Here is a 72,089-nt window from a genome sequence, read left to right as displayed (position 1 = left end):
TGGATACAGAGAGATATACACACATATATATATATCCTCTTTATACATGTATGATTGATAAAAATATATGAAATCTATTTATCTTTCTAGAGAAAGCAAGAGAGAAAAAGCTAGAGAGCTATCATCTATCTGTATATGTGTTTATTCCATCCATCCATCCATCCATCCATCCATCTATTCATCTATCCATCTGCATTAGTCCATTCTCACACTTCTATAAAGAACTGCCCGAGACTGGGTACTTTATTAAAAAAAAAAAAAAAAAAAAAAAAAGAGGTTTAATTGACTCACAGTTCCACTTGGCTGGGGAGGCTTCAGGAAACTTATAATCATGGCAGAAGGTGAAAGGGAAGCAAGGCACATTCTTCACAAGGTGGCAGGAAGGAGAATTGACCAGGGGAGGGGGAAGAGGCCCTTATAAAACCATTAGATCTCATGATAACTCACTATCATGAGAACAGCATGGGGGAAACCAACCCAATGATGCAATTACCTCCAGCTGGTCTCTCCCTTGACATGTGAAAATTATGGTGATTACAATTCAAGACGAGATTTGGGTGGGGATACAAAGCCTAACCATATCACCATCTATCTATCTAGATCTATTCCATCCATTTATCTATCCATCTCTCCATCTATATCTCTTCCAGCTATCTTTCCATCCATCCATCTACCTATTCATCTATTCATCTATTTACCTAGATCTATTCTATGTATCTGTTCATCTATCTATATCTATTCCAGCTATCTATCTTTCTGTCCATCTATACATGTATTCATCTATCCATCTATCTAGATCTATTCCACCTATCATCTATCTATCTATCCATCTATCTATTCATCTATCCATCCATCTATTTATATCTATTCCAGTGATCTATCTTTGTGTTCACCTACACATTCTATACATCTATTCATCTATCTATCTATCTAGATCTATTCTACCTATCTATCATCTATCCATCTATTCATCCATACATCTATTCATCTATCCATCTATCTAGAACTATTTCAGCTAGCTCTCTATTTATTTGAGAGAGAAAGAAAGAGAGAGAGAGAGAGAGAGAGAAGCAGGTCCAAATCCCACAGGGCAAGCTAGCAGGAAGTACAGCCTGAAACTCACCACATAGACTGAGGTTGCTCCCCAGAGGCAGAGTTTCTTATTTACATGTTTTTAAGCATCAGCCCTGCTTTGGAAGCCTTTTCCCAGAATAAACAAGGGCCACTAGGTTAACGGGATAATCTGCCTTACTTAAAGTCAACTGATTATGGACTTTAATTACATATCTTTATGGCAATGCCTACGTTAGTTTAAATAACTGGACACCATAGCTTAGCAAAGCTGGCATGTCAAAAAGATCATCACAGAATTGGAAAAAGGTGGAAAAGGTCAAGGGAGTCAGAAATAACAAGTAACGACAAGAATCTTGTGTGCATAAAGGTGTGCTGGGCGCTATTGCACAAATCATGTTCTCCCTGGTCCTGTGTACTCATCTGTAAAAAGCAGACAGCACGTTGCCCTTGGAGTATTGTCAGAAACATAGTAAGATAATGTGTATAATGCACCTTACACTTTGGCAATCATCTGTTACTTAATAAAATTGCTCCTCCCCTTACTTATAAAACTTTGTTCAGAAGAATTTCACAGGGATATTGTTTTATGTGCAGATTTGGGGGTCCTCTCTTTAGTGATTCTGCTGTATTAGGTCTTTTTTAGGAAGGGGCGAACATGTGCATGTTTAACCAGCATTTAAATAATACTGGGTTGATGGAAAGGGACTACAATTTTTTAAATTAAGCCATAGAGAAAGTCAAAAGAGCTTGAGTGCTTATTATATTTTTAAAGGTCTTCAAAGAAAGACAGTAGTCAGGTTGCTAAGGAACTATAATCAGTGAAAGAAGACTTTCTATTGATTAATCTATATTATAATTACAAATGAATATGGTATCTCTAGGATTGCAATAATAATTTCCATTCTAAAGATAAAGGGATGGGCGTGATGGCTCACGCCTGTAATCCCAGCACTTTGGAAGGCCGAGGTGGGCAGATCATGAGGTCAGGAGATCGCGATCATCCTGGCTAACACGGTGAAACCCCGTCTCTACTAAAAATACAAAAAAAAAATTAGCTGGGCGTGGTGGCGGACGCCTGTACTCCCAGCTACTCAGGAGGCTGAGGTAGGAGAATGGCGTGAACCCGGGAGGCGGAGCTTGCAGTGAGCTGAGATCGCGCCACTGCACTCCAGCCTGGGAGACAAAGTGAGACTCCATCTCAAAAAAAAAAAAAAGATAATGGATTGCCGGTCATGGTGGCTCATGCCTGTAACCCCAACACTTTGGAAGGCCAAGGCAGGCAGATTGCTTGGGCAATAAGCCAAAACCCTGTCTCTACAAAATCTGCAAAAATTGCCAGGCATGATGGTACATGTCTGTAGTCTCAGCTACTCAGGAGGCTGAGGTGGGAGGATCACCTGAGCCCAGGGAGGTGGAAGCTGCAGTAAGCCATAACCACACCACTGCACTCCAGCCTGGGTGACAGAGCAAAACTCTATCTCAAAAAATAATAATAAAATAATGACTTTCTTCTATCAAGTTTTAAAACAAATGATAAGAGGTGCTTTCAAATTAGTAACTTCTAAGTATTTCAAAATGCATTCATAAAGTTTAATAAATAAAACATGAATTTGCAAAGCCCTAAAAGGCATGAGAGTAAATAGTCAACTGATAAGCATCATGCCTCCTGAAGCTATATAAGACTGCTCCAGAAAATAAAATGTATTAAATATTAGAAATGATCTCTTCTTTCAAAAGTTTAAAACTTGAAACATCCTATTACCTGCACATTGATGATGTGAAGGAGATGTTTATTATTGGGCGCATACAACTGCCATTGTGGAAAATCGCAAAGGTGGTATGGGCACCAACACTAAAAATCAGCCCGAAGAATCTTTGTTCCTCAAGAAATAAGTAACTGTACAAGTGGTGGGTTCTCTCGACACCTGGAAAAGCCCAGCCAGAATTCATGACAAGTGCCCTTCTAAGTAGAGTACCTGTTTGCAAAGCTTGATTTTAAATTCCTAAATTTGAACTCATAAAATTGCTAGCATATTTCTTCTCAGCCCTGAGTATTCTTACCAGGCAAAGTTCAGTAGCACAAGCACACCCACATTTCATCTGGGCCACATCCCTAACCTACCCTCAGCTAAATCTTGGCATTCCATTGCAACTCTCTCTACAGACCCGGCCTGAGGTAAAAAAGCATCTGCTAAGGCAATGAGGAATGATGAGACTTGCCACATGTCCCTCCTCCAGCTTCCCAAAACCCCACCTTAGACTCTGACTTAAATTGAAATCTACAATGTATACTTTAAAAATATGCACTTTGGCCCGAGCCAAGTGACTCACGCCTCTAATCCCAGCACTTTTGGAGGCTGAGGCAGGCAGAGCACCTGAGGTCAGGAGTTCGAGATCAGCCTGGCCAACATGGTAAAACCCCGTCTCTACTAAAAAAACACACACACAAAATTAGCCAGGCGTGGTGGTGGGTGCCTCTTGTCCCAGCTACTAGGGAGGCGGAGGCAGAAGAATCTCTTGAACCCAGGCAGTGGAGGTTGCAGTGAGCTGAGATCACACCAGCCTGGGCGACAGAGCAAAACTCTGTCTCAAAAAAAAAAAAAAAAGAAACAAGGTCTGGGTCTGATCATTGACATGTTCCTTCCCCACTTTCTCATATTTCTCTATTGCAAGCCTATCTACAGTGTTTGGTATGCAATAGGCATTCAATAGTGTTGGTCAATCTCTCCTCGTTCTTGCTCCATGCAGGTCTGTGTGGACCCCGGCACTGTTCATGGCACAGGGAGCTTGTTCTCCCAATCCTCCTCTGGGGACCTGTACACTCAAGCATGTATGACACGCTGTCTTTCTTCTGCACCAAGACCAAGGCTCCTTACCAGGCACTCCATCCTGGCCCTGGGGCTGCACTGGCCTCTCAGAAAAATTTTATGACATCTACCTTCATTCTGTTGCTTCAAATTCTTCTCACTCTTGTGCCTTCCAATGAAGTCACTTCACTAAACATGAAAACAAGACAAGACAAAACATAAAACAACAAAAAAAGTGTTTTGGATAATACACACACATTCATAGAAGACTGAGGAAGCAGGAAACATCTTTTCTTTTTCAGTGTGCTTTTTTATTTTTATTTTTTGAGATGGAGTCTCACTCTGCCACCCAGGCTGGAGTGCAGTGGTGCGATTTCAGTTCACTGCAACCTCCACCGCCTGGGTTCAAGAGATTCTTCTGCCTCTGCCTCCCTAGCTGGGAATACAGGCACCCGCCACCACACCTGGCTAATTTAATTTTTTGTATTTTTAGTAGAGACGGGGTTTCACCGTGTTAGCCAGGGTGGTCTTGATCTCCTGACCTCATGATCCGCCCACCTCAGCCTCCCAAAGTGCTGGGATTACAGGCATGAGCCACCGCGCCTGGCAGACCTTGTTTCTTAATTGCTGATTGTTTAAGAGGCCGACGGGGGAAATGCACTCAGAACAAGTGACTACACTGTTACACACTATTGGTGGGAATATAAATTAGTTCAACCTCAGTAGAAATCAGTATGGAGATTTCCCAAAGAACTAAAAATAGAACTACGGTTCAACCCAACAATCCCACTACTGGGTATCTACTCAAAGGAAAACAAATCATTATATAAAAAATACATCTGCACTGGGATGTTCATTGCAGCATAATTCATAATAGCAAAGTCAGGGAACCAATCTAACTGTTCATCAAGGGTTGACTGGATAAAGAAAATGTGATACATATAATCTATAGAATACTACACAGCCATAAAAAAAAGAATGAAACCATGCCCTTTGAAGCAACATAGATGGAGCTGGAGGCCAGAATCCTAAGCAAATTCAAGCAGAAACAGAAAATCAAATATTTCGTGTTCTCACTGATAAGTCGGAGCTAAACAATGGGTACACATGGACATAAAGATGGAAATAATAGAACAAGTTACCACAACACCATAAGACACGCTCAGTGGCATGACTGAAATACATGCAAAGTGCTGGGAGACTGTGGAGAACTCATGACTGATAACAGAGGAATGGTGGAGGAATGGCGGACATGTGCAGCCAGGATCTGGTATAGCCCAAACAAGGAGAGATGTAGACTTTAAAGTTTAGAATTGAAAGTCTCTGACCTGGTGCTTCTCCACAGCTCTGAGGATAAGGCTTGGTTAGAGATCTTTGTCCTCCAAGGACTGTTTTTCTTTCATAACATATAAAAAATATAACTAGCTCTATACTCTTTTTCAAAAGACTTTTTTTTATTAGCGTGAACCTCCCAAGCTTGGGAACATTACCTGAAGTTTAAAAATACAACCTTTCCTTTCAGATGACTTCCTGCTGACTTTAAAATAGCCACAAAGGAAAAGATTCATATTAATTACAAGCTCCCATTGTGCTGAATATCCAAAATAAACACCCAGGCACATCCTTCTTTCTTTAATTGCATGAAGCGGCAAGAGATAGGCCCTTTTTTTGTGACTGAAGAGGCAGAAAGTAGATATTTTGTTTATGCCAGTGAATAGTGTAGGTCCTTCTGATTCTTCTCCAAGTATTAAGCTTTTTGCTTCAAAATATGTAAATGCACATGGCAATATTTCCTTCTCTTGCTAGCTAAAGTGGCCATTAAAAGTCTTAAAATTGTTACTTATAAATAGACATATGAACATGCATTCAGCAGGGTTTTAAAATTCTTTTTCTTAAATTATAACTGAAAACTTTTAGATTCCTGAATCTTTGTGGATGAGGTTTTTTGTCAACTGATCCCCAAACTTTAAAAGTTGGTTCTGAAATGAGTTTAATTTTTCATAGTTTAATCATTCTAATCCTAGAATTCTCTTTTAGGATGAGGTATTCGTTTCCTACTGTTCCTTTGCCATTAATCACAAATGTAGTTGCTTAAAACAATGCAAACATTATTTTTTATTTCTGCGTGTTAGGAGTCCAAAATCAGTCTCAGAAGGCTAAAACTGATATTTTGACAACGTTGTGTCTCCTCTGAAGGCTCCTGGGGAGAATTCATTTTCTTGCCTTTTCCAGCTTCAAGAGGCCACCTGCCTTCCTTAGCTTGTGGCTTCCTCCTCCATCACTCCAACCTCTGCTTCCTTTGTCCCATCACCTTCTCTGATTCTGATTCTCCTGCCTTTCTCTTAAAGGGCATTAATGATTATTTTGAACACAGGCAGATAATCCAAGATCATCTCCCCTTCTCAAAGTCCTTAACTTAATCACAACTGCAAAGTCCCTTTTGCCATATAAGGTAACACAGGTATGGTCTCTGGTGATTAAGGCCATGGACATATTTGGAAAGTCATTCATTATTCAGTCAGCATAGCTGAAAACACTTATGCGTATTGATACGGTTTTGTTGTGTCCCCACTCAAATCTCATCTTGAATTGTACCCCCCACAATTCCTACTTGTGGAAGGGACATAGTGGGAGGTAATTGGATCATGGGGGCAGGTCTTTCCTGTGTTGTTCTTGCGATAGTGAATAAGTCTTATGGTATCTGATGGTTTTACAAAGGGGAGTTTCCCTACACAAGTTCTCTTCTCTTGTCTGTCACCATGTGAGATGTGCCTTTCACCTTATATCATGATTGTGAGTCCTTCCCAACCATGTGGAACTGTGAGTCCATTAAACCTCTTTCTTTGGTAAATTGCCCAGTCTCCGGTATGAACATTTTGATCAGTCAGTGAAACTTTCCATAAATGCTATCAGATGCTAGACTGGAGAAAAAGTACAGACATTAGAGTGAGTATTGGCCTATATACTTGAAATGTATTATGTTATTATGAATTTATTCTCATCAAAATTACCCCTCTTTGCAAATTCAGCACATGATGTCACATATATTACCAGAGGGCCATTTTCTTTCCAGAGATAACTACAAGACAGATTAGATTAGAAATAAAATGAGAGTTGTGAGCGGTCAGGTACAGTATAATTCTATTGGGTAACATTTCTTTTGAAATGCTAGTATATAATATGATCAGGGCAATCATTTTTATAAACGAAGATAGTTTCGTTTTTATGCTTCCAATCATTGCTCTGCTTCTTAATAGCCTCGGGGTTATTTTTTTCTTTCTAAAGTGAAGAAAATGTATTTCTTCTCCATTGTTTTACTGAAATGCGTAATATGTGGAAATGTATAGGTCAATAAGATTCTGGGAAAAATAATAAACTAAATAGATTTTTGCCTCCTTTCTTAAAAATGCCTTTACAATTGTTTTGTTGTTGCTAAAATGGAACATTTTACAACATTCTACATTAAGGGATAAAGTAAGTTTTCAAAATTATCATCATGTTTTAGACATAGCATGCATATACTGTACAAATCTTTTAAGTAAAATTCTTTTTATTGCTGCTTCAATAAAGCTGTTTTCTTCTATCCTACCACAGGCTTACCTTTGAATCCTTGGCAAAACCAAAAATCCTGAAAGGCTAAGCCCCACTTTGGGACTCGCCTGTCCTGCATCAAATTCACTCTCCCAGTTGCCATATATGAGAATTTCAGTCACTCCATAGACATGTGCAAATACTTGGGATTGTCAATCGTTTCACAATTTCATTCATTCTGGTAGCTGGACAGTAGCATGTTGTTATGGCTTTAACTTATATTTTCCTGATAAGGAATGATGTTGAGTAACTTTCCATATGCTTATGGGCCAGTCAGAAATCCTTATTTGGAAATGGTCTGTCTAAATCTTCTGAAAATGTTGAATTGAGTTGTCTTTTTTGTACTAATTTATAAGATTTCTTAATATATTCTAAATATCAGTCCTCTGGAGACTATAATGTCTCATTCTTTATCATATCCTTTAACCGTCTTAGTGATGTCTAGTGATGAGCAAAATTTCTTAATTTTAATGATAACCAATTTATCAGTTTTTTATGCCTAGTAATTTTTGTGTCCTGTTTAAAAATTGTTGTATATCCCAAGCTCATAAAGATATTCTTCTTGTTTTTTTTCTGTAAGTTTCATCATTCATATTTTACAGATCATCTGTGACCTATTTCATATTAATTTATTTGAAGTAGAGGTAAAACTTTATTTTTAATATATTGAAATCCAATGGAACCAACATCACCTATCTAAGTAACCATTCTTTCCCTCCAATGAATTGCTGTAACACTTTTTCATAAATATGTCGACTGCATATATGGGATGTACTCTAGATTCTAGACTCTATTTTCTATGTATCTTTTAGTGTATTCTTGTGCTACTATCTTGATTACCATAGCTTCATTGTAATTCTTGATAGCCGGTAAACTAAGTATTTGACCTTTGTTTTTCTTCAAGGCTACCTTAGCTAATTTAGGTACTTTGGCTTTGGAATACATTTTACAAGTCAGTTTCACAATTTCCACAAAATCCTTGGTAAAATATTGATAGGGATTGCACAAGCTTGGAAAAATGGGTATCTTAAAAATGTTGAGTCCTCCAGACTATAAACATGATATATTTCCCTATGTAGGTCTTTAATTTCTCTGAGCATTTTTGTTGTTGTTTCCTGTGTAGAAGTGTTCACATAATTAACTAGATCGATTTGTGTGTACATGTGAATTCATTTATTTATTTGTTCCCTTACATTTAAATTTCTAACTCATTGTTCCTTGTATCATTGTCAGGTTTTACTAAATTATGAAAGAACTATTTGACCCTAATCCTTGGTCAAGCCAATAATAGCGGAAGTAATTTTTAAACTCTTTCCTCACTCCACAAACACTTAACAACGTATGGAGACAATATTCTACATCCATCTTCTTTTCCATTCTCACGTTTTCCCATGCATTTCAGATACAACTGCTTCTCAGCAATTTTTTACCATACTCCCATGATGGAACTTCAGTCATATCCCTTAACAATTCAACCATACACCATTTCAGGATTAACCATTATTAAATATCACCTTCAGCATAGCATTTTCTTACCAGATCTTCATAGCTTCCTCATATTTTCCATCAATTATGTGTCAAAGCTGCACTCTTTCCAGTCCTGCATCTTCCTCTTCCTCTTCCTCTATGTGTACTTGAGACACCAAGTCAAACCAGTCACCTTAACAGACCTTAAACGTTACCTTTGCTTAGGCTGCTTAGTGCCTCTGGACTCCCCCTTCTGCCTTGATTTCTGTCTCTTCCAGTATCCATCCCTCAAGAAACATGGAAGTGAAACTTTGGTTTTAAATAAGATAATTTACATGCCTTCAACCAAACACAATCAATTGCTTCTTTGAAACCATATTGTTCTTCTGAGGGCACAGTTTTTAGTATACCCTGGTAGGCTACTATTTGAGGAGATATTTCCCTTCAACCTTCTTCTGACATTGTTTGGTTTATCTTTGTATCCTTAAAAGCATTCAGCACAGTCTTTGGTTCATGGTTGATACTTAATAAATATATGTTGACTTAAATCTAATTTTAATAGATCCAAGTAGAGAAGCATAATGCAGTTGTGCTATCTTTTCTGCTTGAGTTATGTCAGCCATGGGATTCTGAGAAGACCTTTTGAAGTGCTAAAATGAAAAATAGGCAAAACTCCATTCTACTTTAGCTAGAGGATCATTAAAAAAAATTCAGACCCTTCACTTTTTTAAAGCATATAATTTATGTGCATTATAAAGCAACCCTTTGTTTTCACAAGTCAACATTCTTAATGCAGTCTGTCAAAGTGCATTCTCAGTAAATTGCTTTGATAAATATGCCAGCTCAGTCCATTTCTTTTAACCTGAAGAGAGAAAGATTTAAAAAAAGACTTTTGCAGCAGCAAAAAAGAAAGTAAATAAAACAGATCTAGACTTTGCTGCATATTTTTATGTCCAAGCTTGCAAATAATTTCCCTTAACACTCTCATGAGCCAGAACTCTGCCTCCAAATTTGTAATTCAAAAGCCTTGTTTTTGTTTTAGAACAGATAGAGAGTGTCAGTTTCTGCTTCTGCCCCACACTCACCCATGAACAGGTCCTGAACATGCACAGACTTGATATGGTTTTTAAAACACAGATGGGAAAGCCATCCTCAGGTTGACACACCTAAGTTCCAACACTTCAAGGTAGTAAGTAAGTAATTCTTTCTTTTCTAGAGACCCCCACTGCAAAATCTCACCCGGAAGACTTCAGGGACTGGATATCGGTTAGTTTTGAACTGACTTTTCTCTATTTAGCAGTTGGTGTAGCTAATAGAATGTAATAACACTTCCTGCATATATTCCTTGAATATTTAAAATAGATTTCTTAGTTTTCTTTCCCCACCAGGGGTGGTGGAGTTTTATGTAATGATGTAGGAAAACAGAGTAGTAGAGAGACACTTTTTATCTCAATGGGAGCTTTTGATGAAGTGAGACTTAATCCAAAACATGTTGATTCAAACACAATGTAACCACATTGCCTTGTTATAGATCTTTATAAATATATATCTGTGTGCAAATATTCACTCTCAAACACACATACACTCTTTTAGGGAAAACAACTTGTACCTCACTTTGATACGTATTCAACTACAGAAAGGCTGCCACTTCATTCAATTAACGCCAAACTCTCCACAGAATTTGATCAGGTTTACGGGGAGATGCTCTCTTTTGGATTTCCTCACACTTTCCTTGAGTCGTATCTATTGTTTCCTTGAGCAGAAAGATGAAAGTAGGGTTTACTATGGAAAGCTACAAACTTCTTCTAAAACAGAATGTCAAATAAATAGAAGAAAGTAACCGGTGAATACTGTATTTCTTATTGTGTGTACACAATTTCTCACTGTGATTTTTTTCTACTTTACGACTGGGTATCAGTACCAACCAGACATTCATTTTCCTCAGGTATTATCTGGGTAAAAAATGCCCCTCTGGTAAATCAGCTGTCAGAATGTCCTCGGTCTGAAAGACATTACTCAGGATTCCTTTCAAAATCTTAGGAAATGGCCTCAGATTGATGCTCCTGACTTGTTGAGAGTCAATAGGAAATGTGGCAGGGAAAGAGTAAGAGCTTGGGACCCAGGCAGTGGAGGGAAAAGAGGATGCGGCTTATATGGAAGAGCTTGGGACCCAAGCACTTGGAGGATAAGAGGATGTGGCTTGTAAGTGTCCTTCTTGGAAATCCCACAGATGACAAACCACACAGTGCACCCCGCCTATGCTGATGCTCTGACCACTTATGAGTTGTCATTTATGTCTCCCCAGTATCCCCAGAAGAAACTCGCCAACCTCAAGTTGGAAGTCAAGGCTTCTGAAACCGACGTGGGAGAGGGGAGAAGTAGAGTCTAACTCTCAACACTTACACAGGTGGGCTAAACCAGTTATCCACTCTCTCCTCCCACTACCCTTCACCAGGAACTCACTTTCCTGGTGTTGATTCCCTGGAGCAGTCTTTCTGAACTCCAAGGTCATGGTCACCCTGTTCCACTTCCCAAGCATGTCCTTCTCCAGCCCTACGACACACAAAAGCCTATGGACTTCTCATCATACATCATAAGGGCTTCTTCTCTGAGTCCTGGGTCACCCCATCTCATATTAGTAAACTAAGACAACCAAGTATCTTTAATCACCATGGGTTTTTTTTGGTGGGGGAAGGGAAGGGGCAAAAAGTATGGAGTTCTAAGCCTCACCTTTCTGAAGATTCAGTTAGTTCCAATAGAGGAAGGGACTTGCACGGCTCATAAGGATTTTTCAAAGTAGCAGCTCGAAGGCAGCACATAGGAGCATTTCACAGCTGCATCCCTCCTTGACAATCCTGCCTCTTCTACAAAGCTAAGAATACTCCTCAACTAACCCTCAGTCCTTGAGGAGGAGAAGCCTGAGAAGATAGAATTTGATCCTGCAGAATAAATGGCAGGAATTAGTCGAGTCACAGCTGTGTCTCTCTGAAATGTGGGGTTTTTTTCCATTAGGATGTTGCTTTTCTCAACATGAATATAAAATACAGTCCAGGAACAGTGGCTCTCACCTGTAATCCCAGCACTTTTAGAGGACTGCTTGATGCCGGGAGTTCCAGACTAGCCTGGACAACATAGCAAGACTCTGTCTCTACAACAAAAAAAATGTAAAAATAAGCTAGGTGTCATGGTGTGCACCTGTAGTCCCAGCTGCTTGGGAGGCTGAGGCAGGAGAATTGCTTGAGACCATGGGTTCAAGGCTGCAGCGAACTATGATTACACCACTGCACTCCAACATTGATGACAGAGCAAGATCCTGTCTCCAAATACACACACACACACACACACACACACATATACATACATACATATGTGTATGTATGTATATGTATATATGGCAATTAAAAGATACTTGGTTGTCTTACTTCAGTCGTGTTTATCCTGTGTGTGTGAGTAGGTATTTTGAAAGATGAAGACCTAAGATGGAGGTACAGGACCCTAAAGTTTTGACCCAGAACATATGCAGCTATTTAAGCCTGGATAAGCCCAACTTTACAGCTTGGAATGAGTAGCGATGTGCAAAATACCCGAGGGCAGGAACCAGGCCTGTCTAGTTCAGCACCGCACTTGCAAAACCCAGTGTTGGAATTGAGCTTTTCCACACAAGTATTTAGTAAATACTCAAATAAATGAATGGATGCGAATCAATAGATGAGGAAACTATGATGTTGTGATGAGATTATTCTGTAGGAACTAGAAGCAAAGGTGACCCACTGGTATGTAGCAGGAAGCATTTCTCCTAAGGAGAGGGGCAACTCCCATTTCCAACTGCCCATGAGAGGTGTAGATCCAGGAGCAGAGATTAGGAGGCAGAGGAGGAGCCTTTGGCTCGAGTGAGCAGAGGATTTCCCTCTACTTTTAGCTTTAGAGAATTGAGATTGAAGGGCACTATGCAAGTTTCTTCCCCGATTGGGACTAACTTAATCTTCAGAAAGGGAAGACTTAGATGCTCTACATTTCTTGCTGCATGCCCCAAGCCTCAAGAGATTGAACTCAAGGCTGTCTGTTGTGTCAATTCCCAGCTTGTTATTTAAAGCCCATGTGGTCAATGTGAGGTCCATTCTGGTTGAGCGTGATGGCTCACACCTGTAATCCCAGCCACGAGGCAGGTGGACCATTTGAGGTCAGGAGTTCGAGACCAGCCTGGCCAACATGGCAAAACCCTGTCTCTACTGAAAATACAAAAATTAGCTGGGCTTGGTAGTGCACACCTGTAGTTCCAGCTACTCAGGAGGCTGAGGCAGGAGAATCGCTTGAACCTGGGAGGCAGAGGTTGCAGTGAGCCGAGATCTCGCCACTGCACTCCAGCCTGGGCGACAGAGAGATTCTGTCTCAAAAAAAAAGAAAGAGGTCCATTCTTTCTATTTAGAGGCAAACTCTTAAAGGCAAGGGTCGTGGTTAATTCTTTATGGTCCATAATGCCTAACAAAGATAGGCCTTATTACAGCCCCCAGGTACTTAAAAAATCTATGTACAACTTTTGATTCCCTAAAAACTTAACTACTAATAGTCTACTGTTGACTGGAAGCCTTACTGGTAACATACATAGCCAACTGACACATATTTTTTATGATATATATACATATATATATTATATGCTGTATTCTTACAGTAAAGTAAGCTAGAGAAAAGAAAATGTTATTAAGAAAACTGTGAGGAAGAGAAAATGTATTTAGTATTCATTAAGTAGAAGTGGATTATCATAAAGGTCTTCATCCTCGTCGTCTTCATGTTGAGGAGGTTGAGGAGCAGGAGGAAGAGGAGGGGTTGGTCTTGCTGTCCCAAGGGTGACAGAGGTGGAAGAGAATCCTCATATAAGTGGAGCTTCACAGTTCAAGCTCATGTTGTTCAAGGATCAATTGTATTTGTTTTGCTGTATTTGTTTAGGTTTCATAGTTTGCTTGTGATGGTCCCCCTATTCCAGGAAATTAAGAGAGTTGGACTCTGTATCTGTATTAATTTTCACAAACAACATCTGAGCACATGAGTATGTGGCTCCTTGTTATTAATTTCTGAAGACAGACTCATGCAGAATTTTACTGAAAGTCGATCTATAATCTTAATAGTTATTTGACAACTCAATTCTAAGTAAGTTGAACTATAATCTTAATAGTTATTTGACTTCTCAATTCTAAGTAACTTTTTACAGTTACCTAGCACTTTGTACAGTACTGAAATAGAGCTTTGCCATAATTCTTTTCACAAGCTAATGAAGAAAGCCAGCAACATTGTGAATCTAGTTGATAAAGGCATGTGGGCTCCACCCCCCAGTTCCAGAGATCTGGCATAAGTATGGGCAGCCTCTACATCTTATTTGACATCATGATCAAGTGGGGTTAATATTTATCTTCCTCGAGTTTGCTCTCTTACATGCTTCACATACTTACGTGTAATTAGTGTTTGCAACATGCTTTAAGTTCCTGAGATTCCTGTGAAAATCAGAAGTATGTCAAAGAACAGTTTGAATATAGTGAATGTGGAGGGCTTTGTAAATTTGCAACCCATGGACGCTTCAAAGGCATAGCTAATATTAGCAATAGCACGTATCTAAGATGATTTAAAAGCTTTTGCATACAGCTTTTACATCCTTTTATTGAAACACAAATAAACTCAAGGAGTCTCAGATCCTTAAAATTAAAGGGATGGAATGATATTTCCTTTATTATTTCTCCCAGTTTATGGATACATGACTTATTTGTGAACAGTTAAAAAGCCTAAATGTTACCTGCTTTGGAATACAAAACATCTATTCTTATCAGGTAATAAACTCTCCTTATAAACCCCATGGTTTCAGGAAATAAGCTGCATTTTTCTCCTTTCATACAATATTTGAAGACTACATATGACCTTAGCAGATCCTAAATAGCTTACATTTGACTCTACTGTAACACTGAGACCTAAAGATATAGTATTTTAATGTTTCAATTTAAATGATTATTTTTCCAGGCATTTAGATATAAGTGGTACTATAAGGTAAGTAAATACAGGTTCACAAACATTATGTTATCTTGGATTTTCTGCCACTTCACAAGATGACTCACATAAAGTTAACTATGGGCTTGAGTAAATATTCTTATTAAACAGAATATATTATTGTGTAGATTTGTATTGAATGCCTAAAATTGTATTAGTTATGAATACAACAAACACTAAATACTTACATACTTATACCATGAAAAAAGTCTCTCTCTTAGACTAGGGCAAGTGAATTGCTGGGGAGCTTCACCACATTCCCAGGGACATACACACTGGGGCAAGTGAATTGCTGGGGAGTTTTACTGCATTCCTGGAGACTGCACACATCATGGTTTCATTCAAATGGGTTTTGTTTCTTCAAAATGCTGCAAGCAAAACCCAAGTAAACAAGAAAAAAGACTTGCACCGTGTTCACATTTCTTGCATGAATAATGCAGACCATCAAAAGATAGATGTGTGCTATAAGCGGGCAGATAAAGGTAGATAGATACATAGAGGGATGGACAGATAGAAATAGATGATAGGTAGATAGACAGATATATACATACATGATGCATACATACATACATAGATGATGGATGGATAGAGATCAATGATAGAAGATAGATACATACATACATACATACATACATACATAAAAACATATGATAGATGGATAGGTAGCTAGATATATAGATGATGGATAGATAAATAGTGTGATAGATGGATATAGATACTTAGGTACATAGATAGACACATAGAGATTAATGATGGATAGATAGATACATGGATGGATATAGATGATACATGGACGGATAGATATAGAGATTAGATAGATATAAATAGATGATAGATGATAGACATAGAGATTAGATAGGTATGTAGAAATATGAGAGAGTTAAATAGAAATGGATGATAGATGATAGATAGATATATCCATACATGGGTGAATAGATAGATAGGTAGATACGCATAGAGATCAGATAGATAGATAGATAGATAGATAGATAGATAGATAGATAGATAGATAGATAGAATTTTATTTCTGGTAACCAGCAAGATAGATAGACAAAAGAAAAGATCAATGATTATTAAAAGCCAACTATATTTTCATCTCCCATTACTTGCTGAAAGTTAAGTTGGTTCCTGGCATGAGAACATCTGCAAAATTTAACTTTTCTGTAATCCTGGATTCCTTGCTACAGGTTCAACCCTCAGATCGTAGGTTACATCCCTTCCATTGAATAGCATGATGCAATTCTTTACAGTGAGTAGTTTAGTTTATCTTCACTCTTTGTGGACAGAGACTGTAGCACCAGAGAAACACAACATTTCTATGTGAAATATGGTCTAAGTTAATGAGACTTTAGTCAACTTTTCATGTGAAAATATAATCTCTCTAAAATGTATGCTTATCCAGAGAATGGAAGTCAAGGAGAAGCTGAATGCTTTATGTAATGTTGGAATCCTGGTTGTAGGTAACAGAACTACAAGATAGGAAGCATATTCTTGTTTCCTGATATTTACCATAAACATGAGAATAAGGTTCCTGAAGTTTACGCGGAGCACTTTTCCTTGTGGGTTTATAGGAGATGAGCAGATGAAAGAATGTGATGATCCTCTCTCATGGAGTCACATTGTTTAGGTCGGCATTTCTCCCAGAACGTTAGATTTGTGAAAGGGGGTGGTTTGCTCCAGGCAGCTTCTGGGGCCATTGGGTCTATGGGAACCCTTTCTCATGCAGCCCTTAGAGCAAAGAAAAGCTGAGCTGGCAGACATATGTGAACGCTTGGCTACATCACCCCGATTCTCTGCCAGGACCAGGGACTAAATATGTTGAAAACTTCATTTAGTTGGTGTTGACACAGATTAAGGTCTAATTTTGCTTCATTTTACATTATCAAACTTCAAGCATTTAAACACAGTCCTCTTCTAACTCCACACAGGGGTGAGTTATAAGATAAAAATGTGTGGAAAGCCTTCCCAAAGACCTCCCACATGGATAATTATGTTAGTGGCAGAGTTTGGTGTGGGTATCCTTAAATCACGCATCTGAACTGATTATGGGGGCTCACTCCTCCCTAATGAGGCTCCATATATAGCAGAGATGATTATTTCCAGGAGACTGTGTTACCAAATGATTCCTGATGGGAAAACGGCATTTGAGATCCTGACTGGACAATTTACAATTTGTGGTGGAATCGTCATTTCAATACCAGCTGTTATATATTAGACATGTTCACACTGCAAAGAGCTCAGGAATTACATGAAACTAAGAATTATGAGTGATGTTTTCTAGGAGAGGTTACATCATTGAGTTTATCATAAGAGCACATGGGAAGTGAGACAGCTTCGAGTAAAGAAAAATGCACTCAACTAGGATCCTAGAATCTGAAAAGCATCATTTCTGGAGGCTTGTAATTACCTGCTTGTAATATAATCTCTTGCAATTCACTTGACCTGCCCAAAGGAAAAGGGGAATGACAAAATATCAAGCAGGGGAAATCTACTATTATCTATTTTATTTGAATTTATCTATTTTATTTGCATTTCAAGTTTAAAAAAACTCTATAATTTTAAAAAGTTTAAGAACAGCTTAGTCTATAGATTATCCAGTGCTAGGCATGATGCTATTTCCATTGGAACAAGGACAAGAAATGTCTGTGTCCTACACTGAGAAGTTCACAGTCTATTGCATTTGACACACTCACATCTTCATCACTTGTTGACTTCCATATTTGCAAGTTTGCTTACTAAAATTGATTTGTAATCCAGCACTTCCATAGTCATCCAGAGACATGCACAGAGTGGTGACAATTTTCAATAACTGACACCCACATTGCTCACATTTTTGTGCTTTTTGTTGGTGATGTCACTCTCAAATAGCACCCAAGCCTGGTGCTGAAGTGCTGTCTAATGTTGCTAAGCACAAAAAAGCTCTGATGTGTCCTACAGAGAAGATGAGTGTGTTCAATTAGCTTTTCTCAGGCATGAGTCATAGTGTTGGCTGTGCATTCAACATGAATGAATCAACTATATATATTAAATACAGTGTCTTTAAACAGAGACACACAAACCAAGGTCATGCATTGACCAGTTGATGAAAATGTGATCAGAGACTTCATAGACTCGCTAAGCCTATGTTTCTCCTAAGAGCAATGGTATTATGATAATTCAGCATTCACAGTGACTTTATAGAACATTACTATCATAAATAACAAGAATCAACTGTGTGCATATGTGTGTGTGTATGTATGTGTGTGTGTGTATATATATATGGTGTGTGTGTATGTATATGTGTGTATGTACATTATTGTGCTGCAGGAAGTATGCACAGGTGTCACAAGAGCCCATAAAATGGCCACACCTAGAAAAGGAAGAGCACTGTGAAAACCCCAATATAGTTCTACATAAACAATGAAAAAGAGGTTAAAGGGGTTCTCTTGGATACTCTGGTGCCAAAGATCTTAATGGATAGTTTTGTTTTGGCAAAAAAAAGCTGAAAATTCCAGCTTTTAAAAGATTTTTAAAATGCCAAATCTGACAAAATTCAGAACAGTTTACTACTTTCTTGATCTGAAAGATGACATAAGACAAATACCATCTTCAGGCTAAGCACTGAAGCAATGAAAATCTTTTTAAGCACAATCAGAATAAATAAATATGTTCTGCTATCATAAAAATGATTAAATAATCTCATGAAGGTGCTTGTTTTTAAAAAGCCTTATAGAAGAGTTTGAAAAGGATTAGACAAAACACATGAATTCAGAGGAATTCAGAAAGATACTTACATAAAAAGGTTTCTTCCTCTAAATGTCACTCAGAAAATATTGTGTGAGAAAAATCACATTCTTAGTAGCAAACAAAATAATTATGTTCTCGGGAGCCAATTTAGTAAGTAGCAGGAATGAAAAATGTGAAGAAAAGCATAAAGCTTAAGAAAAAGTGCTTCAGAAAATTGAAACATAAATTATCAGTAAGTGAGATGACACAATATTGTAGAAATGTTGAAACTGCCTAAATTAATTAATAAAAACTCAAAATGACTCCAAACAAACTCCCTTTGTTGACTTTTAAAATTCACGTGTATTGAAAAACATAGCCAGAAAAATAATGAAATGGGAAATCATGGGGGGAGGGAGCACTGGAACATGTAGGGTTTTAAAATTGTAACAAAAGACAGAGCACACAGAATCTGGAATAAACCGAGAACTCAAAAGTCAGGAAACTGTACCAGATACATAGACCTCAGTAGCTTGTAAAGCTAGTATGTCAAACCAGTTGTGAAAAGATGAATTATTCCAATGAAAATTGTACTCCTACCTCACCCAGCACAGCAAACTGTAATTTAGATACACATAAGAAATTCATGTGTAGCAAACAAGACTATAACTATACAAAAAATGAGTGACTTTTTTGTAATATTCTGGTTGTGAAAGGAGTTTCTGGGTATGGTAATAAGAAAACTGTGAAGAAAAATCCTGACCAGTCACTCATTTTGCATGGAAAATGCACTGTATGCAAGCCAAAATGACACTATTATCTGGAAACAAATGATCATACTATGTCCATAAGCAAGAAGTTAACATCTGTTCCTTACCCTCAAAATTGCCTTTACGGCTAAAACAATAGTGGGTAGGGTTATAAACAGGCAATTTCCAGAAGAGAGAAAAGTAGTTAGTAAACATAAAAATGTTTCAACCTCACTACTATCCCTTCCACACACATACACAGAAAAGACCCAGGGAGATTCTTGTTTTGTCCCTATGATTTTGGCCTATATTTGACAAAGTGGTAATTCATGTTTGTTTAAACAGGCTGAAATGGAAACCTATATATAATCTTAGTGGTGTTATAAGTGTGTAAATTTATGCAAATTTTCACAATATACTTATTCACTCTATAAATGTAATTTTAAAGAGTATATATCTCTTGTCAATGTGATTTTCAAATAAACTAGTCTATGAAAAATGTTGGAGATAATATACAAAGATATGGCTATTTAGAAAATATGAATAGAGGCCAAGCAAGGTAGTTCAAGTCTGTAATCCCAGAACTTTGGGAGGCTGAGGCAGGTGGACCACTTGAGCACAAAAGTTCAAGATCAGCCTGGGAAACATGGCGAAAACCCATCTGTACCAAAAAAATACAAAAATTAGCCAGTGTGGTGGTGCACACCTGTAGTCCCAGATACTCGGGAGGCTGAGGTGGGAGGATCACCTGAGCCCAGGAGGTCTAGGCTACAGTGAGCCATGATCATGCCACTGTACTCCAGCCTGGGTGACAAAGTGAGACCCTGTCTCAAAAAAACAAAAAACAAACAAAAAAGAATGAGTAGATATAAACGTATAGATACACAAATACAAGTGTTCATTTTCGTATAGTATAAAATGAAAACATAATTGTTCATCAGATAGAAAATGAATAAATAACTTATCTTACATTATTTTACAAAGGAATAGCACTTTGAAGTATTGCCATAGAAATGAAAATGTTAGGAAAGAGGGTAATAATGCATTGCTAGGCGATTGTGTAATAAGATCCAGTGTTTCCAGATAGATATCTCCAACACGTCCTGTGGCTTAGTTATTATAAAATGTGCAGTTAAACCAAAGCAACTTAATAACGAAAAAAAAAATCATCTATTATAGCAGCATGGTTTTGGAGGTAGGATATATCTGAGCAAAATGGACAATTAATACTGAGACTGAGCATTTTGCGTTCAAATTTCAAACATTTTACACGATTTCTCTAGGTCAAATGTGAGATGCCTCCTTCACAGAGGGAAAGTGAAGCTCAATGGTTTAGGCGCTTACAACTCCATCTCTCCAAATGTGTTAAGATGCATGTGCTTGTGCATCTGGAGAACAGCAGTAAGTACGCCCCACTAGGCCACACCCTTTCCCCAATTGAAATCAAGAGAAGGGGTATTCACACCCATCAAGGCTTAATTAATTGCATTATGGGATAAGGAGTTGACATCTTTTTTCTGAATAAATGCTGTTTTATATTAATATTCTTGCCATAAAAACAGTGGCATGTCTGGGAAATGTCTTTAAGAACTGTCATAATTTTTCGATGGTATGAAACCAAGTCTCTAAGATCTCACATCTGACTCAAAAGTTGGCCTGTGGTATGGCTGAGTAACATTTGCTTGAGGATATTGTGGTTGTAAATCAACTTTGTGAAAGCTGCCAATCTGGAAGAAATATCGCTGGTCTCAGAGTTGAGGTTTGAAAGATGACAGCAGATGAGTGACTGCATATTTTATTATGTTAGCAGTGGTAAATCCATACGGGTCTGCAGCAACCTCAATTCTTGCCACTTCAGAAGAAAGAATACAACCAAGGCGGCATAAAGCATGTGAGAGACTGAGGCAAGCTTGAAACCAGTAGTGAAAGTTCATTAAAAAGTTTTAGAGCAGGAATGAAAAGAAGTAAATTACACTTGGAAGAGGGTCAAGCAGGCAACTTTAGAGATTCAAGTATATAGTTGACCTTTGACTTGGGATTTTACAATGGCATGGTTCAGGGGTCTTGTTGGGAGCAGGCCCCCCAAAATCTGACCATAAACTGGCCATAAACAAAATATCTGCAGCACTGTAACATGTTCATAATGGCCCTAACACCCAAGCTGGAAGGTTGTGGGTTTACGGGAATGAGGGCAAGGAACACCTGGCCCGCCCAGGGTGGAAAACCGCTTAAAGGCATTCTAAAGCCACAAACAATAGCATGAGCAATCTGTGCCTTAAGGACATGCTCCTGCTGCAGTTAACTAGCCCAACCTATTCCTTTAATTTGGCCCATCCCTTCATTTCCCATAAGGGATACTTTTAGTTAATTTAATATCTATAGAAACAATGCTAATGACTGGTTTGCTGTTAATAAATACGTGCGTAAATCTCTGTTCGGGGCTCTCAGCTCTGCAGGCTGTGAGACCCCTGATTTCCCACTTCACACCTCTATATTTCTGTATGTGTGTCTTTAATTCCTCTAGCACTACTGGGTTAGGGTCTCCCTGACTGAACTGGTCTCGGCAGGGTCTTGTGTCTCTTCTCCTTTGATTCTTCCCTTAGGGTGGGCTGTCTGCATGCGCAGTGGCCTGCTAGCACTTGGGAGGGGCTGCATGCGCAGTGTGTTTACTGAAGTTGTGCACGTGCTCACCTGAGGTGCTTTCCCCTTGCCAGTCGAGCATTCCTAAAGGAAGGTCATAGACCAGTTAAACTCCATCATTTTGCCTTGTACTGCACATCCTTGAGCCCATTCACCCAATTCCTGAGATCTTATTGGGAAGCTGCTAATCACCAGATTCTATCTATTAGGAGACTGACCTTTCCCTGGATTTGGCTGTGACCAATTATTATTTTAGAGAGACAGTTTAACAACCTCCTGACCATCACCTGATGGTCCTCTGACATTCCTGGCGGGTGAGAGGGCCGTCTCCCATCCTGCTCATGTCTGCCTAACTATCTACTGTAACAGTTAGGTGCCTACATTTCCTAAGTATTGGTTGCTCAGTTTCTCCCAGATTCCTATGAAATTGAGAGCTAGATTGATGTAGCTTCCATTCCTTGAAACCAAAAGAATTCTCACCATTCATTTTCACATGTCTACAGCAAGGCAGAAATACTCCATTCTAGGACAGATGGATAACAAATCTCAGTAAGTGAGTCAGGCAAAAATCAAACCATTCACTTGGCTGTGGGTCAATTTTATTACATACCAAATATTCTAGGCACGGTGGGAGCAAATAAAGCATTGCAAGCAACTCGTAATGCTACATAGAGAAATGGTAGCTGCATGGCAGCCGAAGTATGTAGGTTCTATTGTTTGTGGCTAAATAACATTCAATCTGTTTTGTGATTTTTAATGATTGAGAATATTTTTCAAAGAATGACTGAGTCTACACAAAAGTATTTATGCAGGGAAATTCAGAACAAGCCAGTGATTAAAAGTCCACCTCTATAACCCCAGCTTGATTTGTTTTATTATTTTATGCATGATGGGATATTGGAAAGCATGGGTTACTACTATGCATTGAATCACCACTCTAAATGTGATTGGAGTTTTCTGTTGTACAGTTACAGGAAACTGGAAAAATGGAAAACTTTTCTCATTTTTTTTTTTTCCTGTTTGACTCAATTCAATGTAGCTCAATCAGATCAGACCCCAAAACAATGTTGGATGTTTTTGTAGGTGTCTCACTTTTGGGAATGGCTAGATGCGTCTACCTTGTGTTCAAACAGACGTCTGGGAATATGGACCTGACATTACGCAAGGAATGTAACAGGCAGGGTTACAAGTGACTTCTATCACAGCAGAAATATATTATTTTCTTGTTCCTTGAAAGTGATACTTACAAGTTGCTTTCCGATGGTAGATAAACTAAGGGAGGGCCCACAGAAATGACAGATGACATAAAAACACTTCTTGACATAGAAAACATCTCCTCTTGCTAAATATAAGAGGATGACAGCAAGTCAGATTTCTTTAGATGTCAAGCAGAAGAGGTATTAAAGCATTCTGCAAAGTATATTATGCTCTGGTTAGGTGTTACTAATGTCAGTATGCACATTGGAAGTATTAATTTCATTAGCTACTGTATTATTTTGTTTTCACACTGCTATAAAGAACTACGTGAACCTGGGTAATTTATGAAGAAAAGAGATTTAATTGACTCACAGTTCACACAGGCTTAACAAGAAGGTTGACTGGGAGGCCTCAGGAAATTTACCATCATGGCAGAAGGTGAAGGGGAAGCAAGCACTTTCTTCATATAATGTCAGGAGAGAGAGAGCGCACGAGAGTGAGTGGGGAGGTGCCACACACTTTTAAACCATCAGATCTTGTGAGAACTCACTATCATGAGAACAGCAGGGGGGAAATCTGCTTCCATGATCCAATCACCTCCCACCTGGCCCCTCCTCCAATTCGACATGAGATTTGGGCAGAGACACAAATCCAAACTCTATCACCTATATATTGTTTGGTCAGTTTTATTTTTAAAAATGTATCCTCAACTACACCTACTTCTTATGATACCATCAGTGTTAGTTTAGAATGTGGGAAAAGGTAGGACAGTAGTTCTGTCAGCACTAAAAATAGCCTGTTTGTTTTCATTAGTTAAGAAATTTGTATTTCATATGAGTTGACAGTTACCCACAGGTGAGACAGGACACTAGACAATGCTTATCCTCCATTTACCTGCAGGTACCCCATGTGAGATTTGAGAACCGTATCTTAACTGGAGTCTTTGAAATTTTCTTTCATCATTCTATAAATTTGACTTGTTGTATTTCAGGTATAAATACATAAAATTCAATGCTTTTCTCCACTCCTAACAATGGTGTGGACACAAGGGACAAGCAATGTAGATGATAAAATTAAATATAAAATGTATCATTATTCTTACTTGCACAATTACGTAAAAAATCTCATAGATCCATAGGAAAGCCACAAAACCAGCAGAAGAAAGGAATAAGGAATATAACAGACAATTCTGAGAATTAGAAATTGCATGTGGAATGCTTGTAGAAGAAATACTTAAGATATAAAAAGATACCATTTGAATCTATCAGACTACAGATAAATTAGCAAAGGTAATATAAAATATTGGAAATAGTGTGAAGAAACTTGTATTTGTGTACAACCAGTAGTGAGAGTGCAAAGTGCAATTTGAGAGAATATGAATTTAACATTTTCACACCTGGAACCAAAAAATTCCATCAAATTTTTCAGAAATTGTATCACAGTCATACAAGATGAATGCACAAGATAATTCTTCAAATCATTGCGAGTATAATCTATAAACTTCCTAAACAATGAACAGTATAGCACTGGTTAAGGAAATCATATATCAGCATAGAGAAATGTCAACAAGAACTAAGAAGAAGGGTATGTATCTCCATTGGTTTAGAAAGTTTTTTAATATATGATTTTAAATGAAAAACGTGAGTAGTACAGAAAATGTGTGTACATAATGCAGTCATTTGTATTTTGAAATGTGTGCTAAATGTACCAAAAATAATATGTATGAGGCTGTACACATTCGTAACCATCAGGAGAGTAGAGGGTTGGAAGGATAGGGTAGGAAGAGCTATTTTCCCTTTATTCTCTATTTCATATTCATTGAACTTGTGGATTAATAAAAATGTGTGTTATTTTCAATATTTTATGAAGAACACAAAATTGTACAAACCTTTTATTTAACTCTTCAGCCCTCCTCTAACCTATGAAAACATAATAAATACAGTCCAACCTCACTACATTATTGGGAAAATTAGAGAACATAATTAGGCAATGATTTCTTGATTTCTAAGATGCAATACAAATTTCACTCCATATGACTTTAGGTATTAATTCTTGTTACTATCTACTTGTAATAATGCTAAAAAGCTTCAAAAATAGCCTATTACATAAAACTTGATGTTGTTGCTGCTCAAAATATTTTGAAGAAACATCTTAGGGACATGATTTTAAACACTAGAACTAAAGTGCTCACAAAAATGCATATTTATCTTAGCATAAGATTGTGCCTATTAGGCACATGTCAATCAATAGTAACCTATCATCTTCCTATTTTTACTCCCCTTCCTTTGCCACAGGAGTCAATGGCATGTTTCCCTATTAGTGGTCTCATCATTTGGGCTTTAAGCAGTCTTCCTCTGATATTACCCTTGGGAACAGATTACAATTGGAGAGTCTCTTACTGGTGTGGTACTGCACAACCCGACAACCACAATTCTATCACCAACACCAAAGGGAATCATCCACAAATATTGCCTGGGTTCACTTCATCCTGCAAACTAGACTCTTTTAAAAGTGTGTAGGATTGGTCAATCCATTGGGTGAATTGACCTAAGTCCCCCTGGCTAACAGGTGATTTTAAAGTAATTTGCCAAAACCTTGTCCACTTACATTATTTTTGACTGCTTATTCAGGGTGGCTTTTGTGTTCTCATGCTGGCTTCTTAAACCAAATTCATATATCTCCTTTAAAAATGGACTGATAGGAAAAAATTTAGTAAAGAGCTAGAGTTTGGCTCAATGCTAGTGTATACATTAGCTTGAATTATGGGTAGCATTAGCTTTGAAAGCAGATTTAAGAACAAGTTCCCAACCGTGCTGAAAACCTAAATGAATGTTGGAAAGACAAATATGGTTTTGTAATGCCTGTTTTTAAACAAAATGCATTTAATTTTATTACATTATAAAATCAATACCTATTACTTACAAGCAATTTAAAAATATATGTATAGTCCTCTAGCTATTGGCAATTATTATCTAGTGTATGGACTTCCCACATATTATCTTATATGAGTCCATATTTACCAATGGTATTGCTTTCTATTTGTCCTGTATTTATTAAAATGTATTAACCCATTTTTCATTTTATGTTTTCATACCAGTGTCAAACATTTTAACAATTGCATGGTATGCCATCTTATTTTTTACTTATACACTTTTCTGTGGCTAGTTTTGGCTATTTTGACTAAGATTTGACAAACATTGTTTCAATTTTGTTGACATTCGTTAATATTTGATCATTTGATAGCTGCTTATGTTCAATATCTTTAGGATAAATTTTCAGATATGAAATTGCCAAATAAAGAGTATACATATGTTTTAGATATTTGATACATATTGTCAAAAAGTTCACCAAATGACAATTTACATCCACTGCACACACTCTTACAAACAATAGGTAATCTTCTCAAATGTTTTATGAATTTAACAAATTGGAAGCCTGGTAATTTTTTTTACAAGGTGTGTTTCTTTTGATAGTGAGATTGAATATTTTCCCATACAGTTTTAACCACATCTACTTCTCACTTTGTGTAACAGATTTATTTGAACAAATAGAACCAGTTATTTTCTCCATAGTTGTCTGAAGATAAACTTAATGTATTTGCTACTCTCTGCTAGACATTTTGCCAAATATTGTTGCTTAAGGATAGGGAAATATATGACAATCAAACATTACTACATTATTGTCCCCCTGTGTAATAAATGCTAAGCCAATAAGACATAAGAGTGCATTGTACATACAAGAAAATGTCAATTAATTGGATTGGAGCAGTGGATGGTAGAGCGTTTAGTTTAAGTTATGCAATTATTTCAGTGATATTTAGATGACCCACAATGTCTCTTGGGTCTTGTCTTAGAATTTTCATCAAGAATCAAGACACATTTATTTCAATAAACATTTTATAAATAAACACTCTTATAAAGATGGGTTTAGAATCTGAAAACTGCCATAAGGTATCTGGAGACCATTCCAGTAGGGAAATAGGGCGAGAATTATCACCCAGCAAATATAAGTTTACAGTATCACAAAATAGGGCTTTTACATGTCATCAGGAGAAATCTTCAGTACACATTAATCATTGTATTACCTAGTTAGCAAAGCTAACCTCCCAGGATAATGTCTGAGTGTTAGGAGGCCACCTATAATTACAAAATTCTTGATAGTGAGAATTTTAAAGAACCATAGAAACAATCTATAGCTCTAGTTCCTCACTTTAGATGAAGAAACTGAAGTTCAAGGAGTGGAATGCATTTTTTCGGTTGGTGCAAAAGTAATTGCAATTTTGCCATTAAAGTAAAAAACACAATTACTTTTACACCAACCTAATACAAAGGCCCAAACTAACTAAGTCATTGTTGTCAGGTGGAGTAAAATCTGCAGTCTCTCAATTCAGTCTTTCATGGAAAAATGGAGGCTATTTTCATAGGAAAGAAATGGATATGCACAGTAACGAACTAAAATGAAATACCCTAACCATCAATCCTGAGGGATGTATAGTTTATATGTCTTTGAGTTTCAAATGTCAGGCAAAGTGCCCAACTCATGAAAAGTTCTCAAAACTGTAGTTGATAAACTGCCTAACAATTTCATGAATTGTTAATAAACTATCAGGATGAGTTGCCATAATCATTTTTCTTCTTCAAAAGTAGAAACTGAGGGAGGTGGGTATCAGCCATATTGGGCAGTGTGGGCTTAAATCTGCAAATACAGCTGAAGTATTTGAAATGCCAGGACTGATTTTACATCCCAACAAATTCTCGTACATCAACATGAATTGTACTGGGGGAAAAAAAAAAAAACACTTCTATTCAACATTATATAACTTCCAATCAGGAAAATTACCTTTGATCAATTACATGAAGAGAGAAATTTAGAGATTCATAGGCAGACCCAAAACATTTGGAATTCTTTTTGTACATGTCATATAGATTAAGTGTAGGTCCCACTCAAAGTTGAACTTTTTTGTTCTCATAGAATTTCCTAGTCAAAAGCTCAGGTGTCCCTGAAGTATATGTCTGCTAGTGCTGGTCCCAATGGCAGCTTTGCGGCAATCAGCTGATTATTTTGTACATGTCTGATACATCCCAGATCTCCTTGAGGTTCCTGCATTGTTCACTTTCAGGAACTAGGGAGCTGAGCTTTCCATTCCTGGTGACAGCTTTCATGTGTTTTCAGTAAGAGAAACCAGATGCAGGTACAGTTGTCTTTTGCAGCCCATAAATTTCATAAAGAATACATTCTATTTTTTTCTTCCCCACAAAGCACTGCGGAGGTTTGCCAGGCATCCAAGACCTTGCTGTTGAAGCATAACCTCTGACCCCCGTGCAACCCACAGCAAGACAACTGAAACCCACCCCCCAAACAGTGCACCTGTTTAAACCATCTGCTGAGCCCTGATTGAATAAATTTCCCTTCCACTTCATTTGCACCAACAGAATTCTCATGGCTGAAGCTAAATTCTGCAATGAAGGCATCTATGGCAATATTGATGGTTCCATCCCATCTTATCTAGGCAGGTAGTGCTAATGAACATCTATACATTATGTGGAAATGCTTTAGAAATCTGTTGATTAGGTCATTTCAGAAATGAAGAAATCTAAGCATCTGATTGGATAAATGACCTGTCTCTTATAAGAACACTGAAATACTGGCAGGCACAACCGAAAACAAGGTTTTCTTTCTTTCACTCCAAGGTCCCTTGTAAAGCTCATTCAGAACACTCAAGTTTGATTCTGTTCAATGCAGTTTTCACCTATTATACATGTCCATTTGGAGAAGGAATATGAGATATTTCTTGAGGAGATACACAGTTTATTTTTAAGGATCTTTCTCAGTGAAAAAAAAAAAAAAAATGAACTCACCCGGGGTTGAAAACACTATGATAATGGCTTGCCACTGTGTAACTGTGGTTAAAATATCAGCCAACTTTTCTTACCATTCACTTACAAAGTCAAGTCATATATTTGAGTTATTTTTTGGACAAATGTATTCACTCATTCATTCATATATTCCTACTTATTGTGCTCTTTCCTATTTACAGATTTTCTGTCCACGGGCAACAAAAAATATGAGCTACAATTCAGGTTCTCACACAAGCGGCAGTTATATTCATCTTTCCAGCAAGGCATACTCCATTCCTTTTTTCAGCTGCCTCCTTCCTTCTTGTGTTTGAGGCAATTTTACCAATTTAACCCTTGCAGAAAGCCATGTGTGCATCCTCAAGCCATTCCTCTTCTCTTTGGAGGGGAAATAAGTACATGAATTTTAAAATATTAATAATCTGTGACTTATTTTTTTTACTGGATTTCACTTTTATAACCTCACTTTCTGTATGGGTTTTACATGCTCTACATACTAAAAAATGTAAATTATGTTCCATCTTGCTTTATAAGTTGAAGCATTATACTGTTTAATGCCTGTATTAGTAATTCACTAATGTGTACTTTAAAAGTGAAAATGGATGTGCACCCATCAACATGAACACCTTTTCAAAAGAGTCATCCAGAAATAAATATTTAATATTTCTTCAAGGGACAGGTAATTTGATTAGATCTAATAACTGATCGTATGCATTTTTCTTTCGTTTCTTTCTCTCTATTTTTAAAATTCGTTTGTGAAGTAGGAAAACATGGCCTGAAAGTCAGCACTACTGAAATTGAGATATTATTTAATATTTTATTGGTCTTCAGTAATGTAATTTGGCTTAGATGATGCAGATGTACACCTTTCGTTTGACTCTGAACTCATTAATTTGACATTGATTTCTAAAGCACAGAAGTGTCTGTCACCTGCTGTAGTTTCGAAAATAATGATATCACCACTCATGGCTTATTTATTGATAAGGCAGGCCTCTTCAGGGAATTTCTGACCCAGGTCATGCCAGCCTACTGAGGTTGATGGGGCAATAAGGTCAAGCCCTGCTTTAATTAACCTGAAATCATTTAAGCATCACTTCTGATTTACAATAATTGCTGTCTCCCGAAATTGACTCATGGGCTCTACTGTTTCTCAAAGGTTTAATGTAATCATGTCATTGTTATTTCTCAACTGTACTTCAAGATGCAAATTTTTCTATTTTAAAATTAAATGTCATTATTTTCAGACCCGCAGGTTTGCATGTGTGCAAATACATGCACACACACAAATTAATTATTATTAATCTGGAAAGTGTAATGTGTCCTAGTTGATGAGAAATAAAGCCCTACAGCACAACAACGTATGTTGTCCATGATGGTTTAAAAAAGACCATTTAAGTGGAAATACCTTATCAACCCACAGAGCTCTGTAAGTGTGTGCTTAAAATGGAGCCTTGATTTTTGCAAGGGATATGTTTTTAAATCTTTGCAAATTTCAAAATTAATGGGATCCAGCAGAGTTCATACCCTAACCCATACAGATGGTGGAGATGACTATGGGTATCTTTTGCCAGTAACTAGACAGCAAAGATAAAGTGAGGATGCCCCATAGGAAAAACAGTCTTTGCCATGATGAGTAGAGAACAACAAAAAACCTATAGACTTCCAAACCACGGAAATCCAGAGTTACTGCTCACATCACCATGAAGCTAGGGAATGTGTTTATGCAGACCATACTTGCCAAGAATTTGAATCAATGCCTTGGCAAAATTCATACTCATTTCTTGCTGTGGAATTTGAAGGTCACTTATGAATAGACCAAAAGGAGGACTTGAGTCTGGGAATGCCATGAGCCCACTGTGTTGTTTGTACAATCTAGAAGGGAGGTCAGCCTCCCAACACATGGCACAGGACCAACTACACACACCTTTTCTGAGTCCAATATAAGAACTGTAAGCTTACAGAATTAATAAGGTGTGGAATTCATGGATACAGCAAGTCTCTAGGGAATCAAAATAGCATGTCTCCTTGTCTTGAACATGGCTCTGTTTTCGGTTTCCCAATATGGGAGGGAGAATCTCTTCCATGTGAAACATGGTAAGTATTTTACTATCAATCGATATTTTTTTGATGTGGCAGAAAAATTGTGCTATTAAAAAAATTCCAAGAACATGTCAAATATGGAAAGATCAACGGGTCGATGTCTACATATTCCTTTAACTTTAAAATTATTTGATTTTGACATGGATAATGACAACATTCAATCATTTGTCAAACAGATACAAGGTTAGGGAGGTTAAGCATATTATTTTGAAACATGTAGTAGCCACCATCATGCAAGCAAGCCCTCAATAGATGAATTTGTCCACCTCAATTCTTTTTTCTATTTTTATTTTTAGTTCTGGGGTACATGTGCAGGATGTGCAGGTATGTTACATAGGTAAATATGTGCCATGGTGGTTTACTGCACCCATCAACCTATCACTTAGGTATTAAGCTCAGCAATTATTTATTGGAAATACATGACGCACATATCCTAAAGTGGGGGAAAATGTTTTCTGACCACTAAAGGAAACAAACTACTCATTTCCTGATATATTTTGACTATGTGTATTTTTCAAGTATTAGTTTCTACTCAATTTATATGTGGAACATTATTTGAAAGATCATTTGTCAGTGGTTTAGAGGGTTAGTAATGTACTTAAATTAATAAAATATATAATATCCCCGAAAGGAATCCATTTCTGAAAGTTCAGTACTTGGTTTTGATCCTTTAAGTTCCCTCAATATTTTTTGTGCATGTAAATTTTATTTACACAGTAAAATACTGCCCTCAGATACATATCAGGAGATACATATATATATATATATATCTAGAGAGAGAGAGAGAGAGAATATTTTTGCTATCCAAATATTATGTCTTGGTTTTGTTGTCTTTATAATATTAAAATATTAAAATTTAACATTAGCATTTGAGTTACATGGGAATCAATTGTATTTTAATAGTCTAAATTACCACTTATCTCTACCTGTTTGAAAGACTCAAATCTCTTCTTACTTTAAGGACTACAAAGATTACGATAAAATTAAGATTTTACAAAATTAACTGAATAGTTGTCTCAATTCTCTACTTTATCATTTGTAGACAGCCAAATGTGAGCAATGCACAGATTTCAACAGCAGTTAAAATCAGAGCCTTCTGCTGTAAGATGTCTCTTGTGATGGATGCATTTAGACAAGGCTTTCACACACGGGACATCACATTGGCTCAGCTCAGAACTAAACGACTATTAAATCACAGGATATGTCCATCTGACAGGAAGTTGTGTGATGGCTACTAAGTTCAGGCATCATTTTGTCTTTTGAGTGACAGAATTCTTCTCCCAAAGCAAACAACATGGATTTAGCTGCTATCTTATTTTAGACATGTCTGTATGATACAAAATGACACATATGAATTGAGGATTTACATGAGATGAAGCCAGGAAAAGCATTGGGAGAAAAGTGGAAGAGTCACTCAAAATATAGTCAATATTTGACATGTATAATCCTTTAAATAATGAAATTTATTATTTAATCATTAAGTGTGAATGATCACATTTAGAATAAACATGATCATGACTGCTACTTCCAGAGAGCCCAATGTCTAGTTCAGGCATGAAGAAAACAGTTGAAGAATGCTCAAAATGTTGTTTGTATATTTTCTATGTTTGATTATGAGAAACAAAATTGGGAATGTCTCTGGTAATTTTAATAGTTAATGGAGCTATTGCAAGAAATGCACCAGTGAAAAGACTGGAGCAAGAAATGCACCAATGGAAAGACTGGAGGAAGAGAAGGTTTCCCAGGAAGCAGATTTCTATTAAACCTTGCCATTTCTCTTGGAAACTCTCAAAGCCTCAAAAGAACAATAAACAAACTGATATTTTCCACGGGGTACCACTGTGAGTGCAAAGACCATGGAGAAATTGACTAGTCAGACAGCAAATATGTACTGAGAGACAGAGTTGGAGTTAAGACTGTATCCTAAAGTTATTTTATAAAAGTTGTGCTTTGTAGCCAGGATAACATGTTTCAGGAGAAGAAACATTTTATAATGAGGACTCTGTGTGGGTTTCGTTTTGAAAAAGTAGCTTACTGTGCTTAAGCAAAGGGCCAATGTGTGTCTTTCAGGTCTTCTTACCTAAAAGAAGAGTAGCTGTTGGTATTTCTATGTGAAAACTCAAGACTAGCATCTTGTGCTATAAGCAAAGTGAACACATGTGGCAGTAAGCACTCACAAAATATATTGATATAGAGTCATCACCTGTTGATGTCATTCATACCCAGAGACAGGAAGCACAGGAACAGTGTGAATTATATGAGGCGTCCCATTTATAAGTGACAAGCAAAAATAGTCACTGTGTAAATGTGCAATGCTAAATAGCAGTAGTCAATGAAGCAGCACAGGGGGAACACAGGAACAGATTCTGTAAGATTTCTATGGAAGGGCTGGGCACGGTGGCTCACACCTGTAATCCCAGCACTTTGGGAGGCCAAGGAGGGAGGATTACCTGAGGTCAGGAGTTCGAGACCAGCCTGGCCAACATGGTGAAACCCCATCTCTACTAAAAATACAAAAGTTAGCCGGGCGTGGTGGCACATGCTTGTAATCCCAGCTCCTCGGGAGGCTGATGCAGGAGAATTGCTTGAGCCCAGGAGGCGAAGGTTGCAGTGAGCTGAGATCGTGCCACTGCACTCCAGCCTGGCCTATAGAGCGAGACACTGTCTCAAAAAAAAAAAAAAAAAAAAAAAAAAAGATTGCTATGGAAGAAGAGATTGATTTCCAACTGGAATAGTGAGGAAAGCCTTTCTGGAAGATCCCAAGCTGTACCTGGCTCTGCAGAGGCATTGCTGAGTTTCTGCCATGCCACCTTCAGTGTATGCTAATTCCTGTCTGTATATATAAACTGCTCTTCACTACTTTCCTAAAACAGGCATTCATTTTCTTGGCATGAATTTTTCAAAAAGGAACACACACCTATATATTGTGCATCTGCCAAGCATTCAGAACTGTGCTGCATTTGGGAGTCCTTGTATATGCCCAGCTTTGCAACCAGAAGTATTTCAACATTGTTTTAATTAAGCCCACATTAGTCTTGCCTTGGTGCAAGAAATATGATATTGTGTGTGAGGATATAAACATCAGCTGTCAATGAATGGCTCCTTCATTCCCTTGGCAAGTATCATTTGAGTGTGTCTTGTCACAGTTTTGGACTAGACAGAACTAATGCAGCAAGCAATCCAGGAGCCAACAAGGAATGATCAGAGTAACACAAAACACTTATGTGAAATGCAAGGGAAAATAAATACATAAATTAGAGATGTGGTCTGAGATGAAAGGAAGCACACATCTCTGAAATATTCTGGGTACAGGTAGAATTTAGTTTCTGAGTGTTTTTGATAAATAATAAGAGAATTTCATCAAAGAGAAATCAAAGAGTGCCCTACAGACAAAGTAGCTTTTGGACCCTTCAGATAGAACTAGAATTAAAGAAAGCATAAATGTGCTCTGGGTGGAATTTTAAAAAAGAACTGGAAGCATTTTAAAATTGCTAAGAGTGTAAATTTCAGATGTTCTCACTACCAAAAAAACGGTAAGTATTTGAAGTGATGGATATGTGAATTAGATCAGTTTAATTATTCCATATTGTATTCATAAATCATAACATCACTTGGTACCCCATAAACATATACAACTATAATTTATTAATTTTCAATTAAAAATAGACATTGAAAAACAGAATTAGAAGTAAACTTGTCTAAGTATATCAAATGTTTTCCTTCCCTCACCTTTGAGTGTGTAATGAGCTGGACTTAATGACTGGCTTCCAAAAATTAGCATATGGGAAGGGGGAAGTGGTAGCTTCAAGGTGGAGAACCCAGGCAAGCATTACCTTAGGTAGTGACTTCATGTTGATAGCATGCACTTGTGATTAAATATCAGGAAAAGGACACTTCTCCTCTGAGGTCTCCTTCTCCAAAAGAGAAGAAACACCACAGTCTCATCAGCTCAGTCATCCCAGTCTAGTCATGAGAAAAACATCAGGTAAATTCAAACTCAGGGCATTCTGCAAAATGCCTGACCAAGGCTCCTCAAATCTGTCAAGATCATCATCATCATCAACAACAACAACAACAAAAGGACAGTCTGATAAATTTTCACACCTGGCCTTGACTACGGAGAAATGGTTATACGCAATGATAAATCCAGAACTGAGTCCTAGAAGAGAACATGGACTTTGAAAGGAAAACTAGCAAAACCCAAATAAAACCTTGTGTTTAGTTAAGAGTAATGTACCAACATGGATTCATTAGTTGTGACAAAGGAACCACAGTGATAGAAAACTTTAACACCAACAGTAGCTGAGTGAGCTGTAGATGGAACTCTCTGGACTATCTTTGCATCTTTTTTGTAATCCTGAACCCTCTCTCTCTCTCTCTCTCTCTTTCTCTCTCTCTCTCTCTCTCTCTCTAGAGGGAATCATTGCCAGGGGAGGAGGCAGGGAAATGAGGAATGAAAGGCAGGAATTGGGGTTTGTGTTGTCACAGTAGGAAGATGACCCATTGTTGAGGGTGAGCTGATCAAGGATGAGGGGATAGTTAGGAGGTTGGTGAACCAAAGACTAAAAGGTTATGAAGGAGAACCCTGTGCAAAGCTGAAGAGGCAGTAAAGAAATAACTACAGAAGGAGTTTGGTAGAAAGAACTGGTAAATTTTGTACTGGAGAATGGATGAAGAATTTGATAGGGAATCACTGAAAGATGAAGGTTTGAGCCTGGCTGCCTGGGGAAACTGCAGTGTCATTTGCAGAAATGAAGTTATGCCAGGGAAAATTGAGGCAAGAGGAGGAAGGATTCAGTTTGGGACATATTGACTTAGGAAAGGAGAGAACATCCAAGTGCAGGTAGATGTAATGACTTGATAAGTAATTTTAAAGGGATGTCAGATGCAATAAAACAAAACAATGTAACCTAAGAAAAATGTGGGGAGAAATACACGTTGGAACCCTGAGCTGTAGTCATAGGCATGGGAGAAGGAACTCGCTGAACTCCAGCAAGAACATAAAGGGAGGTTTGGAGGAAAGAGCTGAGGGCAGTCTTGGGGAGGCAAAGAATGGAGTTCCAAGAGGATCACAGGTCAGGCACGGTGGCTCATGCCTGCAATCCCAGCACTTTGGGAGGCCAAGGCTGCGGAATCACTTGAGGTCAGGAGTTTGAGACCAGCATGGCCAATATGGAGAAACCCTGTTTCTACCAAAAATACAAAAATTAGCTAGACGTGGTGGTGAGTACCTTTAATTCCAGCTACTTTGGGAGGCTGAGGCAGGGGAATCACTTGAACCCGGGAGGCGGAAGTTGTTCCAGCCTGGGTGACAAATCAAGACCTCATCTTTTTAAAAAGTTGGGGGAGGGGGGAAAGTGCAGGACCACTGCAGAGTCACAGGCTTCACTAGCAGCAGAGAGGGGAAGCAATGCAAGGAGAAGATTGTTCAGCCTTGACACTGTTGACATTTGGGGCTGGATGATTCTCTGGTGGGGCCCATCTTGTACATTGTAAGATGCTTACTTAGCAGCATCCCTGGCTTCTGCCCACTAGATGTCCACCCCTCCTCTAATATGGACAATGCAAAATTTCTCCAGACACAGCCAAGTGTCCCCTTGGGGATGCAGTCAACCTAATCGAGGACCACTGATTTTGAGTTAAACTTCAGTTTGTGAGAGAGAAAAAAGTAGAGTGCAAAAAAAAAAAAAAAAAAAAAAAAAAAAGAGAGAGAGAGAGGGAAGAAAGAGAGATCACTACATCTATTTCTGCTTTGCAAAAATCTCAAAATCCAGCCACCAGCATGGGTACATTTAAAAATATCTCCTCATAGTATCTGTGGGATGAATTTTGTAGACAGGAAATCTGTGCATTGTGTGTGTCCTTTCAACAAAGCTAAAGTTTCACAAGGACTAATTTCCTCTGCAAGTGGAAAGAATGATTCTATTTTTGCAGGCCCAAATCCCAGGCTGAGCTGCCTCCCGGGCCACACACAGAGCCACAAATGCCCAGGAAAATTTATTCTCTCTGTGCATGAGGTGGCACTGTTTGCAGAAGGGTACCGCTGTTTATAACAGATGTTAGAAAGACAGGTTCACGATGGCAGCCAACAGAGCAAGACAGCATTTTCCAAAGTGTACATTGCCCACCTGGTTTTTTGTTTGTTTGCTTGCATGTTTGCCTAATAGCTCAATTCTTACAAGCTCCTTTTCTGCTCAAGCATCTGATTGGGAGTGTATGACATCCCATGATCCCAACGCAGCCAAGAATGTTATGTGTGATAAGACATTGGAGCCAAGGCATTCCAAAAAAAAGGTAGCTATTTCTAGAAGCTTTACTGACTCTTTCCAAACAAGTTGCTCACTAATAGCAAATTATTGCTCTGAGTCTCCTAAAATGGGCACCCTCATCCTGTACCCTTGGAACGGTGTGAGGAGAAGAGCTCTTCACTTCTATGGTATTCTGCCCTGTAACCCAGAACCACAGTATACTGTTCACAAAAGCATCCGGTAAACCCAGTCCAATCAAGGGACATTCTACAAAATATCTGAGGAGTACTCCTCAAAATTGTCAAGGTCATGAAGATAAGGAAAGACTAATTAATTGCCACTCATGGGAGGAAGCCAGTGAACCATAATGACATGATCCCAACGTGGGATTCTGAATGGAATCTTGGAACAGAGAAAGGGAGCCCATGGAAACAGAGGAAATCCCAATGAAGTCTGGAGTTTAGCTCATGGTAACTTACCACTGTTAATATCTTCATTTTGACAGATGTTCTGTGGTTCCATAAGATGTTAATATTAGGGGAATATGGGCGAGGGGTTTGTGGGATCTCTCTGCACTGTCTTTCCAACTTTTCTCTATATCTAAAATTATTCAAAAATTAAAAGTTGATGCAAAGAAAACAGAACCCCTAAAAGCGATTGGATATGTAAACATTTTATATTCAAAATGTGTTAACTGAAAATCTGTTACAGATCCAGTTCTGAATCTCGTTAGCAAGTTTAAAGCAAGGCCAAGAAGATGCAATCCCCACTGGAAACCTTGCAGTTAGAAGGGAAGGGGAGCAAATGTTCACCAGGTGAGCACTGGAACGCAGCCACTGCACAAATGCGACCCTGTTCTATTCTCACAGCAATCTTCCATGAAAAGTATTTATTATTATACATGAAGAAACTCAAGCTCTCCATTATTAAGTCACTTGTCCAGTATCACACTGCTGCATGTAATGGGCTTGAATTCAATTTCCTCTGTGTCCAACTGAAAATACCACAATTTCCATTCATGGCGTCCTCCCACCCAATGCAGGTTTGGTGCAAAAACGTACAACACGGGAGAGGAAATTGAGTTTAGGTAAGACTGAGAAAACTTCTGACGAATTTTCAAATTAGGAGAGGCATGAAGTGAAAAGGAGAAGGAGCAGCTGGGAGCGTGGAGAAGCATAAACTCTGAAATAAGTGGCTAAGGAAAATGGAGATGCACAGACTGTGGCACAGAATCACTGAAGAGGAGAGGCATGCATTGGAATGATACAGGCTGTATCAATATAGGGTCTGTTACAAACAAGCTATGCAAATGTGAGAAAACTAACCACTCTAACTTCACATTTCCCCTATGGGGGAAAAAAAAAAAAAGACAAGGGGTAAGGATGTCTATTTCAAACTATGTGGCGATCAAATAAAACAATCTATGTAACTCTAGTAGTCTTATGGTTGGCACATAACATGCATTTAAATGCACGTTTCTCTCCCTTTCATGGAATCCCCTGATGCACCCCCGAACCTTTCTTGGTAGGAATTGAATGTGCATGCACAGAATGTGGATAGATAGACTGTCACCCCCGTCATTGCAGAAGGTGAGTTATGCCCAGTACAATTCATTCCAACTCTGATTCCGCTGTGGTTACTGCTGATGGACTCTAGGTGGCCACAGATTATACAAACATGTTTCCATGGAGCCTCATGTCATCCTGACATGCTGTTCCAGTCTAAGAGAACTGCTATTCTTCAGTTTTGAAAAGGAGCAACTGTTTTGGATACATTTTCAGTGCCAGAACTCTTTCTCCACGGCCTTAGATTTCTCAGTAGTGAAGTGAGAAGGAGTTTTGACAGCTACAGAGCAACATTTCTAAATGAGAAAAGAAAACAAGGCAAACTTTTTATAAATTATTCAAATAATGTATTAAATTCAAGGAAAATAAAATTTCCATTTTATGGTGAAGACTGATGCTTCCTAAGTCTATTGGTAAGCTGAGAAACTGTTCTGTGAGCTGTTTCATTGAAAATATTGAATGACCACAGCTGTTAAATCTTGCTAAAGTTGTCCTCAGTTCACACTACAACATGCTTGGGTGCAGGGTCTGGAAGCAATGACAAATCAATGAGACTCCAACACTGAGCTGAAATGTTCTGTTTTTGCAGTGACATCAGATCTTATTGTTACCCCTGTCTTCCTTCTGTCCTTCCCTCTCCAGGTGTAACTACTAACCCTTACTTGACTTATATTACCTCTATATGAACTTTCATACATTTTTTTTTTTTTTGAGATCGAGTCTCACTCTGTCTCCCAGGCTGGAGTGCAGTGGCCCGATCTCGGCTCACGGCAACCTCCACCTCCCAGGTTCAAGCAATTCTCCTGCCTGAGCCTCCCGAGAAGCTGGGACTACAGGCGCCTGCCACCACACCCAGCTAATTTTGGTATTTTTAGTAGAGATGGGGTTTCACCATATTGGCCAGGCTGGCCTTGAACTCCTGACCTTGTGATCCACCCACCTCAGCCTCCCAAAGTGCTGGGATTACAGGCATGAGCCACCGCACCCAGCCTTTGAACTTTCATACCTTTAGTACACAAATGCATCTGTAAACAATAAATAGAATGTTCAAAATGCTTATGTTATTTAGATGATATCCTATACCATAAAGAATATATAGACAGAAATTAATTATTTCTATATATTCTATTCTATATATTTATGTCTATAGACCATATTTGATAAATATATATTCTATATTTTTGTGTCTACAGATCATATTTTATTAATATATAATCTATATATTTACATCTATATATTCTATAAAGAATATAGAATATATGGACATAAGTTCTTTATGTCCGTATATTCTTTTTGCTTGCCTTTTTTTGCACAAAATGTCGTGTTTAAGTTTCAGTCATGCTGATAGATGAGGGCACAATTTGTTTAATTTTAAGAGCAGGATAGATTTTATTATAGATATATTCTACAATGTATTTATGCATTCTCCTCTCAATGAACATCTAAGTGGCTTCCAGATTTTTGCTATTACACACAAGGCTGTAATTTGTTTACACAAAGCTTGGGGCTCAAATCCAGAGATCTTGGATTGCAATGCAGGTGTCAAAATTTTCAATGGTTCCCTGGAAGAACTTAATGGGCATCCAGGGTTCCTCAGTAAGACTCCATCCAGACCAACTTAATCAGATTTGGAGGGTGATGTTTAGATATTACTTTTGTAAAAGAACCCCTGAAGAGATTCTAACAGGAGCCTAGGATTGAGATAAGCCCCTCCTCTAGAGAAACTCTTGCATTTGCTGGACAAGGAATAATGCGCATGAATGTGTATTGTGCCACATTCTGGAGCAGTGGTTCTCATGTACAATCATGGCAGAGAACTTCTGTTCTAGAATATAAGCATGGTAATGGCATTTCCAGGTGGTTCAGGTGGTAGGGATACATATATCTTTAACTGTCCTCAATACTGCTAGTTGCCAACCAAAGAAAAGATCAATTACATGTTTCCATCAACACACAGCATTACCACTGTTCGCAAATGAAGTGCATTCCTTTGTGATATTTAGTAATCCCTTGACTCTCAGTGACACCAGATTTTTTGTGATGACTATCCATTTGGGTTTTGTCTTCAGTAAATTTTATTCCATATAATCTTCCCATCTGTAAATGTCTTGAGGATTTTTTATATTACTAATTTGTTGGGTATAAATATGTGTATATGTATGTATATATCATCTAGAAACTATCCAAGTCAATAAATTGAAGTTACATGTGTGCTCTTCTGTTCTGTATCTTATTTTTTGCCTTACTTATGATGCTTTCCATTGTACAAAAGGAAATAGTGTCTCTGTATTAGTCCACTTTCATGCTGCAGATAAAGACATATCCAAGACTGGGAAGAAAAAGAGGTTTAATTGGACTTACAGTTCCACATGGTGAGGGAGGCCTCAGAATCATGGCAGGAGGTGAAAGGGACTTCTTACCTGGCAGTGGCAAGAGAAAATGAGAAGGAAGCAAAAGCCGAAACCCCTGATAAACCCATCAGATCTTGTGAGACTTATTCACTATCACGACAATAGCATAGGAAAGATAGGCCCCCATGATTCAGTTACCTCCTTCTGGGTCCCTCTCACATGTGGGAATTCTGGGAGATACAATTCAAGTTGAGATTTGGGTGGGAACACAGCCAAACCGTATCATTCCACCCCTAGCCCCTCTAAAACTTCACATTTCAAAACCAATCATGCCTTTCCAACAGTTCCCCAAAGTCTTAACTCATTTCAGCATTAACCCAAAAGTCCGCAGTCCAAAGTCTCATCTGAAACAAGGCAAGCTCCTTCCACCTATGAGACTGTAAAATCAAAAGCAAGCTAGTAACTTCCTAGATACAGTGAGGGTACAGGTATTGGGTAAATACAGTTGTTCCAGATGAGAGACATTGGCCAAAATAAAGGGGTTGCAGGGCCCATACAAGTCCAAAATGCAGCAGTGCCATCAAATTTTAAAGCTCCAAAATGATCTTCTTTGACTCCAAGTCTCACATCCAGGTTATGCTGATGCAAGAGGTGGGTTCCCATAGTCTTGGGCAGCTCTGCCCCTGTGGCATTGCAAGGTACAGCCTCCCTCCTGGCTGCTTTCACGGGCTGGCATTGAGTGTCTGCGGCTTTTCCAGGTACACAGTGCAAGCTGTCAGCTGATCTACCATTCTGGGGTCTGACGGCCTATGGCCCTCTTCTCACAGCTCTACCTGGCAGTGCCCCAGTAGGGCTCTGACCCCACATTTCCTTTGTGTACTACCCTAGCAGAAGTTTTCCATGAGGGCTCCACCCCTGCAGCAAACTTTGGCCTGGGCATCCAGGAATTTCCATATATCTTCTGAAATATAGGCAGAGGTTGCCAAACTTAAATTCTTAACTTCTGTGCACCTGAAGGCTCAACACCATGCAGAAGCTGCCAAGGCTTGGGGCTTCCACCCTCTGAAGCCACAGCCCAAGCCGTACATTGGCCACTTTTAGCTACAACTAGAGTGGCTGGGACACAGGGAACCAGGTCCCTAGGCTACACACAGCGTGGGGACCCTGGGCCTGGCCCATGAAACCACATTTTCCTTCAGGGCCTCTGGGCCTGTGATGGGAGGGGCTGCCGTGAAGGTCTCTAACATGACCTGGAGACATTTTCCTCATGGCCTTAGTGATTAACATTAGGTTCCTTGCTGCTTCTACAAATGTCTGCAGTGAGCTTGAATTTCTCCCCAGAAAGTGGGTTTTTCTTTTCTATCACATAATCAGGCTGCATATTTTCCTAGCGTTTATGCTCTGCTTCCCTTATGAAACTAAATGCATTTAACAGCACCCAAGTCACCTCTTGAATGCTTTGCTGCTTAGAAATTTCTTCTGCCAGATACCCTACATCATCTCTCTCAAATTCAAAGTTCAACAAATCTGTAGGGCAGGGGCAAAATGCCACCAGTCTCTTTGCTAAAACATAACAAGAGTCACCTTTGCTCCAGATCTCAACTAGTTCCTCATCTCTATCTAAGCTCACCTCAGCCTAAATTTTATTGTCCATATCGCTATCAGCATTTTAGACAAAACCATTCAACAAGTCTCTAGGAAGTTCCAAACATTTCCACATTTTCCTGTCTTCTACTAAGCCCTTCAAACTGTTCCAACCTCTGCCTGTTACCCAGTTCTAAAGTCATCTCCACATTTTCGGGTATCTTTTCAGCAATGCCCCACTCTACTGGTACCAATTTACTGTATTAATCCATTTTCATGCTGCTGATAAAGACATACCCGAGACTGGGAAGAAAAAGAGGTTTAATTGGACTGACAGTTCCACATAGCTGGGGAGGCCTCAGAAACATGGCAGGAGGCAAAAGGTACTTCTTAACATGGTGGCAGCAAGAGAAAATGAGGAAGAAGAAAAGCACAGACCCCTGATAAACCCTTCAGATCTCGTGAGACTTCTTCACTATCATGAGAATAGCACAGGAAAGACCAGCCCCCATGATTCAATTACCTCCCCCTAGTTCCTTCCCACAACACATAGGAATTCTGGGAGATACAATTCAAGTTGAGATTTCAGTGGGGACACAGCCAAATCATATTAAGCTATATGAAGCTAAAACCAGGTACTATGGGTGTTCACTAGATTTCTGGTTTTCATGAAGGTGTTTTTTCTGTGTAGATATTTGTTAAATTAGTGTCCTTGCAAGAGGGCCAGGGGAACAATCAGTGAAGCCTTCTATTCTGCCATCTTGCTCCTCCTGTAAATCTGTAGTATATTTTGAAATATATCTTTGTAGGATATTTTGACGTCAGGTAGTGTGATGCCTCTTGGTGTGTTCTTATACGGGCCCAGTTTGTAGAGTCCTAAAGCAATTATAATAATAACATCAAAGGTCACTGATCAGAAATCACCATAACAGATATAATAATGATGGAAAAGTTTGAAATATTGTGAGAATTACCAAAATGTGACACAGGGACATGAAGTGGGCACGTGCTGTTGGAAAAATGACACTGACATGCTCAACAGACAGTTGCCGGAAACCTTCAATTTATATATTTAAAAAAACACAATATCTATAAACACAATAAAGTGCATCACAATAAAACAAGGTCGACCTGTACCTGCCAGTACTCAGGTAATTAGTTTACTAGGAATAAGTAATAATAGCTAGAAAAACTGATTAAACACAAAAATTTTTAAAACACTATCTTCTCGGGACACAAAAAAATGGAAAGATAGTCCATGCTCATAGAGTGACAGGATTAATATTGTTAAAATGACAATACTCCCCAAAGCGATTTGCAGATTCAATGCAATCCTTATCAAAGTACCAATGATATACTTCACAGAAATAGGAAAATACTTATAATATTCATATGAAACCATAAAAGACCTCAAATAGCCAAAGCAACCCTGAAAAAAAAGCAGAAAGCTGGAGGCATCACACTACCTGACTTCAAAATTTACTACAAAACTATAGTAAACCAAGCAGCATGGTACTGGCATTAAAACAGACACAGAGACAAATGGAACAGAATACAGAACCCAGATATAATGCCACATGCTTACAACCAACTCAACTTCAACAAAGACACCAAGAACATACGATGCTGAAAAGACAGATATTTCAATAAACAGTGGTAGGAAAGCTGGATAAGTATATACAGAAGAATGAAGTTAGATTCCTATCTCTCACCACACACAAAAAGCAAATAAAAAATGAGTTAAAGACTTGAATCTGGTTGGGCATGGTGACTCAAGCCTGTAATCCCAGCACTTTGGGAGGCTGAGGCAGACAGACCACTTGAGGTCAAGGGTTTGAGACCAGCCCGGTCAACATGATGAAGCCCCATCTATACTAAAAATACAACAATTAGCCAGGCATGGTGGTGCATACCTGTAATCCCAGCTACTCGAGAGGCTGATGCATGAGAATCACTTGAACCCAGGAAGTAGGGGTTACAGTGAACCGAGATTGTGCCATTGCACTCCAGCCTGGTCCTGGGCGACAGAGTGAGACTCTTCCTCAGACAAAACAAAAACAAAAACAAAAAAAGACTCAAAACTATGACCTGAAACTGAAACCACCAGAAAAATGCATTGGGGAAATGCTCCAGGACATCAGTCTGGGCAAAGATTTCTTGAGTAAGACCTCAAAAGCACAGGAGCCAAAGTAAAAGTAAACCATTGGGATTACATCAAGTTAAAAAGCTTCTGCATAGCAAAGGAAATTATCAACCACGTGAAGAGACAATCCACAGAACAGCAGAAAATATTTGCAAACTATCCATCTGATAAGGGATTCATAACCAGAATACATAAGGAGCTGGAAAAACTTAATAAACAATATGATTTAAAAATGGACAAATAATCTGAATAGGCATTTCTCAAAAGAAGACACACAAATGGCCAGCAGGCATATGAAAATATACTCATCACGAATCATCAGACAAATACAAATCAAAACCACATTACAATATCATCTCACCCCAGTTAAAATGGCTTTGATCAAAAGGACAGGCATGAAAGGATGCTAGCAAGGAGGTGGAGAAAGGGGAACCCACCTTGTACACTGTTGGTGGGAATGTATATTACTGTAGCCACTATGGAGAACAGTATGGAGTTCCTCAAAATCCTAAAAATAGAACTACTATATGATCTGAGTATTCCACTGCTGGAATACTTGCTCACGTGTATTGCAGCACAAGTCACAATAGCCAAAATATGGATTTACCGTAAATGCCCATTAACCGACAAATGGATAAGGAAAATGTGGTATATGTACACAATGGAATATTATCCAGCCATAAGAAGAATGACACACTGTCATTTGCAGCAATATGGGTGGAACTGGAGGCCATTATGTTAAATAAAATAAGCCAGGCACAGAAAGACAAATATTACATGTTTCCATTCATATATGGGAGCTAAAAAAGTGGTTCTCATGAAGATGGCGGCTACAGTGATGGTTACCAGAGGCCAGAAGGGGAAGGGGGGATGAAGGGGAAATAAAAGAATATAAATATATTTATTACCACTGAACTGCACACTTACAAGTGGTAAAGAGGGTACATTATATATGTATATTTTACCTCGATAAAAATAAATTTTAAAAACAAAATCACTTCTCACCACTTACTGCTGAGTTTTTGCTGGAATAATGAATTAGTACTACAGGTAAGTCATGTACCTAAGTAAGTAGTAAAATAGGGACAACAAGAATAGTTCAGTGGAATGTAGAACATAGGGAATCTAGTCTGGTCAGATATAATTTTGTTAGTGTTGAGTTAATATATAAGTTCTACTTAACTGGGCTTTCCCATGAAACTGGTGACATAGAAACAGCTAACAATCATTACAATACCAAGTGAACCTGATCCTGAAAATCATGTTCTTTGCAAGTCTCAATTATTGGTTTTAGTTGAGATAAGAACTTAAAAGGATAGGTGCTGAGTGTTACCCAGGAGAAAAAGTTACATAGAATAACTGGAGATAGCTTGAATATCTACGTGATGCCAGGAAAAAGGAAAATCCTTCCTTACCATTCTACTATTTTTTGTTGGAATAATAAATTACCACAGACATCTGGTGGTAAACATGTAATTAGCAACCTAAAGATAGCTAGAATTAGCCAGACCAAGTAACTGAACCCAGGAAGCTGAAGATAACCGGCCTATGCCAGGGAGTTCAATAACCGTTTTCCTCAATGCAAAATTCCAACCTCATGTTAGAAATATTACCTCATACAGTAAATATCTACTTTATCCAAGTGAGTAATTAACTAGAAATAACTACACGAAACCAGTACCTGGAATAAAATTCTTCTCAATACTACTTCTTATGTCTCTGTGACATAAAGCTAAACATTTAGTGGTACCTAGGCAAACAGCTGAATAAACAACTAGCAATTACTAGGAAAACTGCTTGAACATAGAAGGTTTAATAACCATTCTAGTCAATTCTGTGTGATTACTGTTTTAGGATTGTTGATTAGGTACTATGGATATGGTAACGAGAGTTACCTGGGTGAGAGTTAAATACAGAATCCTTCATAAAACTAGAATAACTGATTGAAGAAAAGAAGTATAACATTGCATTCTCCTCAACATTTCTCATTTCTTCTTGGAGTAATGAGTTAGTTCTGTCAATGGGTACTAGTACCTAGGTAATTACAAAGCAAAAAATAAGAAGAGATGTCTAGAATAAATATTTGATACCAGAATGGTGAAAAAAAAACCCATTCTTTTCAAATAGAAACTCTAATTTCCTGTGTGATTAATGAGTTACAATTAGTACTGGAGATATCTGTATGAGATGTGGATTTCATTTTGGGGGGGGGGCACATACTCCACAGATGAACTGCTGGGTCATATGGTAGATCTATTTTGATTTTCCAAGGAATGATTATACTGTTTTTCATAACGGCTGTACCGATTACATGTCTGTCAACAGCGTGTAAACGTCCCCTTTTCTGCACACCCTAAAAGGGTTTCATTTTCTCCACATCTTCCCCTCACTACTTTTTTGTTTTTTGTTGTTGTTGTTGTTGAGATGGAGTCTCGCTCTGTCTCCAAGGCCGGAGTGCAGTGGCGCGATCTCAGCTCACTGCAAGCTCCGCCTCCCAGTTCAGCCATTCTCCTGCCTCAGCCTCCCGAGTAGCTGGGACTACAGGTGCCCGCCACCACACCCGGCTAATTTTTTGTCCGCCATCACTACTTTTTATCTCTTGACTTTTTGATAATACCCGTCCTAACAGGTGTGAGGTCATAGTTCACTGTGGTTTTCTTTTCTTTTTTTTTTTTTTTGAGACGGAGTCTCCCTCTGTCGCCCAGGCTGGAGTGCAGTGGCGCAATCTCGGCTCACTGCAAGCTCCGCCTCCCGGGTTCCCGCCATTTTCCTGCTTCAGCCTCCAGAGTAGCTGGGACTACAGGTGCCCGCCACCTCGCCCGGCTAATTTTTTGTATTTTTAATAGAGACGGGGTTTCACCGTGTTAACCAGGATGGATTCGATCTCCTGACCTCATGATCCACCCGTGTCGGCCTCCCAAAGTGCTGGGATTACAGGCGTGAGCCACCCCGATCCGCCCACTGTGGTTTTCATTTGAATTCTCTGATTATTAATGATGTTGAGCATATTTTCATATACCTGTTGGCCAGTTGTGTGTTTTCTTTCTAGAAATGCCTATTCAAGTCCTTTGCCTATTTGTTAACCAGACTATTTATTTGTTTGCTATTGAGCTGTGTGAGTTCTTTATATATTTTGGATATTAACGCATTATTAGATATATGGTTCGCAAATAGCTTCTCACAAACCATAGCCTGCCTTTTCATTTTGTTGATTGTTGGCTGTGCAGAAGCTTTTAGTTTCCAGCTTGCTCACTTGCCCTACAAATTTCAGCTTCCTAGACCCCACATTGTGTGAAAGTTTGAGCCACTTACTTAGAGTAAACCGTATCATATATATAATATTATTCATAAATGAATACTATATTATAGTAAATAGATGTTTATGATATATAATATTACACACACACGTTCTCTCTCTCTCACACACACACACACACACACAAATATCCTGTTGGTTTAGTTTCTCCTTCTCTGAGGAACCCAGCCTGATAAAGATACCCAGCTGAGTCAGTGTGTTTGCTGATCTTGACCTCTGGAAGCTAGTGCTTTAAACCACGAGAATGAAAAATTGTGAGGCACTATGTGGACGCTGGGAGAAGGAAGTGAGATGGAAGAGTTGTTTCATAGCATCCAAGAAGTGAATGGTCCTCAAGGTGTAGCAGAGGAATTTATAGGAGAGAGGGATGATTGACGTCTTTATATAGCCCCAACCCCGTCCCAGTTAGCATGGAGGGATTTTAGGTAGGTGACACAGAAACTGGGTAATGATGGCAGGTGTGGAGAAATAGAATGTACACTGAGTGGGGGTCAGAAACTTTCATGTGGCAGAAATATCCTCGACATGCCCAATGATCTGCCAAAAATTGAACATGGGGCGTTTAGGAGGGCTGCCATGTCAGTTTGGGAACTATCCTTAGGGGTGCTAACCCAAACCCCCTTTCTCCAACCAGAGCACCCTGCCTTCCTCCTCAGATGTCACTCCCCCGCCACCTTCCTCCTCAGATGTCTCCCCATGCAACTTCTCAGTCCAGGTGTGCTGGTGGCTTTGCTGACGTCCCAGCCCTCCTTCCGCTACAGGGCTCCCATTGGCTGGGTAGTGGGGTGTTGACCAATCACAGCTCAGGGGCGTGAAATTGCGCCTCATTGTCCAGACGCGGGGAGGGTATACGGAGGACCCCGGGCAGCCAGCGGTTGACCGTTGGGAAGCAGACCAGGCTGTATGGAAGATGAGTCGAAGCGAGAGCGCCTCAGGATCCTAGCCATGACCAAAAGGGGAGTGAGAGGGAAGTCCTTCTCAGCAGAGCTGGCCCGAAGAGAAAGAGGTGGGGACCCACCATCCTCTCAGCTTCCCCCTCACCTCCTTCTCCTGCAGAATCCTCTCCCGGCCTCCCCTGGCACAGCCCCCCACCCGGCCCGCCCGCCTCTGAGGAAACGTCCCTGTTCCTAGCCTCCTCCATCCTCTTCCCTCAACCAGAGCCCTTCTGGCATCTCCCTGTTGTCCTTCCGAATACCAGGAGGGCATGAGAGAAAGGAAAAAGCAGCAAATGGAGGGAGAGAGGAAGCAGACATGTGAACAAAGATGGCAGTGGTGGCTGAAGGCCGAGGCGGGCCATGACCCCGGCCCCAGTGACCAGCCCAGCCAGGAGCTCCCTCGCTGAGCTGCCCCGAGGAGCCAGTGGCGGGGACCCAGGACGACCTGAGCCAGGAGAGCCAGCTGGAGGAGCCACTGACAGGAGGAAGCCAGCTGGAGGAGCCACTGGTGAGGGAGCAGCCGCGACTCCCCCATCTCCCTGAGCAGCGACTAAGTTCAGTTCCAGTCACTTGAACCTCAGAGATCTCACCAGCGGTGGCCCCTGGTGAGAGACAATAAAAACAGATGTCAATTTGCAAATTGATCTCAGTGACTCCGTGTTCTCTGATGGGTAGGGGAGGGGAGGGAAGAGGAGGGGGGGAAGAGGTGGTCGTCGAAATCAGGAATCAGGCAATCGATCAGATCCGTCAGAATCCGGATTTCCTCAGTCGTCGAAGTCAGATCGACGTCGGACTTGTAGCGTTTGTTTCTCATGCAATCTTGCCTTTATACACCAGAGTACCAGAACTGGATTCTACCTACGCCCAGGTTTCATTGTTAAAATATACCTTTTTCGTTTATAGAAACCGATGGAAGAATCGCTCAACCTCTTTCGCTCAGTGTCCCCTCCTACAATCTAATATATGATTCAAGAAAAATTCAAAGTAGGGCAAAATCTATCCATAGAAAAAAAAAAGTAGCACTTTTATTTTGCGACTGAGGGAACAAAAGTACATTTCACATTTCCATACATTAAATACAAGTCTTTCTATATATAGTAGAATTTTCTTGCAAAACATATTTAAATATATGTAAAATAAAATATACAACTATATTTACTATATACAAAACTATATAGATTATATATATTTATATATAATATATAAATACAAATATAGAAATATGAATTATTTATTTATATAATATATAAATATAGATATATATACACATATTCAAAGTACATAGGTCTTTTCTATATATACTAGAACCTACTATACATATTTATATATTTATATGTATTTTTACGTTTTTATGTAGAATATATAGAGATATTTATATATAAATATACATTTTATGTATAAATACATATATAAAACATATTTATATTTATATATTATATATAATCATTTGTTTTAGAAGGTAAGTCGTTAGTATTGTTCAAGCATGGTTCTCAGGCAAAAGAAGAAAGGAAATTCTGATTTTAAGAAGAAAAGAGTACAAAATTATCACGATTTAATTTCCAGTTGTTAATAATTACATAGACAGAATAACTCAGGTCCTGTAATCTTATTATGAATAACACGTTAAACTTTTATGTGATTATGAAAATATGAATTTCCATGTAATAAGCTTTTGAGATGTAAAGCACTAACTTTACAGGCAGTTTTCATTTGTTACACAGATTGTTCTTATATCTTTAAAGATGTTAAAATTAATGGTGACTTAGAAGAGATGGTAGCATCATGTGAGAAACAACAAATGAGTTGTGTTTCATCCTTTCCTTGGTGCGGTCAGGGCTTCACTTCATTAGCTTAGGAAGGGATTTCAGAGCTTTGCATGTTGAACTTGTAGCTGTCTCCTATGGAATCCTATGAAACCTAGGATGCAGAAACAGGGCATTGTCCCATGTCCTGAACGCCATCAGTTTGTGGTATATTTGTTTTGTATTTCTTATATGGAAATACCATATAAGGATGAGCATACTTGGTATAACTCAAAGCCTGTTTATTTGCAAGGCTGTATTGACCCTGAACAATAAATATCTGTATGTTACAGATGGGAAACAAGCCAGAATGAAAAGCTCCTGCTGTCTTTTAGGAAAGCCTGTTGGCTGTGGTTGTATATCTCTTTCCAAAGGGAAATTGGTGAACTCCCTGCTGTAGTTTTTTTCCATAATGACAGCATAAAAACTGAAATAAACTGAATCTTGTCAGTGGTCACTTTTGGGTTTGATGAATGATGAATATTATGGAGCAACATTGCAGTGTGTTTTAAAATTATACTCAAGAATTCATTTTGGGCACCTTATTTTAATGCCGTATTTCCATTCAAGCTCTACAACCCAAAACAGTCTGTGATGATTCTTTCGGCATTTAAAAAAATTATCCATGGCTCTTACACCGGGTTTGTTTCATCACTTCATGGCAGTTGGAGCTTCAACTGCTATTTGTTGGGAACCCATCCTGACTAGCTCTTTCACTGGGGCTTCATGTTTTATTGTGATGATTGGCAGACTTGTGTTTCAGTAATTTTTGGCTTTGAAAAGTTACTATGATTTTGAAATTATAGATGCAAAAATGTCACTGAATTTATTTTCACAAACTGTTTTAATTCATTATAGAAAATAAGTGGTTTAATCAGAAAACAATAATTTAAATAATCTTTTAATTTGTTGGAGCATTCACAAATACTGCATCTTCCTTTAAGTCTTTCTTGATTCTACATACACAATTTAACTGTTAAATACACAGTTAAATTAGTTAATAAGAGTGTTAAATATTTTCCCTCCTTCTCCAACTACCCACAAGCCGAGGCTTAAAATAAACAGTAGGATGAGTAAAGACCCGAAGTAATATAACAGCAAAGCTGTAGTTGGCTTTTATAATAAAATAATAAATATCAAAGCTTCCTGATGTTTTTAGGCAAATCTTCCTGTGTCCCTAAAGTATCCCCTTGACAACAGTCATGAACAACAGGTGATCTGGAGATTCTCAGCTGTCAAAGACAGTTGGTGGGAAAATTTGAAAACACCTTGCACATACTAAAGAGCTCAGCATGAGATGATGTCTACATACATATGTCTCTGTCTCATTAGACCACAGGAAATAGGACACATGGCAGGAAGGCTCACATCGATTCCCTTTGACCATGCAGCTTCCTCTGCTCCTGACTCCTAAGAACTTTCTGACCCATTGGTCATTCCCAGCTTCAGATCCCCACGCGTACGGATTGTTTTTGGCCCCACGTCAGTGATACACGGGACATAGAATTGCTCTCAAAAACACTCTGGAATTGAAAAATGACAGGAGAAGCTCAATGCGATGGCTGGGTACCAGAGGGAAGGCCTTCTGCTGTTTTGAACACTGATGCTAAGTTCTAGAATAACTGCAGCTGCAGCCCATTGGACCTGGGCATGTGTCAGGCAGGGTGTGAAATGCTCCCCAAGCACGTCCTCATTTCTCCCTCACATTACCCCTGTGGATTAATCGGGGCTCTAGAGAGACACCAACAGGTGATCAGCAAAGATAGATGAGAGGGGATTTATTAGGGGAATTAGGGGGTGAAAAGTCTCAGGGCAGGCTGTCTGCAAGCTGGAGTCCCTGGGATGCCAGGAGTGTGACTCAGTCCACACCCAAAAACCTCAGAACTAGGGAAGTGGATGGTGTAATTCTCAGTATAAAAACAGCCTGAAGTTCTGATGTCCAAGGGCAGGAAAAGAAGAGTCTCAGCTCCAGGAGAGAAAGGGAGGAAAGTGCCTTTCCTCTGCCCTGTTTCTTCTATCTGGGCCCTCAGAGAACTGGATGGGGCCTGTCTCTATTGAGGGCATCTTCCCCACTCCGTCCACCAGCCCACGCCAATCTTCCCGGGAATACATGTGCAGGCTCACCCAGAAACAATGCTTTACCAGTTCCTGACGTATTCCTTAAGGCAGTCACATTGACACCTGAAATTAACCATCACACCCTGTAAATGGGTAGTGTCCCCACTGGACAAATGAGACAGACAGTTTGGGTACCTTTCTTATACTGCTTATAGGTTATAGAGTCAGGATTAAAACTCAGGGCTGCAAAGATCAAATTCTAAACTCCACCCTCTTAAGGACTGCTGCTCAATGCTGTGGAAGCAGCACTGTATTACACACTGTACGAGGACTGAAGAGGCATTCGAGACACATTCCCTGCTTTAGGGACCACTTCCTAGCTTGCATTCATGACGGGTGTCATGTTTCTGTGACTCTCCTATAGACCCCAGAACCAAGTGTGAATTGGCACGCTTTAGGTGTGCATAAGCGCTGCAGAAATCCTAAGAAAGAACAAGATAATTATAGGCTCAATTCACATAGGGAAGTTTTTATGAAAACAGCTTTTAGCCAATTCCTGAAAGAAAATATTTTCACTGGCAGAAAACTGTTCTGCTGGAGAATAACTAGTTGAAGGGCTTTGGCGGCAAGGGGCCCTGGACACATGTCCACAGAAGAGGGGAAAAAAGACACAGAGTAGAAACAGAATTGGGGACCCTTCAGGGAGAGGAGTAAGGAAAAGTGCTAGCCCAGCAAGCTGATATGTAATTGTGAATCTTAACTAGATTGAGAATTTGGATACAACTCAAAACTAGATAAGAGTAATTGCACTAAAAAAAATGGCAAGGAGCAGGGTAAAATAAAATAAAAATTCACTAATAAGGAATTAAATTATTCATTCAACAAACATTTATTGGGCACCTACCATGGTCCAGGGAGAGGGCTAGATGCTAATCAAAAAATAATAATCGCTGCCATGACTGAGCAATGCCTATGAGTCATCCTTAGAATGGTGCTGGAAGATAGATGGGGCTGTCTTATTCCATCCTGAGTTTACAAAAGATGACCCTGAGGACCAGCCAGGCTAAGTAACCTGTTCCAGATCACCTAGTACTTGAACCGAAGCTTGTCTGACTCCAAAGCCCACACTTTCTCTGATACGCCATGTAGCCAGAAAAGGGCAGTGAAGTACTAAGGTTTGCTAAGGTGTTGAGTATATGGAATAAGATAATCAGGAGTATTTTTAAACTTGTGGTAAAACACACACAACACGACATATACATTCTTAACAAATATTGAGGTGCATGGTACAGTATTGTGAACTATATGCCCATTGTGCTACAGTGGATGCTTACAACTTTCCGGGATGGTTAATATTGCCAACTTGATTGGATGGAAGGATGTAAAGTATTGTTCCTGGGTGTGTCTGTGAGCGTGTTGCCAAAGGAGATTAACATTTGAATCAGTGCACTGGGAGAGGCAGACCCACCCTCGCTCTGGGTGGGCACCATCCAGTCAGCTGCCAGTGTGGCTACAATAAAGCAGGAGGGAGAAACCGACTTGCTGAGTCTTCTGGCCTCCATGTTCCTCCTGTGCTGGAAGCTTCCTCGAACATCAGACTCCAAGTTCTTCAGTTTTTGGAGTCTTGGACTTACACCAGTGTTTCGCCAGGGGATCTCTGGCCTTTGGCCACAGACTGAAGGCTGTGCTGTGGACTTCCCTACTTTGAAGTTTTAGGACTTTGACTGGCTTCCTGGCTCCTCAGCTTGCACATGGGTTATCATGGGGCCTCACCTTGTGATCCTGTGAGTCAATGCTCCTTAGTAAACTCCCTTCATATATGCATCTATCCTATTAGTTCTGTCGCTCTAGAGAACCCTAATACACTTTCTGATCTTGTATGACTGAAACTCCATGCCCATTGCACCTCAATTCTCCATTTTCCCCTCCCCCATCCCCTAGCAATGACCATTCTACTTTCTGTGAGTTTAACAATTTTCGATATTTCATAAAAGTAGAATTGGGCAGCATTTGTCCTTCTGTGACTGGCTTGTTTCACTTAAGCATAATGTCCTCAGGTCCATCTATCCTGTAGGAGTGGTTTCTGACATCCTCCAAACTGAGAGGGTTTTGAAACCTGTCAGACATGCATTTTTTTTTAATTGGCATAGTGCTATCATTTGGGAAATTCCATCAAACGCATATACCTGTGCTAAATACACCCATGTCAAAATACAGAACACTCCATCACCTCGGAAGTTTCCCTTGTGCACCTGCCTAATTAATTTCTCCTTACCCCTTGCCCCAGAGTCAACAACTGATATTGATTCTTTCACCACAAGTTAATTTTGCCTTTTCTTGAATATCCAGGAAACATAATCTCACAGCAGGTTCTCTTTTGCGTTTGCCTTATTTCCCTCGAGCACAGAGCTCTTGAGACTCACCCATGCCAAGGTGTGTATCCATGGTTCATTTCTTCCTACTCCTGAGAAGCAGTTAGTGCACAGATGTACCTCCGTTTGCTCATCCATCCTCCTGTGGATGGATGTTACGTTGCATACAGTGTGTGGCTGTTATGAAAAAGACTTACAAGAACAAGTCTTTGTGTGGACATATATTTTCCTTTCTCTTAGGTCACTACTTAGGAATGGAATTGCTGGATCATAGTGTGTGTCTGTTTAACTTTCTAGGAAACTGTCAAAATGTTTTGGAAAGCATGAACCCCGTATATGAACTCCACCAACAACATAGGAGAGTTGTGGACATTCCACAGCTTTGCCAAAATTTTATTATCTCGGTCTCTAATTTTTGTGATTGTGATGAGTGTTAGGCGGCATCTCTCTGGTATTTAAATTTGCACTTCTTTGATGAATAACAACGGTAAGTACTTTCTCTCGACCATTGTGATACCTTTCCCTGTGAGGTGTCTTAGTAAGCCCTTCTCTCGTTATTTTTTTCTTAAGTTATAGAAATTATTTATATATAATTATAAGGCAAGACATAGGTCAGTTTTATGCAGTGTGGTTATTTCCTGCTATTCATGTGTTATTTTTTATTTTTAGAGACATATTTTAATAAGTAAAAGTTAGTTTTTTTATTTTTTAAAACAGAATTTATTTACTATTCCTTTGTAACTAATGCATTTTGTGCCCAATCTGAGAAATCTTCGACAACCTCAGGATCATATCATTCTCTTTTGTTTTGCTCTGGAAGTTTTATGACTTCAGATACTCTGTTTCCATCTCTGATGCTTTCTGGTGTATTATTTTTCCATGTAGATATCCAATTGTTATTCCATCACCAATTATTTTACATCTGTGTTTGAATTGCCATACAATCGGTTAGGTTCAGACCTACACTTGTTCCTGCATTCTGTGTGTGGCAGCTCCAATGACAAATCAGTTTCTAAAGCCCCTGCTGGACTGTTTGAGATGGCCTGGCACACATATTCTTTGGAGGTTAGGCTGGAAGTTGGGAGATGGCTTAAATGGCAGTGAAGTTCTCAAAGCCTTTGTTCTGCTTCCTTGGGACTTTCCATGCATAGACAGCTCCGGAATGAGACCAGGCTCAAGTGAGTTTGTACACAGAAATGGGGGACACCCTTCTCTAGCACTTTCCTCTCTGGAATTAACCCCATATGGAATCACCAGATAAAATACAAGATGCCCAGTTCAGATAAATAATGAATGAATTTGTGTGTGTGTGTGTGTGTGTGTGTGTGTATGTGTATATTCCAAATATTGCATGGAATATACATTAACAAGCTTAAAAATATAACAAGGTTTATCTGAAATTCTGATTTTACTTAGAGCCCTATGTTTTTGTTTCCAAAATCTGCCAAGCCTACCCTACAGTCTGGCTCCCAAGTGCCCTTTTACCTGACCCTTCTGGTCAGAAAGACAGGTTTCTCCTAGAGTTTCACTCGCCATTAGTACATGTGGTTCTGTGTGACCAGGGCTACCTTTGGAGTAAAGGAGCAAGAGATAAAAGAGAGTGGGCTGGGAAGGGTAGGGGAGGGAGGGGATAGGGAGAGATTTGTTAAAGAATACAAAATTATGGCTAGATAGGAGGAATACAGTCTCCTGTTCTGTACCACTGTAGGATGACTTAAGTTAACAATAATAAATTATATAGTTTCAAATGGTTAGAAAAAAAGGATATTGAATGTTCCCAATACACAGAAATGATACCTGTTTGAGATGATGGATGTGCTAATCACCCTGATCTGATCACTACACGTTGTGTTTATGCCAACACTGCTATCTACCCCATACGCCTGTGCAATTATTGTCAACTTAAAAAATTTAACTTAATTTTAAAAATATAGAAAATGAAAGGAAAGAAAGAGAAAATGACAACAGGTATTCCCTCAGACTCTGCAGGAAATGGGGCCCTTTTCTTCATTCCTCTGACCAGAGGGAGGGCTGGAGAGATCGTGCCTTGGAGCTGAGCTGACTGCTCTATAGTTGCCCCACTGCTTCCATCACTGTGCAGCTGCTGAACTTGGACTAGCCAGGAGAGAGGAGAGCAAGAAAAAGCAAATGGTGAAGAAATATGGGTTCCCTCCACACTCTGGAGCATGGGAGGCCCTTCCTTTGGCTATAAGCAGGGGCTTTCTTCCAAGGTGATGTTGTCAGCACTCCCTGCTCAGTTCCAAGCCAGGTTCTGCCTTCTGCTCAATGCTGGGAGACCAAGCATGGAAAAATGGGAAACTCGGTCCTCTTACGGGGCCTTAATGACGTTTTGATTTCAGTCCCCAGTGTGCTTGCTGTTGTGTACGCCTTAAAGGGCTCGCGTCTTAGTTTTTGGTATTTTGTCCAGAAATTTTACTGTAATTGAGAGACGGCAGTTGCAGTTGGCTTATCCATCTCGGCCCCATTATTATTTTTTGGAAGGTCTTTCCTTCTCCCCATAAAATGACTTTGGCACCGTTCCATTTCCTCATATGTATATACGTGGGTGTGAGTCTGTTTCTGAACACTCAGTTTTGTTCCCTGAGTGTATTCTCAGGTCCTGCCGCTGCCTCCACATGGTCCTGGTTCGGTCTTGATGGTTGTAGCTTTAAACAACTCTTGAAAACAACTAATGGGACTTCTCTTTGTTCTTGTTTATCAAGGGTTGTTTTGGCTGTCCTAGGTCCTTTGCAATTCCATATAAATTTTGGGAATGCTTTGTCAACGTTTCCTGGAAATATGATTAGAATTGCAGTCTCTACATAATCGGTGAAGATGAGATTTAGTAATAGTCTTCTAATCCACGAGCATGATAGATCATTTTATTTACCTAGGTATACTTTATTTTCCTTTAGAAATGTTTTATAGCTTCAGAGTAGAGGTTTTGCTCAACTTTTATTAGATTTATCCTGAATATTTTATGTGTTATGATATTATGGTATATATGCTAGATGGTATTTTTTTTTATATTTGTGGGTACACAGTAGGTGTATATGTTCATGGAGTATATGAGATGTTTTGAAACAGGCATGCAATGTGAAATAAGCACATCATGAAGAATGGGGTATCCACCCCTCAAGCATTTATCCTTTGAGTTGCAAACAATCCAATTATACTCTATAAGTTATTTTTAAATGTACAGTTAGATTATTATTGACTATAGTAACCAGTAGATAGTATGTTGGTCTTTAGAATTCTGTTTGTTTATAACTAGTATATTGAGATAGCACTAGCATTGGTAATTGATCTTGTATTCTGTATCTAAGCTAAAATCACTAATTAAGACTGATATGGTTTGGATCTACGTCCCCATAAAATCTCATGTCAAATTGTAATCCCCACTGTTGGAGGTGGAGCCTGGTGGGAGGTGATTAAATCATGGGAGCAGAGTTCTCATTAATGGTTTAACACCATTCCCCTGGGTGCTGTTCTCATGATAGTGAGTTCTTGTGAGATCTGTTTCTTTAAAAGAATGTAGCATCTCCCCTCCCTCTTTCTCTTCCTCCTGCTCCGGCCATGTAAGATGAGCCTGCTTCCCCTTCACCTTCTGCTCTGATTTGTTAGTTTCCTGAGGCCTCGCCAGAAGCCAAGCAGATATCAGTATCATGCTTCCTGTACAACCTGCCAAACCATGAGCCAATTAAACCTCTTCTCTTTATAAATTACCCAGTCTCGGGTGTTTCTTTATAGCAATGCAAGAACAGACTAATACAAAGACTAATAGCTGTGTATATACCTAAGCATTTTCTACATGTTTTGCTAGTATGGAATCTTACGTCTATCGATTTAATCTTCTCACCTTACCTTACATAATACAATTTGTTTCATTACTGCACTGTGATCTCCAATACAACATTGGATAAAAATGAGAGTGAATAGTCTTTGTATCCCTTGTTTTAGTGGAAACTATTTGGTCTTTCACAATAAGAATCCCAAAATCATAACTGGGTCTTGAATTTTATCAAAAGCCCTTTCTACCTCTACCGGAATTACTGTCTTTTTCTCTTTTATATTAATAATACAACAAATTAAACAGATTGATCTTGTTAGTATTGATTTAACCTTGCATTTGTGGAATAAAGAATAAATCTCACTTGACCAAATATATTACCTCTTTATTCTTCATTAATGCTGAATATAATTTTGTTAAGGATTTTGGTGTTTATGTTTCATTTCATAAACTATTCTTGTCTGTTTGGGGTATTAGAGTCATGCCACTTTTATTAAAATATATAGTGTTTCCTCTTTTATTTTCTGAAAGAGTTTGTATAAGTTTCATATTATTTCTTCTCTTGATATTTCTTAGAATACATCAGTGAGGTTATTTGGTCTTAAATTTTCTTTGGAAGAAGGTTCTAATTACAAATTCAATTTCAGGGCTTTTCTGGTTTGGTAACATCTGTTTTGGTAATTTGCTGATGTCCATTGTAGCTAAGTGTTTAATTTTATTGGCATGAATTTCTTATACCATGCCCTTAATATCATGTAATAACTTTAGATATGTCTTCCATTCTTTTCTTGACACCATAAAACACTCAATCTCTCTCTCCCCCTCCTTCCCGTCCTCTTCCTTTCTGCCCTGACCCATATTGGATCAGTCTAGCTAAAGGGTTTATCAATTTTATTAATCTTTTTCAATGGACCACATTTGGTTTGGTTGATTTTGCCATTATTTGTTCTTTTTCTATTTCTATGGTTTTTAATATTGTCTTAATTATTTACTCTCTTTCACTTTATTTGGATTTAATTTGTCATTATTTTTCTAGCTTCTTGAGTGCAATCTCCAGTTGTTGATTTTGGACCTTTCTTATTTTCTAATCTGAGCCACTAGTGCTATAAGTTTTCCTCTAAGCAAGCTTCAGCTGCCCCTCACCCATTTTGATGAATTGAGTCTTTTATCATCCAGTTTTAAATGTTTTCTAATATCCCTTGTCATTTCTTTTTTGTCTTTTAAGTTGTTATCAGCATGTTGCTTATATTGGGATTTCCGAGATACTTTTTGTTATTTATTTCTAATTTTTTAAAATCAGTGGATATATTGTGTATATTTTCAATCCTTTTAAAATAATTGAGACTTTTTTTTTACTGAGAACATAGCATCTCTTGATAAATGTTTTATTTGTTCTTTGGGGGAAAAATATCTATTCTACTATTAGGTAGAGCAGTGGACCCCAACCTTTTTGGCACCAGGAACCACTTTCATGGAAGACAATTTTTCCACAGACAGGGGTGAGGTTGGGTGGGGTGGGAAATTGTTTCAGGATGAAACTGTTCCACCTCAGATCATCAGGCATTAGTTAAATTATCATAAGGAGTGTGCAACCTAGATCTCTCGTGTGCATAGTTCACAATAGGGTTTGTGCTCCTATGAGAATCTAATGGCACCACTGATCTGACAAGAGGCGGAGCTCAGGTGGTAATGCTTGCTTGCAGGCTGCTCACCTCCTGCTGTGCCCAGTGCCTAACAGGCCACAGACCAGGACCAGTCCACAGCCTGGGGGTTGAGGACCCCTGGGCTAGAGTATTCAATTAAGTCATCAATTAAGTTGTTTGAGCACGTTGTTCAAATCTTCTATGCCTTTCGTGATTTTTTAAAAACCTATTTGTTCTAACAATTTCTGAGAGGAGACAGTTATGTATTTTCCATTTCCATTACCTTCTGGCATTATTTTTGCAAATGAGAAATCTGCTGCACTGTAATTGCAATTCATTTCAGGTAAACTGCTTTTTACCTGGTACATTCTGTCATTTGATCTTTATGCTTGACATTGTGCAGTTTCACCATGGTTGTCTAGGATTTAGTTGTTTTTTATTTATCCTGCTTGATATTTGATTGCAGTTTTGACTGGACTGATTTTGCTTTTCTTAATTTCAATATAGTAACCAGTTATCGTTTTTTAAAATGTTTATTTTCTTCTGGAACTTTAACTAAATGTATGTGGTAGTTTTTCAGTCTATTCTCCAGATTGCTTAACTCCTCTTTCATATTTTTTTGTTTTATTCTACCTCTGTGCTAGGCTCTGAGTAATTTTTGCACACTTCTATCCTGGTCACAAATTCTGTATTTGGATTTGCCCAGTTTAGTATTTGTATAGTTTTTAAAAAAATTATTATAGATATAAAGAATATATTGTTTATATTCAATATTTCCAATGGTGTCTTCTTAAAATCCATCTTTATTCCATGCCTGGCCCCCCAATTACTTATTTTTTTTTTCCTGCTTTTTAGACACAGGGTCTCACTCCTCTGTCACCCAGGCTGGAGTGCAGTGACATGATCATGTCTCATGTCTCACTGCCTTGAACCCCTGAGCTCAAGTGATCCTCCCACCTCAACCTCCCAAGTAGCTGGGACTATAGGCATGCACCACCGTATCTGGCTGATTTACTTTTCTTTATTTAGGCACAAGGTCTCCTATGTTATCTAGGCTGGTCTCAAACTCCTGGCCTCAAGCAATCCTCATGCCCCAGCTTCTCAACATGCTGGGATTACAGGCATTAGCCACTGTGCCAGGCTTCTCGTCCTTTTGATTTAATAGTGTACTATTTTCATACGTCCATTTGGACATAATGGTTATTTTTTTGAGACAGGTTCTGGCTCTGTTGTTCAGGCTTAAGTGCAGTGGCACAATCTCGGCCCACTAAAACCTCCACCTTCCAGGCTCAAGCCATCCTCCCACCTCAGACTCCTGAGCAGCTCAGAGTACAGGCACATACCACCATGACTGGATAATTATTGTATTTTTTGTAGAGATGGGGTTTTGCCATCTTGCCCAGGCTGATCTCCAACTGGGGAGCTCAAGTGATCCATCTGCCTCAGCCTCCCAAAGCGCTGGGATTACAGGTGTGAGCCACTGCACCCAGCCAACAATAGTTATTTTAAAATCTTACTTGCATTTCTAATTTGTTTTAGTTTCCTGTGGACTATACTTATCCTGCAATCGCTGGTCTCTGGTTTTATTGGCTGTCCTTCATATTGTTATATTTCTCTACATGCTTGTGAATTTGTATTTTCAGCTTCGCTTAAAGAAGGAAATATACTTTCACCCATTAAATCTTCTGCTCTTTAGGTCCCTTAACTCCCTTCGCCATGTTCCAGAGTCTTCAGTCCAAAGGGACATCAGGCATCAAGGCTCAGTATTCCCTGCCCATGGTGAGAGTAGGAAGATGGCTGATCCTCTTCTCACGAAGCCAGGAAGGCAGATATTTTAGTTCCTGGTTATGTGTCTCAACCCTAAGCCTACATGCTTAAAATAAGCTAAACTCCAAGCAGCATAAGAAACCTGCTTCTATCAGCTTGCTTTCCTCTGGATTTATTTGGGTAAATCTAATTTCAATTCTCCCACCTAGGTAAGGAAGATGAAGTCGTGGTTATATCAGCAGAAGAAAACTCTTGGTGAATGTTGAGACCTGTTAGCAGACCCCTGGCTTTGTCCTATCTGTATCTAAATTTTCTCCATAGCATTTACCTGCATTGCTGCCTATTTAAAATGGAAGGGGTTCAACATGCTGGGCTATCTTGATTGGAAATCATTATTTTTTGGCGAGGGGTGGGGAGTATTTTTTTTTTACTCCAATAAAAAGGCTCATCAAAAAGGAATTGTCACATAGAAACTCTTGCCCTTAGAAATTGTTTCCTTTGAGTATCTACCCATTAATGGGATTTCTGGGTCAAATGGGAGTTCCAGTTTTCATTCTTGGTTCTAGTTTTGCTCTTTGATGTGGCTCTAAAGGATAATTGGAATGAGAGAGAACTCCTCTAGGAAGGAAAAGAAAACAAAGGTATTGGTAGACACAGAGGTTCTTTTTGTTCCATTTACAAAATTGGCAGGTGGCGGGGGGCAGTGCTGCTAGAGGCCTTGCTCTGCTCAGATGCATAAATTCTTCTCCTACTAATAAGCACTGCTTGATATCAACTTCACTGCATCCTATTACTCATTGTAGGCATGTAGCATGACAATTACCCCCTACCCCTCTTCCTACTTCTGGTCCCAAACATCATGACTCAGAATCAACCCAGGTGCCCCTCAGTGGTGGATTGGATTTTTTAAAAATTTGGTGCATATACACCATGAGGTACTGTGCAGCAACAAAAAAAGAAAGAAATCCATATACACCATGGAATACTGTGCTGTCATAAAAAAAAAAAAAAAGAAAAGAAATCCTGTCCTTTGCAGCAACATGGATGCAACTGGCCATTGTCCTAAAGAAATTAGCACAGAACAGAAAATCAAATATCACATATTCTCATTTATAAGTGGGAACTAAACCCTGGATCCACATGGACATAAAGATGGGAACAATAGACGCTAAGGACTTCAAAACGGGGGAGAGAAGGAATGGGCTATGGGCTGAAAACCTTCCTTTTGGGTACTGTATCGACTATCTGGGTGATTGGATCAGTAGAAGCCCAAACTTCAGCATCAAGCAAAATATCCGGGGGCTGAGCAAGATGGCTGAATAGGAACAGCTCCAGTCTCCAACTCCCAGCACAAGTGACACAGAAGACAGGTGATTTCTGCATTTTCAACTGAGGTACTGGGTTCATCTCACTAGGGAGTGCGGGACAATCGGTGCTGGTCAGCTGCTGCAGCCCGACCAGCGAGAGCTGAAGCAGGGCAAGGCATCACCTCACCTGGGAAGCGCAAGGGGGAAGGGAATCCCTTTTCCTACCCAGGGGAACTAAGACACACAACACCTGGAAAATTGGGTAACTCCCACCCCAATACTGTGCTTTATCAAGGATCTTAGCAAACGGGCACACCAGGAGATTATATCCCACACCTGGCCGGGAGGGTCCCATGCCCACGGAGCCTGCCTTATTGCTAGCACAGCAGTCTATGATCTAATGGCAAGGCAGCAGCGAGGCTGGGGGAGTGGCGCCTGCCATTGCTGAGGCTTAGGTAGGTAAATAAAGCAGCTGGGACGCTCGAACTGGGTGGAGCTCACAGCAGCTCAAGGAGTCCTGCCTGTCTCTGTAGACTCCACCTCTGGGGACAGGGCACAGCTAAACAACAACAACAAAAAAAAAGCAGCTGAAACCTCTACAGATGCAAACGACTCTGTCTGACAGCTTTGAAGAGAGCAGTGGATCTCCCAACACGGAGTTTGAGATCTGAGAACGGACAGACTGCCTGCTCAAGTGGGTCCCTGACCCCTGAGTAGCCTAACTGGGAGACATCCCCCACTAGGGGCAGACCGACACCCCACACCTCACACGGTGGAGTACACCTCTGAGAGGAAGCCTCCAAAGCAAGAATCAGACAGGTACACTTGCTGTTCAGCAATATTCTATCTTCTGCAGCATCTGCTGCTGATATCCAGGCAAACAGGGTCTGGAGGGGACCTCAAGCAATCTCCAACAGACCTACAGCTGAGGGTCCTGACTGTTAGAAGGAAAACTAACAAACAGGAAGGACACCCACACCAAAACCCCATCAGTACATCACCATCATCAAAGACCAGAGGCAGATAAAACCACAAAGATGGGGAAAAAGCAGGGCAGAAAAGCTGGAAATTCAAAAAATAAGAGCGCATCTCCCCCTGCAAAGGAACGCAGCTCATCGCCAGCAACGGATCAAAGCTGGACGGAGAATGACTTTGACAAGATGAGAGAAGAAGGCTTCAGTCCATCAAACTTCTCAGAGCTAAAGGAATAATTACGTACCAAGTGCAAAGAAACTAAAAATCTTGAAAAAAGAGTAGAAGAATTGATAACTAGAATAATTAATGCAGAGAAGGCCATAAACGAACTGACAGAGATGAAAACCATGACACGAGAAATACGTGACAAATGCACAAGTTTCAGTAACCGACTCGATCAACTGGAAGAAAGAGTATCAGCGATTGAGGATCAAATGAATGAAATGAAGCGAGAAGAGAAACCAAAAGAAAAAAGAAGAAAAAGAAATGAACAAAGCCTGCAAGAAGTATGGGATTATGTAAAAAGACCAAATCTACATCTGATTGGGGTGCCTGAAAGTGAGGCGGAAAATGGAACCAAGTTGGAAAACACTCTTCAGGGTATCATCCAGGAGAACTTCCCCAACCTAGTAGGGCAGGCCAACATTCAAATTCAGGAAATACAGAGAACGCCACAAAGATACTCCTCGAGAAGAGTAACTCCAAGACACATAATTGTCAGATTCACCAAAGTTGAAATGAAGGAAAAAATCTTAAGGGCAGCCAGAGAGAAAGATCGGGTTACCCACAAAGGGAAGCCCATCAGACTAACAGCAGATCTCTCGGCAGAAACTCTCCAAGCCAGAAGAGAGTGGGGGCCAATAATCAACATTTTTAAAGAAAAGAATTTTCAACCCAGAATTTCATATCTAGCCAAACTAAGTTTCATAAGTGAAGGAGAAATAAAATCCTTTACAGATAAGCAAATGCTTAGAAATTTTGTCACCACCAGGCCTGCCTTACAAGAGACCCTGAAGGAAGCACTAAACATGGAAAGGAACAACAGGTACCAGCCATTGCAAAAACATGTCAAAATGTAAATATACGTATACACCATGGAATACTATGCAGCCATAAAAAAGGATGAGTTTGTGTCCTTTGTAGGGACATGGATGCAGCTGGAAAACATCATTCTCAGCAAACTATCGCAAGAACAGAAAACCAAACACTGCATGTTCTCACTCATAGGTGGGAACTGAACAATGAGATCACTTGGACTCGGGAAGGGGAACATCACACACCAGGGCCTATCATGGAGAGGGGAGAGGGGGGAGGGATTGCATTGGGAGTTATACCTGATGTAAATGACGAGTTGATGGGTGCTGACGAGTTGATGGGTGCAGCACACCAACATGGTACAAGTATACATATGTAACAAACCTGCACGTTATGCACATGTACCCTAGAACTTAAAGTATAATGATAATAATAATAATAATAATAAAGAAACTTAACAATAAGAAAAAAAAAAGCAAAATATCCTTATAACAAACCTGTACATGTACTCCCTGAATCTAAAATAAAATAGAAATGTAAAAAAATAAATTGTTTCCTATTTAGAGCTCTTAGTAACATCTCAGGTTGGTGTCTCTTCCCGATAGAATAAGGTATAGTGTTTTTATTCTTTTTCCATTCCTGGGCACTATCAAGTCACCATGCCTTGAGGATGGATACAAAGGCTTTGTCTAGAGCAGCAGGAATTACAAATTGAATTTTATAATCCTGCTACATTTACAGTAACAGGCATGGATGAACCAGCTGTAAAGATCTGTGATGCTGTTGATGAACTATCTTTTCTCTGTGGTTGCTGGACCTAAGATCACAGGCATGCTTATTTGGGTCTTTAGCAAGAGCAGATTCTAGTTGCCTGCCCAACTTTTGGCCTCAGATGAAAAGCATTCTTTGGTCTGGTCTTTCCTAGCCATGGGCATGGACTGAACAGCATCTCTCAGGAAGAACAATTGATCTTCAGATAAAAATAGTAAAAAAAAGAAAGAGGAGGCGTTGTGGAGAAAACTGGTTTGGTGTAATCTGCCAACAATTCTTCTTTTAATTCCTCTGTACTGGTGTGCAGAGGTGCATAAGACAGGGATTTTTGCTCAGAATTATTTAGTCAATGATTAGTTGCTTATAGTTGAGAGTCATGGAACTTGTTAGTTACTCGAAATTGAACCAAATATTATATACTTCTTTAAGCCTCATGACTGATTTTTGTATGATAAGAATTAGCATCTTTTGAGCATTTGAAAGGAGCTAGAGGTTCAATGCTTTACATGTGGGATCACATTTAATCTTCATAGGCTCCTGAGAGGGCAGGTGCAGTTGCTGATTCTCTTTTACTAAATGCCCAACATCACACATAGATGACAGCTATTCCTGAGACTTACAAAATGCCAGCTCATGACATTATGCTATACTGCCTCCCGTACATCACATGGGAGTAATTGTTTCCGCCTTATTAGTTAACTCAGAAAAGTAAATGAGGCTTGGAAAGGCCCTAACTCAAAGCACATACTCAAAAGTATTAGTTTATCTGCAACGTGGAGGTGATATCTACCCATTAAGAGATGCCAGTCAAACTCTCCTGGGTTTTTTTGGTCATCACCTGCTTTCCCTAAACTAGCATTGTCCTTGACACAGTTCTATTTGTGGTGTTTTTTTTTCTCTCTGTTTGTAGGCATTTTTGTAGCGCTACTTATTTGCTGACTCCAGGGCTCAGCTTAAGACCTTAAATACTTCAGAGGAAATGTTTGCTTTCTAAATCTAATGCTATGATTTACATCAAGTCCTATAGTATGACATGGGGCAGGGTTGAGACAATATTCTGGCTATGTAAATGAAGTACAGAAGACTGTATTAAGAATGAGGATTAATTTATGTCTTGTATCCCATGTAAGTCAAGACGTTTGGGGCCAGAAGCAGAGAGAGGGGTGTAGGGCATAATTATCATGCTACATGCCTACAGTGAGTAATAGGATGCAGTGAAGTTGATATCGAGCAGTGCTTATTAGTAAGAGAAGAATTTTTGTGTCTGAGCCAGAGCAAGACCTCTAGCAGCAACCCCCCCACTTCCAATTTGGTAAATGGAACAAAAAGAATCTCTGTGTCTACTAAGACCTCTATTTTCTTTTTCTTCCTAGAGGAGTTCTCTCTCATTCCAATTATCCATTTAGAGCCACATCAAAGAGCAAAGATGTGGGAATAAAATCTGTAACCTGCACTTCTATGTGTCTCTAAAGACCTTTAGAGTAATTGCAGATGAGACCAAAAGACATTTTTTAAAAAGAAGGGTCAGCTTCAATCACAAAATCAGAAAAACCTGACAAACCTTAAGTTTCTTTGCAAAATAAAAGCACTTTTCTACTTTAATGAGAAATGATCAGAAAATAGTCTTCCCTGTACTTGAGCACAGTCATGTCTCCCAGTGTAACTGGTAGAAAATAGCTAAAAGCATGAAGCAAGTCTGTGGAAACATCCCAAGATCATGTAAATGGATTAAAAGTAAATCCAGTTTCTTTCATTTTAACCCTTGAATATTTTCCTTTCTCTTTTTCCCTTTTTCTTTGTTTCTACTACCTTGCCCTCTTCTGAACTTGCAAGCTTCACAAAAACTATTCTCAGAAGAATGTTTCTTACTGGGGGAAACCCCACCCCTGATATTCTACGTGGGTTCTTTTCTATTTCCCTAAGTGTTGACTGGTCTGAGAAATAAAGGGGAAGAATACAAAAGAGATAAATTTTAAAGCTGGGTGTCTGGGGGAGACATCACATGTCGGCAGGTTCTGTGATGCTCCTGAGCCATAAAACCAGCAAGTTTTTATTAGCGATTTTCAGAAGGGGAGGGAGTGTATGAATAGTGTGTGGGTCACAGAGATCACATGCTTCACAAGGTAAAAAAATCACAAAGCGAATGGAGGCAGGGCAAGATCACAGGATCACAGGACGGGGCGAAATTAAAATTGCTAATGAAGTTTTGGGCACGTATTGTCATTGATAACATCTTATCAGGCGACAAGGTTTGAGAACAGACAACCGGTCTGACCAAAATTTATTAGGTGGGAATTTCCTCATCCTAATAAGCCTGGGAGCACTACAGGAGACTGGGGCTTATTTCATCCCTTTGTCTTCAATTGTAAAAGACAGCCACCCCAAAGCAGCCATTTCAGAGGCCTACCCTCAGGGACCATTGTCTTTCTCAGGGATGTTCCTTGCTCAGAAAAAGAATTCAGCAATAGTTCTCTGATTTGTTTTTGAAAGAAGAGAAATATGGCTCTGTTCCGCCCGGCTCACCCGCAGTCTGAGTTTAAGGTTACCTCCCTTGTTCCCTGAACATTGTTGTTATCCTGTTCTTTTTTCAATGTGCCCAGATTTCATATTGTTCAAGCACACATGCTCTACAAAAAATTTGTGCAGTTAATGCAATCATCACAGAGTCCTGAGGCGACATACATCCTCCTCAGTTTATGAAGATGATGGGATTAAGAGATTAAAGTAAAGACAGGCATAGGAAATCACAAGGGTGTTGATTGGGGAAATGATAAGTATCCATGAAATCTTCACTATTTATGTTCAGAGACTGCAGGAAAGACAGATGTAATAAATTATAAAAGTATTAATTTGGGAAACTAATAAATGTGCACGAAATCTTCACAATTTATATTCTTCTGCCACAGCTTCAGCCAGTCCCTCCGTTTGGGATCCCAGACTTCCCACAACAGCTTCTGACAGTTTTCAGAACAAGATCCCCTCAGTGATTCCAATTGAAGGGCGTGAAAAACAGTAACAATCACCAATCATTCCAATGGCAAGTTTTACCACACTGCTACCTGGGCCAGGCCACAGGGTCACGGAGTTTTCTCTTCTCCTGACCCCGTTTGACTCCAATCTTGCTTTGGTTTAGAGGCTACCCTATCTTCTGGTGCTCCCTAATGCATATCAGGAAAGTTAAGCCTTTCACCTTGAGTCACCTTCACTAGTTTGTGTCATGATCTTTGTAACTATTGGCCTTACCAACACTCTGAAAAAGGCTTAATAGCAAACAGGTTATGAAAAGAAAGACAAGCGTGTGTTCTTACCTTCTCACCTTCATTTCCTTCTGACTCATTTCACTGATATCCCCTACCCACCACAGCCATCTGCAGCAACTCTACCCAACTTTCGAAATTCATCCATTCCATTACTACCTGTGATAATCCCCACAGCATGAAGTGGTGTCTCCTTCTCTGAACTATCTTACCACTATCACCAGACACTGGATCCTGATATAATCATACATACATGTGGATTTTTACACTTCTAGAGGGATAATAGCCTATTTAAGGGTGAGGACCATACCTTATGTTCCAGCATCTAGGGCTTATTTAGGGTAGGTGTGTATAAACTAATTTTTATTGCTGAAATTTACGATTAGCAGTGAATTTTTTTTGTGTGAAGATTTCCTCACTTACTAAAATATTTCATTTATGACTATATTCATTTGAAATCCAAGGTGAAAATGAGGTGAGGTGTATGATATTTCAATGCAAATGTAAAAACAAATGAAAGCATGAGGGGAAGAGATCCAGTTTTTAAAATCTGTGGTTAAAGTAGTAAAATTATTCAAATAGGTTTCTCTACCCCAAAAGGCCAGCCTTCCTTCTCTCTCTCTGTCTTAGAAATATGTCCTGTGCATACCTAGCTCTACATCCTTGCCACACAATTGCCAGCATGATGTTCTTCCCTCTAGTCATTTTCTACTAAACTCCATCATCTGAAGCCCAACTGAAGACCCACTTTCTCCAAGAAAATTTCTGGACTCACACTCTGTACAATAGAGATCTCATTTTTTAATCATTTAAATTAGAATGGACAGGCCAGGCACGGTGGCTCATGCCTGTAATCCCAGCACTTTGGGAGGCCGAGGAGGGTGGATCACTTGAGGTCAGGAGTTTGAGACCAGCCTGGCCAACATGGTGAAACCCTGTCTCTACTAGAAATACAAAAATTAACTGGATGTGGCAGCTCGTGCCTTTAGCAGGAGAATCACTTGAACCTGGGAGGCGGAGCTTGCCGTGAGCCAAGATTGCACCACCTCACTCTAGCCTGGGCAACAGACTCCGTCTCAAAAAAAATAAAAATAAAAATAAAAATAAATAAAAATAAATAAATAAATAAGTAAATAAAAATTGGAATGGACAATAACAAATGAAGCTTATACATGTCACTAGATAGTTACTGTGCTCCTCATGTATAGTAATAATTTGTATATCTTCTACTAGTTTGTTTTTTAAATGCATTAAGAGCAAGGACTACACTTTTTTTCACCTCAGAATTTCCATTTCATGAGGCACCAAATTTGGTCACATTTTCAGGATCAATATTTCATTTATGATTTTTGATCCATTAACTTACTTTTGAAATAACTTGGTTCCTGGTTTTTATCAGGATATCCCTTTCAAAGCTTTTATTATTCTGGAGCATTAATATTGCAGGCTGGACATCAAAAGTAACAGAGGGTCCACTCTCTGTGCTTTTTTTTTTTTTTTTTTGAGACAGAGTCTCAGTCTGTTGCCCAGGCTGGAGTGCCGTGGCACAACCTCAGCTCATAGCAACCTCTGCCTCCTGGGTTCAAGCAATTGTCCTGCCTCAGCCTCCTTAGTAGCTGGGATTACAGGCATGTGCCACCACACCCAGCTAAAAGTTTCACCTTGTTGGTAAGGCTGATCTCAAACTCCTGACCTCATGATCTGCCTGCCTCAGCCTCCCAAAGTGCTGGAATTATAGGCGTGAGCCACCGCGCCCCACCATCTCTGTGCTCTTAAATGGTAAGTCATTGACCCATCCTAGAGAAAAGTCTACAGAGGCTCTCATATAGATTATTAGAGCCCTGGATCTGGTTTTCTGCAATTCTCTTGGTTTTTCCAAATTTCATCCCTTAATTCTGGCGTCCTTCTTGATCCCTTGTCTACTACGCCACTTAAATCTCTGTCTAGGAATGTTC

Source organism: Papio anubis, chromosome X (genome assembly GCF_008728515.1).
Source record: "Papio anubis isolate 15944 chromosome X, Panubis1.0, whole genome shotgun sequence".
Taxonomy (NCBI): domain Eukaryota; kingdom Metazoa; phylum Chordata; class Mammalia; order Primates; family Cercopithecidae; genus Papio; species Papio anubis.
This window is presented reverse-complemented; position numbering follows the sequence as displayed.